The sequence below is a fragment of the Rattus norvegicus genome, chromosome 20 (genome assembly GCF_036323735.1).
Source record: "Rattus norvegicus strain BN/NHsdMcwi chromosome 20, GRCr8, whole genome shotgun sequence".
Taxonomy (NCBI): domain Eukaryota; kingdom Metazoa; phylum Chordata; class Mammalia; order Rodentia; family Muridae; genus Rattus; species Rattus norvegicus.
The window spans coordinates 26,783,419-26,840,702 of record NC_086038.1 but is presented as its reverse complement, the minus strand read 5'-3'; the positions used below and the strand labels follow the sequence as shown (position 1 = coordinate 26,840,702).

Here is a 57,284-nt window from a genome sequence, read left to right as displayed (position 1 = left end):
GTACCACTCCTGGGCAGGTGATGCTGAGTTGTATAAGAAAGGAGGCTGGGGCTGGAGAGATGACTCAAAGGTTAAGAACACGGCTTCTCCTCCAGACAACCAGGGTTTGATTGCTAGCACCCACGACTGCTAACAACTGTGTATAACATTAAGGCATCCCATACCACCGTCTGGCCTCTACTGCCATTGTGTGGGTATGACGCCTAGGCATACACATAAGCAAAACACCTATACACACACATAAAAAAGAAAGCTGATCCAGCAATGATGGTCAAGCCAATAAGCAGTGTTTCTCCATGGTCTCTGCTTTAATTCCTGCTCTGACTTCATGATGGGCTGTGATCAGGATATGTAAGCCAAACAGATCCGTTCTTTCCCAAATTACTTTTGTCCCTAACTCCCAATAGCACACTGACTACTCACATCTGACAGGAGTGCTAAATGTCTTTCCTATCCGAGTGATCCATCCTTAGATTGTTCTCCGGGTGGAAGATTTATCACTAAATGTAGAGCAGCAGGCAGCACATTCTCCTACCTGCTGGGTGTGATAGTACTCTTTTGTTTTGTTTTGCATTTGAGACTGGGTAGCCCTGGCTGGCCTAGAATGCTGGCATCACTATCTTGAAGGCTAGGCTTATGGGCTGAATAAGAAGGGAAGGGAGCAGTGCAGGTCATGCATTCACCTCTCTCTGCATTCTGAGTGCAGATGTGGTGTGACCTGCTGCCTCACAGGCCTGTTGGTCTAGCCAGAACTGCATTGCTGCTCTCCTCTCCATCCTCATACTGTAAGCTGTGGGGGAGGGGGTGGGGAAGGGAGTTCTCCACAACTGTCACCCAGCAGGGAAATAATACGGGTGAGGTAAGCTTAGTTCAGCTTGACTTGAGCCAGTGTGGATACCAAGCACTTTATTATAAGCATATTCAAACACAGACAGGCTACATGTATTAGCTTAAGGGTCAAGAGAAGGATCTGATGTGGTCTTAGTCATAGTATAAAGGTTGTCTGGGCTATTAGGTACTTCCTGTCCTAGTTGTGGGAGCTTGGGGGAGCCCCTGGCTATACAAATAATGCAAGGGTCATCTAGACTCTAAGTATCTCTGGTCTTGATTCTGAGAGCTTGATATGGTCTGGCCCTTCAGGCAACGATGGTCGCCAGGCTATTACTCAACTCTAACTCCCAGCCTTCTGGGTAGAAAAACAGGTTATACAACTTTTTCTTTGAAAAGACAACACTGAGTTTCCCTGGTAATCTGTGGGGGCAAGGACCTGTGTGCTTCCAACAGTGAGTTTATAGAAACCCTTCTATCCTTATGTATGTATGTATGTATGTATGTATGTATGTATGTATGTATGTATGTATGTATGTGTATGTGTGTGTGTATGTATGTATGTCAGTCAGTCATTTGGTCATAGCAAAGAAAAAAGCACGTGCACACAAACATGTTTTTTTAAAACATTAAAAAAGATAATCTATAGAATTACAGAATGGTAGGAAATATTTGCTGACCATCCATCTAAAAATGACCATCCATCTGTGAGACTGTATTAGGCAATACTTTCTTGCACATGAGACCAAAATCACAAAAGACCAACAGAAACAAACAAACAAAAAACAGTTCAACAACAACAACAATAATAATAAAATGAGTCAAAGACTTCACTGACAATAAAAATTTTGGGGGGGGGGGTTGGGGATTAAGCTCAGCGGCAGAGCGCTTGCCTAGCAAGCGCAAGGCCCTGGGTTCGGTCCCCAGCTCCAAAAAAAAAAAAAAAAAAAAAAAAAAAAATTTTAGAATTAAAGTGCTATCAATGAAATAAATGAAGCCATGGGTGTGGCACATGCTTTTAATCAGCACTTGGGAGGCAGAGGTAGGCAGATCTGAGTTCAAGGTCAATCTGATCGACTCACTGAATTCTAACCAGCCAAGGCTACATATTGAGGCTCTAATTTTAAAAACCAAAACCGATCAACCAACCAAATAAATAAGTAAACATGGGCTATCTCGATAGCTCCACCCCTAACTGGAACCCATGAAAGGGTTGAAGAAGAACCAACTTCTTTCTGATTGTGATAGTCTCTTGATTTCTACATCCACATGGTGGCATAGGAGTTCACACACGTGCACACTCACACTTTTTCAAACATTAAAAAGAAGACAGTCCATAGAATCACAGAATGGTATAAAATATTTGCTAATCATACAGCTGACATGTAAAGGATACTTAAGGTCATTTGAAAAACAGGATTTTTAAAATGGGCAAGATACATGAGAGCACTCAGCATCTTTATTCACTAAGAAAAGGGGAACTGAATCCATGAAGGCATACCACACTGCATCCACAAGGATGCAAGAAGAAAAAAACGCAGTTTTGGTGAGAATATGAACATGGTGGAGCCTCATACCCTGCTGGTGGGAGGCGTCATGTAGACAATACTAAGGGCTTACAGAGTGTGTAAGGACACTGTCCTCAACTCTTTGCTTTGAAGCTCCATCGTGTGCCAGTGAGAATGGGCACTATCAGGAAAACAAATGGTGGTTATGTGTGTGGGGAGAGAGGAAGCTTTCTACACTGCTGGTGGGATTTAACTGAACAACCACTATGGACTAACTGTAGCACTCTTAGGCCCATATGCTCAGAAATCTAAGTTGGCATTATTATCATTGGAGATATATGTACACTCATGTTTATAGCTGCTCAACTCACAACAGATATGAAATGGAACCAGTCTAGATTCTCATCAGAAGATTAGTAGAAGAAGAAATTTTGGTCCATTTTTACAAAGAAAGAGCTTCATGCAGCTCTGGAGAAAATAATGAAATCAAGGCAGGAAAATGAAATGCCATTGGAGATCATGTTAAAGCAAAAAAAAAAAAAAAGCTGGAATAGTCTAGAATAGTATCTTATTATTCTTATATGCAGAATATAAATTTATATATACACAAATATATAACTATAGTATGTATGTGAGTTTATGAAAGTAGAAAAGGGACCATGAGAGGGGTGAAAAGATCTACGAGAGAGGAGAAAAGAGCGGGTAATAGGATTAACGTGATATGACAGTAGAAGACAGGAAGATCTGGGGAAAGAACAGAGATCAGTAAGAGAGGCACTGATGGGTGGGGAGAGCAGGGGAGGACCAGGGGGAGAACAATGGACAAAGGGAATACATGTATGTAATGCCACAATGAAACTTGCCACTATCAACTTAAAGGCATTTCAGTACGAGCTGTAGACCAGTGCAGACTGGTCATAACACTGTTTCACATGGGATTTCAGCCCCATCTCTGGGTATGTAGAAAGTCTCAAAAACAAGTCATTAGGGGCACAGTGCAGATGAGCATTGAACTAAACTGGTTGAACACCACACACCATTAATTCCTAGGCCTAAAGGCTATGCTCACTCCCTGCCAGGGTTCAGTAAAGGCCATGCTCACTCCCTGCCAGAGTTCAGTTGGCCTTTGTTTTTCAGAGGACCAGTGTTTCTCTCTGTTCTGCCTCTCCCTATAGCCCAGTCCTTGAGAATTTGCATGAACTGAGCAGAACCCTTCCGAGGTCACCTTGAGCCTGTACCCTTTGCCAGGTGTCTGTCTCTATTCAAATTCATGTCTACATTATCTAAAGACATATGTGTTGTTCCAGGTGTAGGTGGTGTGTGTCTGTGTGTGTGTGCACGTCTGACCTCAAACTTACGGAGATCCGCCTACTTCTGCATCCTAGGATTAAAGGCATGTGCCACCTTGCCTGGCTGTCTGTATCCTCTTCAGAGGCTAGGGGGAGGGTGCCTTAAGAGGCTGGCCTCAAATTCCTGAGCTGAGAGGAATTTTTCCACAGTGGCCTTCTGAGTAGCTCAGTCTGTAACACATTTTCAGTATCAACAGGTCCCAGCCATGGAGGTACAGTAGAAAAGGAGTTTGCAACTCCACTTCACAATAAAGAGACAGTGTTTAATAGAAGAACAATAGTCATAAAAATATAGTTAAGTGCATTTAATAGAAATATCAGTCATTACAGTTTCTTATTGCTGGTCACAAAAAGCATATATATATCTTTTGTAATCAAAGTAATTTTTACCATGCAAAAGGTATTTTTATTATATTCATATGAACAGATTAGATTTGAAAACAAGTTTATACAGACTTCAAAAGGCATATTAGGCCCAAAGAAAACATGGAGTTTATTTAAATAGTACTGAAATTACATGGGATTCCGCTGGGCATACTCACATTCACAGTTTATAAAGGTAGAAAACCTTACCTTAAAGAGTCAGCTGAGAGAGATGTGTTTGAATCAGCACACTCACTTGCTAGGTCTGTTCTAACACAGGTAGAGCGAACACTGAGAGTCAAACAGCTTTAAGAGAACAAACTCAACATGTCAGCAGTAAATTTCAGTCAAACCAGGTTGGAAACCAATATTCATAGTGACTAAAGGACAGTTTCAAGCTGAGACTGACAACTGGAGAATAAACGTAAGCTTAAGACTCCAGACAGCACTATTCATTAACAAATTACATATTAAAATATAACCCCCAAATCTGATTTAAGAGCACAATTTTAATCTAGTCAATATAGTATTTCCAGAGACATAAGGACAGAGACACTCCCCCAGCTAGGCTTGTTCACCAATAGAGGGTCTGAGCCCTCTGGGGTCCTGCTTAGGAAATAAGAATACTTGAACAATACTGGAAGCACCAGGTTCACATGTAGATTTAATGCTGAGTAAGACAGTCACTGTTTTGAGATGTAGGGAATTCTCAAAAGAGACTCATGGCTTATGAGTGGCAGCAAACAAGCCTGGAGACACCACAGAACACATCAGCTGAGGTGGAGCCCACCTATTCTGTCAGTGTCACATTACCAGGACTAGGGCCAATTTTGAAAATTACAAATGGGAGGGAGGTTTATTTTAAAGTAACTGACTGAATTGCAATTTAAGTTAGCCTCATAATTAAACCATAGCATATTTACTTCATAATCTTTTAATAAACATGTCAACCTTATCAATAAAGCATTTCCTCAATCTTGAAACATTATTTTAAAAGATTAAATTCCCCAGTTGGTTTGGTACCAAAATTTAGTTCAATATCAAAATTCACAATACTACTTAGAAATGAGTGTCTCCTGGGGTTCCAGAGTGCAGGAATGAACCGTTTCCTCTGTGGGTGGAGATCACAGAGACCATGAGGCCACATGCTGAGTTAGAGGACCATGAACAATTGGTACCACTACTTCAAGCTGATGTCCTTTTACTACAAGATGAGATTCTATATACATGGGCTATACATATGTACAATCATCAGGGGATGTGAACAGAGATGCACACTTCATGATCAAATGATACCCAGCTTTTCCAAAGGAGTTCTGTTGCATCACTAAAGAATCTTCTTTCTGTCAACCTATCGCAGTCCAGACCAGCTATGAAGGTAGGATGCCCATCCAGAGGAACGAGAGGCACTTTCTTCCTCACCTTTGAAAGATTAAAAGTAGAAATTATGAAATCTTATCAATATGAAAACTAAATATGGAATCGCTGAATAGTATAAGCAAATATTGTCTATTCCATTGATTACAGGCACTATAAAAGGCACATTAATTATTTCTCTGAATTTCTTAGGAGCATGGTATTAGATAAAGCCCAACTTTTGTGAAGAGAGGCAGAATTTTTTTTCAATTGAAATCACTTTGAATCTTTAATCAGTCTTAGAAAAATCTCTTTATTTACTATCTTTGTTCTATTCTTTTTCTTCTGCTCCTTTTAGAACTTTTAGCAATATTTTTTTTTTTTTTGGTTCTTTTTTTGGAGCTGGGGACCGAACCCAGGGCCTTGCGCTTGCTAGGCAAGCGCTCTACCACTGAGCTAAATCCTCAACCCCAATATTTTATGAGTCTGATTATTTCATTTCCATATATGCTTGTACAATACCTGTAGAGGTCAGAAAAGGGCAATGGGACCCCTGTTACTATAGTTACAACCAGATATGAGCATCCTTGTAGGTGCTGGGAATTGAAGTCAGGTCCGCTGGAAGAAAAGCCAGTGCTCTTGACCCCTGAGCCATCTCTCCAGCCTTTAGAACTGTATTGTTGCTAAATGATGCCATTTATGAAGAGTGTTTACACCAAAATACACACTCTGACTAACCCAGGTACCACCGTCCAACCACAATCTCCCCTTTCCATTCTCTTCTCCCTATGTTGTTTCTCTCGAATTTCCCTTTCTAATCTTGAAGACTTGTCACAAGCCTACATGACTTTTCCTAGATGTGTATTAGGTACCTTTCTCTAGGGATCTGAGAAAATTTCCGGACTCATTTGAAAGCATTTTTCCACAAGAAAGTTCACTTTATAAAAAGCAAGACAAAGGACAGTTGTCCTCCTGTACCAGACACAGGGTCTCTTGCACCTTAGTCTGGCCAGCTGAGAGTGACCTTGAAACCCCAAACCTTTCCTACCTCCCCAAATGAAGCTGCCATTAGAAGTATGTACCACATATTTAGGCACCAATGGGGATGGAACCCAGGGCCTCTTTGCATGCTAAGCAAACACTCTACAGAACTACATCTCCAGCCTCTTGTCTTAAAACTCTGACTCAAAACAGAGGGAAAGGCCTCCATATGGAAGGAAAGGACATCAACTAAACATCTGTCCAGTGCTTTCTTTCCTCTGCTGTCCTAGGTCTTCATCTATGTCTTGATGCTCTATACAAGTGTGTCTTGGGTCACTTGTTCTGCCAACTGTCAGTCAGTAATCCATCATGGTTTTTAATTCTGTGGGTTATCATTTCCTATGTCAGTGAGAGAAGCAGCAAATAATTTTAAGACACTCAGGTAACTGTTTAAAATAAATTAAACTTTAAGAGTTACATTTAAGTGCTGGTGAGAAACCATCTTCAGGGAAGATGCCATATGTACTTTGTGGCCTGATGACCTCTGCTCTATCTCCTAGACCCTTAAGCTATAGAATCCACCTTCACGGTAGAGATCTCGTGTACTTTGCAAAAGAGTTTTGCTATTATCATACCAAAAGCTTTATTGTGCATATGGAATTGAGGTAATTTTTACCAGGAATCTTTTCCTCCAAAACTGTAATGTACTTAAATACATCTCCAATTGCCTGGTGTTTGCCTCCAGAGTTTGAAGCAACACCAGCTAAGTCACACTAACTGAGTTCCCTTCCTGCCTCTGGTAGCTCCTTTCTCTGCCAGCAGTGGAGCTTGCAGGGACTCCTACAAATTAAAAACTCTAAACTTGAAAACGGGAGATACTGAGTGTTTGCAGTATTTTATATTAAGCATATTGGATAAATGATGGGGAGTATATTTTTACTAAAAGCCACATTTGAGTGGAATAAAACACATTTCATTCCTGAAGTGTGTGAATAAATTTTATAATGAAACATGGTGGTACAGGCCTTTAATCCCAGCACCTGGGAGGCAGAGGCAGGCAGGTCTCTAAGTTGGAGGTCAGCCTGGTCTAAAGAGTGAGTTCCAGGGCAGCCAGGGCTACAGAGAAACTCTGTCTCATACAAAATAAATCAAAACAAAACACAAAAACAAACCCCAAAGATGTTATAATGAGAACATAGGTTTACTTTGAGAGAGTATATTTATTAAGATTTATATGACATGGCTAGCAATACAGCTCAGTAGATAAAGGTGCCTGCTGCCAGCCTTAGGATCCGAGTTGGATACCAGGAATCCACCAAGTGGAAAGACAGAAGCCAGGTTCCAAAACTATTCTTGGACCTCTACAGGGGAGCCATGGCAAGCATGCACAGGATACACACCACAGATACACACAACAACAGACAAACAAAACACAAATACATGGTATATTCTCACACTGACTTTTCTGTTTTTGCCTGAAAAACAGAAAATATATAGCCCTTGTGGTTTGATATTCACTCTGTAGCCTGGGGTAAGCACTCAAACTCTTGCCTCAGCCTTTTGAATGGTGGGGTTACAGGTATACACTACTATGCCGGGCTTCATTTGGTAATTGTTAACAGTGGCTGCGGCAATCTGTAGTACAGTAGGCAGAAATAAGAGTACTGAAGTATTGAGAACATTTTTCACTAGGAAGACAGGTTACATGAAAACAGATAGAAAGGAACTACCAATGCTCATTATGAAGTAAGTAATCCTGCCAAACATTAAGCCTGATACTCGTCAGACTTCTAGATCAAAAACTCCTGAGGCCCAGACCACAAACATTGGGTTGCTAAGAATGTAAAATCTTGGGTGAGGTCCAGCAGGTTAAGTCTTACTAAGAATATCAAGTGCCTTAAATTCAAGGACCATTCTAAATTTATTAATTTAGGATGTCTAGAGGATGGAGGAACATGTTAAAGAGTGTCAAGACGAGAACATCAGTCACAAGGTGGTATCTATAAATTTTGGGCCTAGTATTGCAATGCTATAGCAAGGACACTTGTGAGGTGTTTTTGGTGCTTATTTTGCCCAGGCCCACCTGGATATAATCAGAAAATTGCATAAATGCAGTATTTGAATAAGTGTGATGCTTCTATAAATACCAAATTCAGAATGCTGGACTGCAGTGCAAAAAAATGATCTGTTTCTTCAATTTGTAAATGGCATATCAAGTTAAAACACATGACTCATTGTAACTCTGAGGGGATCAAAACAAACAAAACCAAATAACAAGACCCTCATAACCCTTCACTCAACTAAACCTGAAAAACTGCAACAGAATGATGCTTGAAGAGATGTCAACTAATGGCACTTCTGATTGACACAGCAGTAACTGGCCTGGTAAGAGGGATTGCAAGCCGCTAGTTCTACATCTGTTAGACAAACTGGCCATGAGTTGACAACCACAGACTAACGACAGCTACAAGGGACATTACTGTATTTTCTCTGTATGGTCAAGAATGAAAACATTCTATTCAAAAATAAAGTCATGGGAGGCGCAGGCTCTCATGGTTGCCGCTCTCACGGAGAGCTCAAAAGTAGCCCCCAAGAGCAAACTTGAGCCGAGGGACCACAGGTAAGACCAACTTTTCTGCTCCAAGCGACCTGCCTGGTGGTCTCAGGACACACAAAGGCAAAATTCCTCTGGGACTGGGCACTTCCGGTTTTTAGCTGGAGCCCAACCTCGCTGATCCCGGCCCACAGCTCACTGCTCCCAAACCCCTTGGGAGAGAGACCTCACTGCCTGGATAGGTGGGCACTCTTGAGACTGCAGAGTGGGAGAGACCACCAATACTGCCTAACCCTGCCCACATCCATTATATAAACAAACTGAAAGAAGAAAACCACATGATCATTTCATTAGATGCTGAGAAAGCATTTGACAAAATTCAACACCCCTTCATGATAAAAGTCCTGGAAAGAATAGGAATTCAAGGCCCATACATAAACATAGTAAAAGCCATATATAGCAAACCAGTTGCTAACATTAAACTAAATGGAGAAAAACTTGAAGCAATCCCACTAAAATCAGGGACTAGACAGGCTGCCCACTCTCTCCCTACTTATTCAATATAGTTCTTGAAGTTCTAGCCAGAGCAATCAGACAACAAAAGGAGATCAAGGGGATACGGATTGGAAAAGAAGTCAAAATATCACTATTTGCAGATGATATGATAGTATATTTAAGTGATCCCAAAAGTTCCACCAGAGAACTACTAAAGCTGATAAACAACTTCAGCAAAGTGGCTGGGTATAAAATTAACTCAAATAAATCAGCAGCCTTCCTCTACACAAAAGAGAAACAAACCGTGAAAGAAATTAGGGAAATGACACCCTTCATAATAGTCCCAAATAATATAAAATACCTCGGTGTGACTTTAACCAAGCAAGTAAAAGATCTGTACAATAAGAACTTCAAGCCTCTGAAGGAAGAAATTGAAGAAGACCTCAGAAGATGGAAAGATCTCCCATGCTCATGGATTGGCAGGATTAATATAGTAAAAATGGCCATTTTACCAAAAGTGATCTACAGATTCAATGCAATCCCCATCAAAATACCAATCCAATTCTTCAGAGAGTTAGACAGAACAATTTGCAAATTCATCTGGAATAACAAAAAACCCAGGATAGCTAAAACTACCCTCAACAATAAAAGGTCTTCTGGGGGAATCGCTACCCCTGAACTCAAGCAGTATTATAGAGCAATAGTGATAAAAACTGCATGGTATTGGTACAGAGACAGGCAGATAGACCAGTGGAATAGAATTGAAGACCCAGAAATGAACCGACACACCTATGGGCACTTGATTTTTGACAAAGGAGCCAAAACCATCCAATGGAAAAAAGATAGCATCTTCAGCAAATGGTGCTGGTTCAACTGGAGGTCAACATGTAGCAGAATGTAGATCGATCCATGCTTATCACCCTGTACAAAGCTTAAGTCCAAGAGGATCAAAGACCTCCAAATCAAACCAGATACACTCAAACTAATAGAGGAAAAAGTGGGGAAGCATCTCGAACACATGGGCACTGGAGAAAATATCCTGAACAAAACACCAATGGCTTATGCTCCAAGATCAAGAATCGACAAATGGGATCTCATAAAACTGCAAAGCTTCTATAAGGCAAAGGACACTGTTGTTAGGACAATACGGCAACCAACAGATTGGGAAAAGATCTTTACCAATCCTACAACAGATAGAGGGCTTATATCCAAAATATACAAAGAACTCAAGAAGTTAGACCGCAGGGAGACAAATAACCCTATTAAAAAATGGGGTTCAGAACTAAACAAAGAATTCACAGCTGAGGAATGCTGAATGGCTGAGAAACACCTAAAGAAATGTTCAACATCTTTAGTCATAAGGGAAATGCAAATCAAAACAACCATGAGATTTCACTTCACACCAGTGAGAATGGCTAAGATCAAAAACTCAGGTGACAGCAGATGCTGGCGAGGATGTGGAGAAAGAGGAACACTCCTCCATTGTTGGTGGGATTGCAGACTGGTACAATCATTCTGGAAATCAGTCTGGAGGTTCCTCAGAAAATTGGACACTGAACTACCTGAGGACCCAGCTATACCTCTCTTGGGCATATACCCAAAAGATGCCCCAACATATAACAAAGACACATGCTCCACTATGTTCATCGCAGCCTTATTTATAATAACCAGAAGCTGGAAAGAACCCAGATGCCCTTCAACAGAGGAATGGATACAGAAAATGTGGTACATCTACACAATGGAATATTACTCAGCTATCAAAAACAATGACTTTATGAAATTCCTAGGCAAATGGATGGAACTGGAAAATATCATCCTGAGTGAGGTAACCCAATCACAGAAAAACACACATGGTATGCACTCATTGATAAGTGGCTATTAGCCCTAATGCTTGAATTACCCTAGATGCCTAGAACAAATGAAACTCAAGAAGGATGACCAAAATGTGAATGCTTCACACCTTCTTTAAAAGGGGAACAAGAATACCCTTGGCAGGGAATAGGGAGGCAAAGATTAAAACAGACACAGAAGGAACACCCATTCAGAGCCTGCCCCACATGTGGCCCATACATATACAGTCATCCATATAGACAAGATGGATGAAGCAAAGAAGTGCAGACCGACAGGAACCGGATGTAGATCTCTCCTGAGAGACACAGCCAGAATACAGCAAATACAGAGGCATGTGCCAGCAGCAAACCACTGAACTTCAATGGGACCCCCGTTGAAGGAATCAGAGAAAGAACTGGAAGAGCTTGAAGGGGCTCGAGACCCCATATGAACAACAATGCCAAGCAACCAGAGCTTCCAGGGACTAAGCCACTACCTAAAGACTATACATGGACTGACCCTGGACTCTGACCTCATAGGTAGCAATGAATAGCCTAGTAAGAGCACCAGTGGAAGGGGAAGCCCTGGGTCCTGCTAAGACTGAACCCCTAGTGAATGTGATTGTTGGGGGGAGGGCAGTAATGGGGGCGAGGATGGGGAGGGGAACACCCATAAAGAAGGGGAGCAGGAGGGGCTAGGAGGATGTTGGCCTGGAAACGGGGAAGGGGAATAACAATCGAAATGTAAATAAGAAATACTCAAGTTAATAAAGATAAAAAAAAAAATAAAGTCATGATTCTTTTTTTTTTTTTTTTGTAGCTGGGGACCGAACCCAGGGCCTTGCGCTCGCTAGGCAAGCGCTCTACCACTGAACTAAATCCCCAACCCTAAAGTCATGATTCTTAACCTGCATTTTCAAGTCAGGTCTATCAACCACAGCATTTCAAAGGAGCCTACAGAAACACTGTTAACCTCATCGATGTGAACATTACAGTTCACCATGGGACAGCATCTGAAAAGTGGACTGCTATCCAGAGACAAGAATTGGGTCACATGACCGCTGTCCCTCTACTGTCAAGGAGTGGGAGTAGAGTCAGGGAGGTGAGGGAGGAGAAAAACATGTGAACACACACTAAAAACAAAACACACCCAACTCAACACCAGGGCATATAGATGTACTTTTCAGAAATAGAAGGTCAAACTAGACCATCCTGTATTTTGCTGTGTACTAAACTCATTGATGTATTGCAACTGCCCCAAATGTGAAAGAGCCAGCTTTCCAACCCTAGGTATGTGTATGACAAAAGTAATCCAAGTGAGCCAAATGTAAACAGAAAAATGTCACATGCACACAGCGATTCTCACGCAAGAGCAATGGTCAGCGCCAAGGACCACGTGCTGGTGAGCGTCTCCCATCACACACCTTGAGCAACTGTGGCAAGCTTTCCCTTTTCTTCAGGGCTGAGCTGCAGCATCGTGTCTATCACAGGAAGAAGCCTCTCTCTTTCACTACCCGGCTTCAGGAAAATGAACCGCAGTAGGACATTCTTCAAGTACTCCAGGTTAGCCACAGACTTCTCCCGCTCTTGGTTTCTTTCCAGTCTTCTTATTTCACTTTTGAGAAGCTGGTATTAGAGGTTAGTTATCAGAGAGTGTGGGGATGCAAACTGAACACACACATTCCCATCTTTCTCCTCCGCTATCCCTGCCCCATGAAAACAAAACTGGAGCGGAGACAACAGTGAGAGTGATTAACTAACTGGAGGACAGAGTAAACTGAGAAACAGGTGAAGTGCTTTAGTCTGACAGGTTTCCAAACACTGCAGAAGAGCAGAAGCATCTAGTGTGAAACACAGAGACGTTCCCGCCCAAGCACAGGCATCACAGAAATGCTGCAGACTGGGCAGTGAAGAAAGCATGAAATGAACAAGCAGAGCCACAAGCTGGTGCGAGTGTGCTTCCCCCTTTCCTCTGGAGCTGTGTGCACTCGAGCACTGGGAGTCTGGGAGAAGGGGGAGGGGACACCTGCAGCCTCCACTGACCCCTTCCCTCACCCGCCCGCCCCGTTTGCAGAGGCAGAGGCAGGCTATCAGGATGTCCAGAGCAAAGAGAACAAGCTCAGGTCAGAAACACTAAGGAACACTAGACATTGTAAAACACTACCAGAAAGAAATGGAGGCAGAGAATTTGAAAAATAGTGTAAAGTTAAAAAACAAAACACCCCCCCAAAAAAACAATCAAAACCCCCAAATCTCATTAATTTTTGAATTTGTGTGTGTTGGGAGTAGAAGGGGGAATGTTCCTGAGTGCAGGAACTCACTTAGGCCAGAGGCATCAGACCCTGGATTCAGAGCTACATGGGTGCAGGGAACTGAAACTACAAGATCAGTCTGTATTTTAACTGCTGGGCCATCTTTCCAGCCCCTTTCTGCTCATCTTTGAGGATAATTTTAATGTTTTATGTAAAACTGATTTTTTTGGTATAGAAAAGTTGGCCTACTTTCCTAAGATCCAGGATCACTTAAAAACGTGACAGAGGCCTAAGATATACCATAAGTGCAATACATGAACTATATGACCTATAGAAACATTAAAGTATTTAGATGTCATCATAAATATAATTCAGCACAAAAACCAACCTGACAAGGACAGCTGACAGCTCTACACTGAGGTAGGGCACAAACATAGAGAGGCAGAACCAGCATGTGTTTGCTGTTAGGCAGCTACAAGTTTCAGTTTTGCCCTACCATTTTTATAAGCTGCTGTTGCTGCCTCCTGCCTGCCTCTGCCACCTCCTCCACAGTCATTCATTCATTTATTTTTTGGGACTAGGCTGCATTATGTAGCTGCAGCTGACCTGGAATTCTGGAACTTGTTATGTAGACCAGGCTGGCCTTAAAAATCAGGTATCTGCCTGCTTTGACTCCCAAGTGCTGGATTAAATGTGTATTACTTCTATGTCTGGCTCAGTTTCAGCTTTTTTCCCCCTTAAGGTTCTCTAGTTATTATGAACATTCACTGTTTTTTTTTTTTTTTTTTTTTTTTTTTTTTGGTGGGGGTAGGTGTTGTTCAAGACAGGGTTTTCCTGTGAAATCCTGGCTATCCTGGAACTAGCTCTATAGCCCAGCCTGGCCTTGAACTCACAGAGATCCACTTGCCTCTGTCTCCTGAGTGGTTGGATCATTCTTAGAGGGAGAAAATATCTCATTTGAGCACTCTTAGCTATAGTCCTACATGTTTGTAGTACTAGTGCACAGGAGGATAATCAGATATGTAAAGCCATCTGTGGCTATATTACAAGTTCAAGGTCAGTTCAAGAAATAGGAGAGGAGAGGAAGATAGACAGACAGACAGACAGACAGACAGACACAGACACAGACACAGAGAGAGAGGGGGAGAGTAGGGGGAGAGAAAGGGAGAAGGGAGAGGATGCCTTGAATTATTGGTGCTCTATTGTCCTCAGTATTCAACGATATACACTCATGTTTTAAGTTGTCTGTGAGGAACAATGGCTGGGACATGTCTGCTCAATTGCTATGGTTTCCTAGAAAAATACAAATTAACAGTATTTAACAAATATCAAAGTGATAGTTCCCATCATATATAAATATATGAAATCTATATAAATAACACAGGTGTTATGGATGTATCTGAAATGTGAACTTGTAAAATGGGCACATGTACACAAAGAGTTAGAGAAGCAACTGGGACAGAGCATTTCAAGGTAGCCGGTTTCTGCCCACACCTTAATTTGCTCCATAAGGATGGCGTTGGTAGCCTCTGTCTCCCGAAGCAGGCCATTTAAGTGATCTGCACTCTTCGTGGTGGAACTGAGCTTCTCAGCCAATTCTTCTTTGGTAAATTCTGTATGCCATAAGGAGGCCTCTGTAAGACGTTCTAAAAATTTTAAAAATCAGAGATTACAGATGCTAAGTAAAAATAAAATGTCTTACTTTGTAACAACAGTCCTTGTTACTCATCTATATGACATGCATCAGCTCAAAGGTTTCTAGCTGGAGGCAGCACCAAGTAAGACTGAATTTCTGCTGCAGGACAAATAGTTTTGGAGCACAGGCTCTGTCTGTCCCTCACAGTTTAGGCTTTTTGAAATTTTTCTTGGGAGGGGGTGATGGTGCCCTGGAATCTAATTTAGGACCTCATGTACACTAGGGAGCACTGGGTTCCCAGTGTGAGGTAGTATTGGGAGATGGGGCAAAGTGGAGTGAAGCTAGGTCACCGGAGGTGTGCCTTTGACAGGAAACTAGAACCCTGGCCCATTCCTGTCCTCTTCTTGGCTACCACAAGGTGCTCCACCATTACGTTCTGTCTTGCCAGTGTCAAAATGGTAGGGCCTAGTGACCTTGGGCTGAAACTGTAAACTAAGACTAATTTCTCTTAAGTCACCTTTCTCAAGGATTTTGTTACAGTATCTGAATGGTGGCTAACACAATAGTCAGTATAAATGTGGTCTCAGAGCATCCTCTTGAATTCTGACAGTAATATTCATTACAGGTAAGAACAAAAAGGATACCAAAATTATACTGTATTTATCACAGTAAATTTGCCAATATTTCACTGTTTAAGGAGTAAACGGAAACTTAAGTTTCTTGGTGGGTAAAGGAACAGTTCATTTGCTTTCTAATAACATTGAAGACTTCTTTATGACTTCTAATGACTTCATCCTTTATCCTTTACTTCTGGCTCAGGCCTATACTTATGTTAATGTGTTATTTATTTATTTATTTATTCATTCATTCATTCATTCATTCATTCATTCATTCATTCATTCATTCAGCCCAAGGGTTTCTCTGACTGTCCTGGAACTCACTCTGTAGATTCAACGCACCTGCCTCTGTCTCCCAAGTGATGGGATTAAAGGTGTGCTCTCTACCACTTCCTGGCTACGTTTTTAGTTTTTAATTTAAAGAGATCTGTTTCACTCTGTAGTATCTTTCACTGGAATAGCTCGAAACAACATAAAAATCAGCGTAGTATTTATCAAACAAGCCAGCAAAAGTAAAAACAAAACGAACCAAGAACCATCATTCACACGAGGTGACCTACCAAGCTTGCTGTCAGGAGAGCTAAGGAGCTGCTCCAAGGACTGAATGTGTGTGCCGGCCGAAGACACAGACTCACTGTCAGTTGTCTCCATCCCTTCCCCCTCCTCTCGGGTCACAGTGTGCATGTCCAGAAGGGGGAGGTCTGTGGTCCGTCTTTCTCGGAGGCTTTTTGAAGGTTGATGGGAAGAAGCAGGGCCTAGTAAATATTTTAAAGGGTGAGTGAAATTGTTAAAAACAAATGGACTTGACCCCAGCATTTCTTTAATAAAGTTAAAGAAATTAAACAAGCAGCAAGTAAACAAATGGTATCTGAAGAAAGGATGCTACGTGGTTGGACTCGTTTAGTCACTTGACACTGAGCTGTGCCAATCATCCTACAGAAAGGATACACATTGCTATTTGCTGCCTATGATGAACAGTGGGCTGATGCTTACTCTGCTAACACCCATCCTTTCCACACGCTGCAGTGGGCCGACACTGCTGTCCTTTCTGCCATCTTGGCTGGTACTTAGTGCTGTCTGCTTACATCTCCAGTGTCCAGATTACAGAGCCCAGCACTCAGTGTAGGGAACCGTCAGTTACCATAGAACTCCTGGGCACGTGCCTTTAATCCTAACATTTGGTTGACATAGTGAGTCCCAGGCAAGCCAGGGCTACATAGTATGATTTATCTCAAAAAAGGATTTCTTGCTTGCTTATGACAAACACTTTTACAAACCTGTGAAGTTCGTAAGACTTCCAAAGACTTGATGAGGAATTGACTCTATGGAAGGTCTCATAGCTTAATCCAGAGTTTAAGTTTCAAAGTTCATTTATTTTCAATACTATCTTTCAATAACTGTCACCCCAGTCCTTTTAACCTCTGGCTGCCCATTTGGAGCATTTCCCTGAGTTTCTGACATTTTTACCAACTGCTTATTACACTGCTGATTCCTAATTACGACCCTCTTTGTTCAGCCCAGTTTTCTTTGGCTGATCATTTCCTTTTAAACTCTTGGTGCAAGTTAAATAAATTCTCCTAAGGTCAGTTTTTGACCTTGTTAAGTGGCCTGTGCCTGCCAATGCTCCAGGACATTTTTTTTTTCTATGGGAAATGAAGTGCCATGAACATAGGACTAAAACATCACTGTCATAACTCATGTTCTCTTGGCTTTTTCTGGAAGCAGAATAGAAGACATTGGGTGAAGCGACAATTCCACTTCACTAAAATCTGAGGGAAGAGGATGTACTGGCAAAAGACTGGACAAGCACAGTTCATAAGTCCTTAGCTCTGCCCAAAGCTTCCAACCAAGAACACATGTGTTTGAGGTAGAGTAATAGATGATAGGATTAGAACTCACGCTGTTAGACTGATAGGAGCATGTTTAAGCCAAACAAAACATAAATACACAGTTAGGAACATCAGTAGTCTAAGGCAATGCTTAGTATAAGTATAATCAAGAAGGGTTTACATGACTCACGTTTATGTCCAATAAGGAAATCAATAATTTATTAATCACAGAATCGACACAGGTTGTTTCCTTTAAATTTTACGTGTTTTTAATTATTACTATTATTATTTTTATTTTGGGTCTCGGTATTTTGCATGTATGTCTGTGGACTGTGTGCAGGCAGTGCCATCAGAGGTTGGAAGAGGGCATTGGATTGATTCCCTGTGACTGGAGTTACAGATGGATGTGAACCACCCAGTGGGTGCTGGGGATCAAACCCAGGTCCTCCGGAATGGTAGCAAGTACTCTTGACCACTGATCCATTCAACATTTTACTTTCTCATCAATTTGTGAGTGATGGTTTTATGTGATACACACATGTCGTAACATAAAGAGGTAATCCTTCCACACAGATGCACATACTTTTTGTGGGTGGCTCACTCTTGAGCTGGAAGAGCTGAGTTTCCACCTTGGAGAGCTGGTGCTGCAAGGTCTCCACTGTCTTTCTGTGCTCATCCTGCAAGTGTCGAACTTGGTCTCGGAAGCTGTTACGGAGGGCCTCATTCTGGGATGTCAGCTGACACATTGTCTGGGCGTGTTCAGACTTCAACATGGTGTTCTCAGATTGAGCTGAACATAACCTGAAGATAAGAAGAGCTAAATTCATATGACAGACTTGAACTAAGCTTGTTGAAGCAGCCTCCATGAGTTGGATTCTCTGGTTCAGTCCCCAGCACCATAGACACTGGACCCATTGGTATATCCTTATAATCTCAGCACAGAGGGGTGGAGGCAGGAGGATCAGAAGGTCACCCTCATCTACATAGAGTAAGACTAGCCTGGGAGACAGAAAGCCTTGTTAAACATTTAAACACACACACACACACACACACACACACACACACACACACACACACACACACACACACACACTATTCTATTTCTTCATATGTTTTTATGTAGGCAGCTCATATATGATCAATCTACCTATTTCATACTACCTTGAACATATGAAAAAAGATACTATTCATAATTAGAGTCCAAAGGAAAATATCGATTTTTGAGTGAATTAGCATGAAACACGCAGGTGCAAAGACCTGACTTATTACAGCTACTTCTAACTGTGATAGCACATCAGATTTGCTGGTTTATCTTGTAAAACAGTGACACCTACTTTTCATACTCTAGCTGCTGACTCTGTAATAGTGGTCCTGGAAATTGGCTACTGACAGCAGTTCTCCACTCGGGTTTGACACAGACAGTTAGCAGACCTACACTTTGGGAGCAACTACTTATATTAATTTAAGTTTATTCTTTTTATTATTACTGTATGTGAGTGAATGATGGGTGTGTGATGGGCAAACACATGGCAGGAGTCAGAGACACTTCTGTTGTCAGTTCTCTCCTTCCACTTTTTCATGGGCTCAGGGACTGAATTCACATCCCCAGGCTGGCTCAGCAAGTGTCTCCTGAGCAACTATTGTTTCTAAAGTTTATTTATACCTTTTTTATTTTATGTTTGGTTTTAGCAAACCTCAATCAGAAAACATTTGCTCATAAAAATTAGAAGCAATTAAAAAACAGTGAAATCTTTCCTCTCCTGGGTCTCATTCCTGCTAGTCCCAAACTTGATTCCAATGTTAAATGAACATTCTTACCTTTTGGGAGTATATTGTATTAAAATGATTTTTTCTGTCATAAATATATACACCATATTAAGTTAAAACAGACTTAGTGTCTAAAGAAGAAAAGGTAATACAAAAAAAAGGAATCACTGATTTTTTTTTTCCTTTTTTTCCCCGTTTCTTTTTAAAGACAGCCTTATAATACAGTTCATGATGGACTTAAACTTGTTATGTAGTCCTGGTCCTGAACTTTAGGGCTGAGAGTACATGTATACGCCACCATGCTCTGCTTTAGAAAAAGGGATCTTAATGACCAAGTTCACAGTGACTAGTAAGACACTGTACATAGTGTTTTGCAAGGATTTTGTTTATAATAGCTACAAGAACATAAAGAAGGAACCATTATCAGTTAGGACAGTTTTCTGAGGGCTGGGATACAGCTCAGAAGCATAGCACTTGCCTGTGTTCAATCTCTAGCATCGTACACATACAGAATACTTGGTACACCTCCAAGTGTTAGCAGCCACACTTCTGGATTTACTGGCAAGCTAGCTGCTTGCTAACTCCTCACATGGAACTGGAATACCAGTCCTGACAGAAGCTTATCAATCTGTCCCAGCTGTGACTTGGGTGTTCATATTAGTAGGGCTCTGCAGGTTATATAAACATTGGTTGGCCTCATTAGTACATAATTACTTTAATTCTTCTTTATGGCAATAAAGAAAAAGGATTTTTAAAATTTAACACCTGGGTTAGAAAGCCTTTAAAAAATAAATGAAGTTCCGGATTATAAAGGCTGTAAGAGAGGTGGAATATCCGATGCTAGTTTTTCTGAAAAATGCTAAAAGCTAAAAAAGTGTGAGGGAAGCTTGCTGGCAGGTGGTGCCAAGTCACCAAGCCTCTGTACGCTCTGACTCCTTCCTGCCATCACGGAGGGACCCAGCAGAGTGCCAGGGCACCAGTGGCACTTGCTGCTGCTGCAGGCTTACTTTTCCCGAAGTTCCGCCTCTTTGGTCACAGTTTCCTGCAGCATCCGGTTGTGCCTCTCTAGCAGAGTGTCATGCTCAGACTGCAGTGTCTGGAACTCTGACACACTGATTTGTAAGCTGTTTTGGCTGTCCTGTAACTTGATTTTCAGTTGGTCAATCAGCATTTCCAGGTGTTCCCTAAAACAGAAATAGTTTAACAACATTTATGAAAGAGGCCAACTCATTTTATGGCCTCAAATGTTTGCTGTCACAGAGCCAGACTCTTTGTTACTGTGCATGATTCCTGAAGGACACATAATGACAAGAACTAAAATAATTAAAAAATGTTGTAGTGAGATTGCAAATGTCAGGCACTACAGATTTTAAAAAAAGTCCCTTGAGTTTAGTCTATATGGTTGGTATGATACTTGCTACAGAGCATAAACTGGCTTTGAACTAGCAGCAATCCTCCTGTCTCAGCTTTCTGAGTGCTGGGATCACAAAGCTTGGGTTTGGGTTTGATATTTCATACTGAAATGGAACAGGATGTCACGTGGTACTAGGCTATGTTGTATGTTCTATGGTTACATAGTTAGAAAACAACCTCACACATTTCTCCGGTAGCGGTTATGAGAAAGGCAAGTGAGGTTAAAATACGGTGAAAGGCAATACGTGAAGAAAAGGATGAGTCTGTTTAGAATTAGAATAAAATCTTGGTGGAAATAATGAAAACTCACAATTCTTCCATAATGCATATATTATTAGTTCCTTAAAAGATATATAAGAAATGAACATTCTCTAAGGTGACAATTCTTAAGCTCTAATAAAAAAAAATTCCAAAAATAGGTTAAGAAAAAGTGTAAAACACTGCAAGGAACTTAAACATCACACTCAAATAATTTGAACCTAAGATTCCGGTATGCTTGGTATGGTTCTTAACAAATGATGATAGTTACTTAGATATTTATGATAGCTGTGGGTAGAGAAAATACCTTCACAGGTTCCTAAACAAAACCAGCAGAAGCATAAACATAAGCATGCAAACCTACAGGACTATGTGCCCTGCTCAGAACCTTAGGAGCAGATATGAAACAATACACAGCCGACCTCTACTATAAAGTCACAATGGACATGCCACTCCCCTGCCCTCTTTCCGAGACAGGGTTTCTCTGTGCAGCCCTGGCTGTCCTGGAACTCACTCTGTAGACCAGACTGGCCTCGAACTCTCTGAGATCCCCCTGCCTCTGCCTCCTGAGTGCTGGGGTTAAATGCTGTGTGCCAGCACATCCAGCTCATCTCTTGTTCCCAGTGTATTTTTGAGCAATTTACAAAATGGATCTGGATGCTAATTTTAAAGTGACATTAACATAGTACTCAAATCAAATGGAGTGGGTTATAAATAGCATAATGTACATTTCGTTTTTCAAAATTTTTCTTTGTGTTTTTTTGGTACATTTAATTTTAATGCCTACATCTCTGCTATGTTTGGATATTATTGAGACAAGAGGTTATAGTTTAGAGATGGGATTTTGGCTTTAACATCCTTGAGAGTTTGCAATAATGCCCATGCTGTGTCCTTCCCTAATTGTCTGGGAATATGGTGACACCAAAGATTTCTCTAGTCAAATTCTAGTCAAAAGCGATTAATACAGGCCTTTTAACCAACTTTGGGAAAAACCTGTATTTGTATGGGGAAAACCTTAGACTTTACCTTTCTTGTTTAGCTCCCTCAGTTTCAGCCTGAGACACAGATTTATTTTTCTGTTGTTTTAGAACGTTATGAACCCGGACTTTGTAGTTCTCAAATTCAGAGGTGACAGCAGCTTGCTCTGCCTATAACATTTAAGAGAGAGAAAATTGTCACTGTGACATGATCTTCCTATGTCCTTTCAGAGGCTAATGATATAAAGTTTAAAAAAATGAACAAAATAGCTTATTATTCATTTTAGCCTCTACTACAAGTGAGTTCTGGGGCTGGGTACGGCTGCTCATCCATGCAATCTCAGCAGGCAGGCAGGATTGTGAAAAGTTTGAGGCCAGCCTGGGATATACTATGGTTTCCAGGTCTGTATAGGATATAGAGTAATTCTCTGACTTATAAAACGAACAACCAACCAAACCCCAAAATACTACAAACTTAACCCAAACAAAGACCCAGTCCTGTTGGCCTGGCCTCTTTTAAAACGCTCGATTTCATGTTTTCAGCACTCTTTGCTTCTATAACTTTACAACAGACTTTTTTTTTTTTTTAAAGATTTATTCATTTATTATATATAAGTACACTGTAGCTGTCTTCAGATACACCAGAAGAGGGCATCGGATCTCTTTACAGATGGTTGTGAGCCACCATGTGGTTGCTGGGAATTAAACTCAGGACCTCTGGAAGAACAGTCGGGTGCTCTTAACCGCTGAGCCATCTCTCCAGCCCTACAACAGACTTTTTAAACCTATGACACGTTCTCTTTCTATAAACAGAAAAAAACTGATTCTCAAAGACAGACTCATTTGAGCTTCACTTTCACTGGTAAAAGTTAAGTTGTATGTTTTGAAGTGATCTGTAGAGTACCTCACTCCTTAGGTATTGTCTGGGAATATAGGGACACCAAGAATTTCTCCGCTCACTGGTAACTGTACCTAAAATTCTAGCAAAGAAAATGGGGCCAATCTTACCAACCACTTGGGTAAGAGAGATGCTTCTAATGGAGCCACAGTAAGCAACTAAATGCTTTGTATGTTGAAGCCAGGGAAGCGGAATGTCACAATTATTTAAACCTCAGAAAAAAACTGCAGTGCTTTCTCAAAATAAATATGTGGCATTTTTACACATACGCATTGCTAAACATAAATGTAAGGTAATTGTACTCATGTTTTTCATTTTAGAAAAAAACAAAAAACAAAAATGCTGTCAAGAGCTGGGGCGATGGCTAGAAGTACTAACTATGAAAGTCTGAAAACCTGAGTTTGAGCCCTGAAATCCTTGTTTTTTTTTCTTTAAAGCCAGATCAGAAGGTGTGCGTTTACCTTCTCTGTACTCCCATGGCAAGCCAGGAGGCAGAGACAGGAGAACTGCATGGAGCGGCTGGCACAGCAGCAGAAACAAAACACTGTCTCAACAAGAGATAAGGAGAGAAACTTCTCCTGAAAACTGACTCTGACCTCCATACATACAGTGGTTCCTATATACTCACACGCACACATACACACAGAATCACCATCCCTGTAATGTTGGAGGGGTCATGTGGCTGGATTTAGAGTGGATGAGCTCGGGTGGGTGTACGTCTGCTAATTACAGAACACGGCTAGGGATATAGTGCTGGAGTACTAGAACCCTGTGGCTCACTAGAATCCTGAAGGTCACACCTTGGCAGTGCGGCTCTCTTCCTGCAGGGCCACCACCCTCTGCTGGTATGCACTTAGTGTGCGCTGGTGCTGTTCCGCAGAAGTCTTCAGGTGCTCATGGATTTTGTGTTTCTCAGATGTCATCTCAGCTAGCTGAATCTGGAGAGACAGATTAAATTAAATAGTAGTGGATTATTTTTAGATATGAGAAGAACATTTTCTTACTAGTAGGCTGATTTATTTTTTTAAATCAGAATCTGCATAATTTAAGACTAAATATTTAATGTTTAATTAAATACTATCAGACATTAGACATACAAAATACAGCAAATATAAAATTAGCTTGCTTCTTGCAACTGTATTTTCAGTCAGAGGTAAAGATGAAGTTTTGGGCCATATTTATTTTCTTTGCACTATTTTAGACTATTAGACCCTCAAAGGCATGATAGTCACTAGTCTGAACTGTGTAGTATTACTAGACTTTACTGCTTTTACTTCAGCAAAGTGTTGAGCAATCTTTTTAAGAACCCCTAATGAGTAACTCCTTACCAGATAGAAAAACATCTAAAAGGTAATTTTTTTCTAAACAAACAAACAAACAAACAAACACCCAAAACCCCTTATATTAGTGTGTGTGTGTGTGTGTGTGTGTGTGTGTGTGTGTGTGTGTGTATATATATATATATATATATATATGTGTGTGTGTATATATATATATATATATTTGCCTAAGTGTATGTGCCTGATGCCCTTAGAGGTCACTAGAAAGCATCAGATTCCTAGAATGGGGTGTGTGTGTGTGCTCGGGCGTGTGTGTAATGGATGGTGGTGAGCCACTATGTGGGTGCTGTGAATTGAACCTGGGTTCCCTGCAACAGCCCTTACTGCTGAGTCAGCTCTCTAGCCCATCCTTTGGTAACTTACTTCTACATGGAAAGAGCTTTTCAAACAATTGAAAACCTTACTTTATAGACTTCTACTTGCTGCTGGCTTGCTTCCAGCTCGCCCTTTAAAGACGCCTGGAGTAGTAAGTGATCAGTTTCCTACAGAAAGAGAGCCATGGTTAAATTAAACACGAGCGACTGGCAACCATGAATGAGCACTGAAAGGGAATCGAGAATGAACATACTGCTTGCTTTGCATCTGCCAGTTCCTTTTTGGTTTTCACAAGCAGCTGCTTGATTTGGGCGTTCTTTTCTTCGTAGTGCTGTACTGAAGACTGCAGGGAAGCTAGCCCATGAAGTAATTCCAGCAGAGAGAGATAAGATTTCTATTAGTGAACGTGATACACAAATGATAATTTTTTCTTCATATTAATGTACCAGAAACTCATTTTGACTCTTCATTTGGAATTTTCACATATATCCAACAATGCCAATCACCCACCTCAAATACTTATGAACACAGCCGATCTTACTGCACCCTGGCAGGTTCAGAACAGCACAGTTCACAGGCTAATTTTCTGAATATAGTTTAAAAAAGAACAGAGAGGCTCCTTCATTCACATATGGACTAGGGCTGCATTCGCATGATCCACTGGTGTCCTGAGGAACCACCACAAGGACTGTGTAGCCTATAAAGCCAAAATATTTACTACTAGAAAATGTGCAAACCTTTGATCTACTATAAAACCCTACTGGATAATTTTAAAGCAAATCTGTTCATTTGTAAATATTTAATATGTATCACTTAAAATAAAGGCATACTTATATTTAGTATACATTTAAAGTAGTACTTTTTAAAAGTTCTTCAAAAGAGGTAAGTGTGGTAGTGTATACCTGTAATCCCAGCAGTTGGGAGGCAGAAGCAAGACCATGAGTTTAAGGGTGGCTTGCCAACCCTGTCTCAATGAAACAAAACAAAATAAAAAGTACGGTTGTAAAACATAGACAGTGTAAACCTGGGGCTAGCTTTTGTGATGTGATAGCAAGTAAGAGGCCATACTTTTTATGGGAAGGACTGTTAATGAAAGAGTGCTCACTAAGGAACAAATCAAAACATAATAAAGGAAAAACCATTATTGTCAACAGAGGTCAAGAACAAAAACCAAACAGTAAGTGGACTGACTGTGTAGGATCAGCAGTACAAATCAGGCTACAATCTGCTAGGAAACAAGCTAAGGAGAGATGGCATAGATCCTGTGGTCTGAAGCCACAGATACCTACTGGTTGGCTCCTCTCACTTTTAGTTTAGCACTTAGACAAAGCATACAGATCATTCGTTGGTAAACAGAGAGAGGAGTTGCTTTCTACTACAGTAAACACTCTTCACCGCCTCCTGACAACTATTTGCTCAGTCCTGAAAGTATTTAATGAAGCACATATAACACTGTAAGCTTTGATATTGTAAGCGATACAAAGTTTTTGAGGTCAAAGAAGACTGAATGAAGTGGGAGGACAGTTTACAGGATGATGTAAAGCCATGTCTACATGCTTTATGAAGCACAAAAGGTTATGTGATGCCATATATTCAAAGGTTATATACATTTAACATGAACAAGAGAAGTTTTATAGGATAAGAAGCATTTAGAAATGGAAGGAGGTTATGAAATTCGTAGGCAAATGGTTGGAACTGGAAAATATCATCCTGAGTGAGCTAACCCAATCACAGAAAGACATATATGGTATGCACTCATTGATAAGTGGCTATTAGCCCAAATGCTTGAATTACCCTAGATGCCTAGAACAAATGAAACTCAAGACGGATGATCAAAATGTGAATGCTTCACTCCTTCTTTAAAAGGGGAACAAGAATACCCTTGGCAGGAAAGAGAGAGGCAAAGATTAAAACAGAGACTGAAGGAACTCCCATTCAGAGCCTGCCCCACATGTGGCCCATACATATACAGCCACCCAATTAGACAAGATGGATGAAGCAAAGAAGTGCAGACCGACAGGAGCCGGATGTAGATCGCTCCTGAGAGACACAGCCAGAATACAGCAAAAACAGAGGCGAATGCCAGCAGCAAACCACTGAACTGAGAATAGGACCCCTGTTGAAGGAATCAGAGAAAGAACTGGAAGAGCTTGAAGGGGCTCGAGACCCCATATGAACAACAATGTCAAGCAACCAGAGCTTCCAGGGACTAAGCCACTACCTAAAGACTATACATGGACTGACCCTGGACTCTGACCTCATAGGTAGCAATGAATATCCTAGTAAGAGCACCAGTGGAAGGGGAAGCCCTGGGTCCTGCTAAGACCCAGTGAACTAGACTGTTGGGGGGAGGGCGGCAATGGGGGGAGGGTGGGGAGGGGAACACCCATAAGGAAGGGGAGGGGGGAGGGGGATGTTTGCCCGGAAACCGGGAAAGGGAATAACACTCGAAATGTATATAAGAAATACTCAAGTTAATTAAAAAAAAAAAAAAAAGAAAAAAGAAATGGAAGGAGGGGTTGGGGATTTAAGCTCAGTGGTAGAGCGCTTGCCTAGCAACCGCAAGGCCCTGGGTTCGGTCCCCAGCTCCGGGAAAAAAAAAAAAAAAAAAAAAAAAAAGCACTTAGAAATGGAAGGAACCCATGGGTATTCAAGAGTGGACCAGAAAGGGAGAGTAGAAGAACAAGACTTATACCTGTGGTAAAATCACACATACAGAAAAATGTCTAGTCCTTTATTGTAAGAGAGTACTGAGAAAGCCACCCATGTGGTTATGGCCTATTCCTACTTATGAGGCTTCCTTCTTTACCATGACTCCAGCTTGTGATCCTGTTTTTGTCCATCTTTAGGCTGGTTTCTGACACACTTACAGATTAGCAAGGAGGCACAGGAAGCTCCTCAGGTGTTGACCTTTTATCTGATTTTACTGTGTGGCTCTGCCTGTCTCCTTTTATACTATTTCCTCTTTACTTTATGGATCTGAAATCATTGCATGGTAGCTGCTTCACAGGACTTTATGGGAATTCATGAGAGTGATAGGGTCTAGACTTAAGCTTTGTTGTCATATATAAGTAAGCAGCTGAATTATAACAACACCTTTCCCTCCCCAACACTCGAACTATAAATAGTGGAGGACTGTGATGGCTAAGAGAAGGCAAACAAAGATGGTGAATCATGCTTCCTGTCCTGGCTTTGTGCATGGGAGTATCCTGTAGAATATGGTGTAAGGGTGAAAATCTGAAACAGCTGCTGGTCTTGCTGATATGTAAATAACTTTGGGAAAAAGAACAGCGAGCCGTGCTGTAATGTGAACACTTTAGGTTTCACACAGGACAATGATCATTAACTACCAGCCAGGGAGGAGAAACCCTTGTGAACAAACTCAGATGGATTCAGAAAGAGAATATGGTACACAACTAGGAGAAAAGAAAGGAAGATGAACAGACCCGTATTTACAGAAATAATGAATTAGCAAGCATGGACATTAAATAGGTATTATATGTGTTCAAAGAAGTGTTACGTAATAGAAGAATTTTAAAAATGAACCTATCAGAACTTTTAGAGACTGTGGATCGATGAATGTGAAGACACAATAGTAGGAACTTCCAGAGACTCCATTCCATGATGGAGCATTTGCTACTTCAAAGTAACCAAAGATAAACTCAAGATGTAAACTAAAACTCTAAATTACCAAAGTGAAAGTACAGCAAATTACTAAACGGGACAAGACAAGGACCACTACAAAGGCACACACTTCATGGGCAATCACTCTAAAAAATGGCTCAAATATTTTAGGTTGAGACTTGTTGGGAGGGAAAAGTAAGACCCAATTATAAAGCTATTTAAAAGGTCATGGAAGCTGGAACACTGCCCTGTAGTTAAAGGCAAGTGCTGCTCTTTCAGAGGCCTGGAGTTGGTTTATAACGCCCTGTAACTCTAGCCCCCAGAGGATCTGAATCCTGTCTATTGTGACACCTGCACTCAGATGCTTATATCTACAGATAGACAACTAAAAAAGCATATATATATATATGTATATATATATATATGGTCTTTATATATGTATAAAAGAGAGACACGTAAGGGTTAGGGATTTAGCTCACTCTCTGGGTTCAGTCCTCACCCCAGGGGTTGCAGCAGAGAACACACCATTGACTTAGGTTAAAAGGCAAATGTCAATAACAATCAAAAGACTGCAGTTGTATTAGTAAATACTGGGGCTAGAAAAGAACATCCATGGTAGGAGTGACCAAATCTTTAGGAATACCTGAGAATTCTAAGTGTGAATGCAGCCAATACTAGACTTTCTAAATAAATGAAACAAAAATGTGGCGGAACTGAAAAAGACAAAAAGGGATCCAAAATTATGGTTTGAGATTTCAACAAAGCTCTCAGCTTTGGAAGAAGTAGCTGAAAGAAAGATCCTGACTTGAAAATCAGATGACCTGAACCCATCACCAACTGACAAGACCTAACTGATGTCACCAACTATTACATCTAACACTGTTGTCAAGTACACTAAGAAAACTTACTCAGACATCAGACAAACCCAAAACTCAATACACTGAAAAAGACTGGAAACCATGAAGTACTGTAACTGCAAAAGACTTAAGTAGAACTCATTAAAAGTATTTGAAAAAGAATTTTTTCAATATTTAGAAAGTATGCAACATGTGACTTGAGAGGTCAAAGTAGTAATCACTAAATGAATCTTTTGAAATTACTCAAACCAAGAAAACAAGCCACTCAGGGGCACTTAAAGTGAAATTTACAGTGTTTAATGATGCTGTTAGAACATATTTTATGGGTAAAATGCATATAATCACCTTAAAGAGGACTGCTTCATTACTATTTAAATTTTCCTAATTGGCTGACATCTAATAAACTGTGAACAAACATGACTGATACCTTACAGCAAGCACTATGTGGACTATTAATCTCTGAATGGAAGATGGCTTGACCTGCTTCTGGGCCTCAACACTGTGCCACATGTGCTGGTGATTAAAGACCTATATAAATGGCTAGGTGTGGTGGCACACAACTTTTACCCCAGCATTTAGGAGCCAGAGGCAGGCAGATCTCTGTAATCTAGTTCTGGACCAGCCTAGTTTGCAGAGAGAGGCGAGGTGAGGCGAGGAGGTGTGGGGTGGGACAGGGAGGCAGGCGGGCAGGCGTGTATCAATCATGAAACATGCTGTTCTCTTTATCATGTTCTGAGGCAGTTATAAAGTAAAGGGAACTGTTACTCACTCATTTCTTCTTGTAGGGTTTCTTGTTTCTGTTTCTGAATTTTCATTTCTTGCTCCAAATCTTCTATCTTACTGTTTTTATTTGTTAACTTTTGATTTAATTCTTTCATCAAACGTTCGTAATCTGCTATTTCCATATTCATCAACGTGGTCTGTTGGGCATCCTGCATGTTTTATAAAAGACTTACATATTACTAGGGCAGTTAGTCTTTGAAATTGCTATGGCCATGCCACAGGAACAAGCAGGATTTAGTATGTTTTTTGGTAGCATAGACATAATATAATAAGGCAGTAAGGAGCGCAACAGTTCACAGTTCTAATTTTAGCTTGTTCTCTAACAGTTTAAAACTCAAACTCCAACTAACTTTAATTACTCAGAGTAGTAGTTCTAGTGTTATGGAGTTCTTATTTATGAAATATTAATATTGAGGTAACTTACAATGTCTTTTATGAAATATTCTTTTAAAAAGTAGAGAGAAATCAATAAAAATGAATTTTAAGTTTTGACAATAATTAATCTTCATGTGTCATACAATACAGCAACCAAACATAGAGAAATAAACTCATGAGCGAGCCTAGGTTCTTCTGAACCGACAAGTAAGAAATAAAGTTCAAGTTTTAATTTGATAAGGCTAACAATTTATAAAGGATTATTTCAGTATTATAGCCAATACTTAAAAATATTTTTTGTGTGTATAGAACAGTATTAGTATGAGCTATATTGTCCTATGAACACTTCCTACTTTCTGAGGTCCTGGGAATCAAACCCAGGCTTTAGGCATGCTAAGTAGGCATTCTGTCACTGAGTTCTCTCTCTGGAGACTATTTCTGTACCTTTTTTTTTTTTTTTTCGGAGCTGGGGACCGAACCCAGGGCCTTGTCCTTGCTAGGCAAGCGCTCTACCACTGAGCTAAATCCCCAACCCTTTCTGTACCTTTTTAACCAGTTCTAATTCTTGCATCGTTTTCTGAAGCTGCTTCTTTTCCTTTTGAAATTGGAGTTGAAGTTCTTCAAGCTCATTTGTAGTACTGACATGTTCCTAAAATTAAACCCACAGCACAGCCAACATTAGGGAAGACATTATGTATAAAATGCATACCATACCCAAATCGTAGATTTTGCAAATGTTTCAAAACTTTAAAAACTATGTGGCTAGCATATAAAACGAGAATAGATTCTCCAATGTAGAGTTGGCATACGTTAAAAAATTAACTAGACTGTACTCGTAAATGTACTCAGTAAGAATGTTCATTCAACCAGTATGTGATTAAAGTCCCACTGTATGTATGGGAACTGCTCTCTGGGTTGTCCTTACCTTAATTTTCTGCTCTTTCTGAAGTTTTTCAGCTTCCAGTTCTTTTTCTACTACTCCTTTGGCTCTCTGGACCTCTAAGATCTGTGCTTCTAATAACCTGGCATTAGCCTGCAGGGTCTCAATTCGAGCCAGGAGATCCTCATTGTCGGAAGTTAGTTTTTCATACTGGAATAAAAATGACTCGTTACTGTGAACACGCAGTAGACATATACAGAAGGTGAATGTGGAATGAGAGCATCAGTGTGGAATGAAGTGATTTCACCATTAAGTACAGATGACTGTTAAGCAAGAGTAAGTGTAAAGAAACAGTCACTGCCGATAGTGATCTGGCAGAAACTTTCCACAGAACAAGAAGCAATCTTGGGAGGGATGAGGTTGGGGGCCCCTTTAGAATGTACCAGACTCTCAGGACTCAAAGGGAGGGACCATAGATGAAATGCCTTAAAATGAGGAGAGGGAACTTGTAGAGTCTGCCTCTGGTAGAAAGTCAGGGCATCAGGTGGAGGGATGGGGCTACCAACCCACAGTCAAAAAATCTGACCCAGAATTGTTCCTGCCTGAAAGAACTGCAGGAACAAAAATGGAGGAGAATCTGAGGAAAAGGAGGTCAAATGACTTGCCCAACTTGGGATCCATCTCAGGGCCTCAAGGCCTAACACTATTACTGATGCTACGGTGTGCTTACAGACAGGAGCCTAGCATGGCTGTCCTCTGAGAGGCCCAACAAGAAGAGGAAAGAGTCAGATTCAGACTCAGATACTAATACCCAACCAATGGATAGAAACTAGTGACCCCTCTGGCTGAATTAGGGAAAAGCTGGAAGAAGCTGAGGAGGGTGATCCTGTAGGACCAGCAGTCTCAACCTAACCTGGACCCCTGAGATCTCTCAGGTACTGAGCCACCAACCAGGCAGCATACACCAGCTTATATGAGGCCCCCAATATATATACAGCAGAGGGCTGCTGGGTCTGGACTCAGTCAGAGAAAAGGTCTGGTGGGGTTAGGGTGGGGTGTGGGGATATCCTCTTGGATGTGGGGGTAGGAGGGGAAGGGAGGATGTATGGGATATGGAACAGTTAGAGGGTGGATGGGGGAGGGGGAGGTAAAATCTGGAGGTAAAAAAAGGAGTAAAGAATAAATAAAAAATAAATAAAAAGGAACAAAAAGCAAAAATAAAAAACCTAAACAAATTCCTTTTAGACTGAGGTTAGCTGACATTTTCAAGCTCATGCACAGTAATGATGTGTTCCCAAAATGAGTAATAACAACCGGCACAACTCAACAGTAAGAAAGGTTTAATTAAATCAGGATACTGCTAGTGACTGTGGTGGCTTGTATATGTTTGGCCCAGGGAGTGGCACTATTAAGAGGTATGGCCTTGTTGGAGTAGGTGTGTCTCTGTGGGTGTGGGCTTTAAGACCCTTGTCCTAGATGCCTGAAAGTCAGTATTCTGCTAGCAGCCTTCAGATGAGGATATAAACTCTCAGCTCTGCCTGCACCATGCCTGCCTGGATGCTGCCATGCTTCTGCCTTGATGATAATGGACTGAACCTCTGAAGCTGTGAGCCAGCCCCCATTACATGCTGTCCTTACAAGAGTTGTCTTGGTCATGATGTCTGTGCACAGCAGTGAACCCTAACTAAGACAGCTATTTAGTCAATTTCCTTTCCTAACACAAAACAATGGAAAATGTCTTTCTTCTGATTACAGTTTAACTTCTTGTGCAAGAGAAAATGAGATTGAAATGTATTTATTATAATTTGCTTGATAATGTATCCAATTTGAAATTACCTGGCAAGTCGAATCTCTTAATTGTTTGGTAAGGTCTTCTATGTGATGTTCAAAATTATTAGCACGTTCTTTTTCCACATCCAGCTGTTCTGACTGCTTGTCATATTCTAACAGAAGATTCTTCAATAAAAGACAAGATTTAACTCTAAGTGATGAAGCATTCAGTAGGTCAGAACATATAATCAAGCCATCTTGATACCTTAAGAGCACATTTGAGATTCTTAAAATACTTAATATGAAACTATAAAAGCATCTGGCAATATGGCAAAAAAATTCGTACCCTTAATATATATGATCTTATAAATCCATTAAAACATACTTTAAAATTTCAGTTACATTAGGACTTTGTTTTATTTTACACTTTATAATACCACAATCTACTAATTTTCTCCAGAATTACACCAGGTATAAGTTTAATCTTTCAATTTTTCTACTTTGTAAATTCAAGAATTGCTTTTAAGTTTATGAAAAAATATTTGCTACCAGAAGTCAGCAAAAAGCTGAGAATTTTATTTTAGATATGAAAAGATGTGTCACACATAATTTGTTTTGCTGTGTATAGTGTAATAAAGACTGGATTAAGCTTACTTCAATTACCTTTCTAATTCTTTCCTCCCTTATTTCTGCTTGCAAATTTGTATGGTATAACTTAGTCAGCACAGAACGAATGGGACCAATTGGTAAGATTACAGCTCTGCACTGTTACTAGTCTCTTAAGATTTTTAAGGCAGTGGCCTTGAGTCTCTATGCTTCAGAGGCCCACTTGAAAACTGGAAATGATAAGATACTTCTACTATTTCTTCCGAAAATACCCATATAAGACAGGTGAAGGGATTGAAAGACAGCCTGTCGTTGTGTTGGTGTCTCTATGCCTTTTGTTAATCTAAGTCTGATTGGAATTTTATTGTTCATCCTTTTTTTCCTAGTCACCTTTCTTATACAGTACCTATCTTGTCCTTTTGTCTCCCTGCTACTGTTACTAGAATTTAAGAGTAAGGGGACAGGGATTTAGGAAAGTCTGCTGTTGATCATCATCTGTCCAGAAACAGGAATGGAGCCCATCTACACAAATATTGTTGAATGAATAAATATATGAAGAAATGTAATATTTATTTTGTATTTAGCGATTTTGTTAGATTTGAAAAAAATGTTAAGAGTCTTGTGTTATTAAAGTAAATAAGCATATTCCCTCAGGTACCTGAGCTCTTCTCTCCTTCTGGACCTATCTGGAGTCCCAGGTATCTTCACTGTGAACGTATTAGATCACAGTAGCTGTTCTTTCCTTACATTTTATTATAAGGAAACCCCCCAAGGATTTTAGTTTTAAGAAACAATAATTTACAAGCACTATTTAAAGGCTAACTTTTCTAGGTGTGGTGGCAAATGCCTTTCATTCCAGTATTTGGGAGCCAGATGGATTTCTGTTTCCAGGCCAGCCAGGGCTACACAGTGAAACCCTACTTAAAATGGAACAAACAAAAAAAAACCCAGATACAACCAAAGACTAATCTTTTATGTACACTAAACAAAAAAACAAAATCAGAGAAACTTAAATTTCAATAGCCAGAACAACGTATTTTATAGTTTTATAGTTTAGTATACCTGATAGTATGAATAAAGTCTGGTTTTACCTTATAGCTTTCTGCTCCTTGGATAAACTCCTTCATAGAAGCAGATAAGCGGTCCTTTTCTGACTGTACGGACTCGAGTTCGTCCCGTAGTGTCTGGGCCTATTATAAATATGGTGAATGTTTTTCATGTACAGAAATGCTTCATTTTCCACAGCACAGCATCCTCAAATCTTGTGCTTTTGTTGCTTACCTCTTTCCTGTTAGAATCTAGTTCTTTCTTTGCTCTCACAGCGACTAGTTTTATCTTACTGATTTTCTCATCCTTGTCTTTGGATTCTTTTTCCAGACTTTCTAAAATAGAAAATGAAAGGATCATATATGAAGTCAAAAGGAAAAAAATATTGAAATTACTTATCTTAACCCCAGAAACGGTTTTACTCTTGAACACAAAATTTGCAGCTTGAAATTTATGGTAAGTAGCCAGAACTTTATTTTGTAAACAGAAACCTTAGTTATTCATTAGCAAAGTAGGATAAGTTATATAAAACTTTAAGTCTCTATTAATAGTTTATTTTCCAAGGAAACCTAGGAACTGGAGTTCCTAAGACTCTTAATGTTGCGTAAGAGGGGATTTAGGAGACAGTTTGTAAATCAGGACAAGTAGGAAAGATGTAAGGCACATGTACATAACGGTGCACAGTCTTCCTCTAGACCATGTCTATAAACATCTTTCTTCACCCTATTTGACGACCTCTTTTAGTTAAACTCGACTTTAAGACTTTATTTTTGTAAACTTTTCTTATCAGCAGTTAAGAGTTCTGTTCACACCTATTATTTGGGGTGTACCATGTATAGTGACGTGCGCACCAGAGGCCACTGTCACTCTTCCCTGTTTCATGTATGTAACACAACCCTGCTTCTCAACTCGAGCATCACAATAGTGATTCCCCCTTTCCAGTGGATTTTTTATTCTCAACAGTTTATAGATATGCAACAAGATCATATTACCAAGGTTGATGAAATGGTTTAGCAGGTAAAAATGCTTGCTGTGCAAGCCTGAGGACCTGGGTTTTATTCCTGGTAGCCATAGTAGAAGGAAAGAACTGACTCCTGAAAGTTAACCTTATGGCAGGCACAGTCCTATATATTATATAGTTACAGTAGTAATAAAATGAAACATATTAGTATGCCAGGAATAAATAGTAGAATCTAAAAAGGGCAGGGGAGAGACCATAATAGGAGATGTAATATCACAAACATACGTGTTTTTTCATTTAAAAAACCCAAAACAATAGAAACCATGCTGCTCCTCTTACAGAGCAAAACCTTTCAGAGAGTTGCCTGCATATATACTCTTAAATTTCTCTTCCCCATCTTTTTCAAGGCCACTTCAAACAAGCCTTGATCCCAGCACACCAGGAAACTGTCCTCTGTGTTGTTTAATTCAATAGATAGCTGTGAGCAGTTACTCACTCCATCTGCCGTGGCTAAAGTTTTCCCATTTTTGTCACTTGGACATAGCTTGACTTTCAGACTTTTGTTCAATGAGTTCCTACCCACTAGCTGCTGCTTCTCAATCCCTTTTGCTGTTTCTGTCATTTAAAGATGGGAACTGACTTGGGTCCTCATTCATCTATGTCTGTCTGTCTCGCCTTTGGGATCTCAACCTTGGGCTTTTTATGGTCACAATTTGTACGTTTTTCTACCTTTATGCTAGTTATCTCAACTACAGATGCATGTAGCATCCTATGTGATGATACACATATTTAGTCTAAATTGAGCATCTTCCTTCACTCAGACCATCTCTGACAGATAACTGGGAGTCATTCTGAACTCTCGTCCATTCTCCTTTCCCCAGTTTATCTGGGAACTAAACTGAAGAACCATGGACAACCATATAACACTTGTGAAGCCTTTATTTCTTCATCTTTGAGGAGGAACAACAGAGCTAGTCCATAAGTCACTAAAGGAACAAAAGGAGAGGTGTGATGCTTAACTCTTCTGTGCACTGTACATTTACCATCAGCTACTTCTTGGGACTTTCTGGTCTCCTTGATATTATTTAAAAAAATTCCAGAGACAAGCACACTTCTTGCTAAAATACCGTTTCTTTTTGTGTCATACATGCTACTTTTCAGGACCCAATGGAAGTGATATTTTTCTTAAAACAGGCAACTTTCTCTACTAGCATCATCTCCTGTCCCTATCTAACTACTGAACTTAACTTCTGCCTGTTGACGACTTCTTTGAGCATAGTGTCTGGACGTCGTTTATTCTCACTATTGCTCTTATACAGAACAACTGATTACTCAAAATGTCTATGTAGATAAAAAAAAAAACAAAATTAATTTACAGGATCAATTATGAATAGAATCACAGCCGTATTTTTGTTTGGATTAAATGACAGAAAATGGCATTTGAAAGAGAAGGAAAACAGATGGCAGAGACAATTGGGAGGTGAGGGAAAGGCAGCCAATACTGTATAATTAATAACTCACTATAGTTCTCAGCTATCTTAAACATTAACAAAATATTTGTCTAATTTATGGTGACATATAAAACCATAGTTACCTATTTTTTCTTCCAGCTCTTTTACCAATGAAAGTTGATCATTTTTTACAGAAGGCGATTTCTCTAAGGAATCCTAGATTTTATAGAGGAAAAAAAAACAAAAGAACCCCTAAACCAGAATTCATTTCATTCCCCACAATAAAATTGTCATTTTAATCATGAGAAAATCTTTACCTAGAAAAACCATATAAATAGCAATTTGGTTATTTTTATTTTCTATTGCTAGAGTAAGCAATACTACATTTATTATGTATATGGCCTTTACTAAAATAGTGCCAAAGAGCAAGATGAATAATCCGACACACCCCAAATACATATGTAACAAAGAAATGACTACATGGTGATCACTTCACAACACAATTTCTAAGAGAACTTTAGATTTTTAACTAAAATGGAATACCACTATAGCTCATTCTCTTGATCAAGTATTCTTTCAAAAGAAAAGCAGTCTGTATCCTGAGTGCAGCTGTGACTTGTCCTTGATTAGTTTTGCTCATGACTAGTCGCACTTGACTGAGATACACCACATCAAAGTGCTTATTAATTCACTCGCCAGAAATTTGTTGCTTGAACCTAAATGCTGAAACCTAACTTTTGATTTCAGACTATAAAAATGTTAATTCATATATTTTCCACAATCTATGAGCAGAGCTAAGGATTTATTTGAAATCAATAAAACTCAAAAACAGTACCTTCAGCAGCATCAATTCTGCTCTCACATCTTGTAGCTCAGACTCCCTCTGCTCAAGCGATAGCCTCAGGTTTTCATGTTCTATGACAAGATCCTTTTCATTATGGACTTCATTTTTGCTGTGTAATGACCGCGATAATTCTTCAACCCGAGTTGAAAGAGTCTGATTTTCAAGGCTTGTTTTTTCATTAGTATTCTTCATTTCTAGAATATCACACTGCAGGGCCTCTTTTGTTGATGTGACTTCATCTAATTCTTTTCTTAGGAGAATTTTCTCTTGTTCAGAGTCTCTTACTAAAGCCCTTAGTTCTTCACACTGAACTACACTCTCCTCTTGAAGGCACTTAATCCTCCTTTCTAATTCTAATACTCTCGCATCATATTCAAAGACTAAGTTATGCTTTTCTTCCTTTACTGTCACTAAGGATTCACCCACAGCTTTTAGAACTGTGACAACATCTTCCTCTTCATTATCTTCTAAAATGCTTGGCCTCATTTGCTTAAGAAACTCGTACAACTGAGTTTTGACAAATGACTTCTGAAGTTGCTCATTTTCAAGCAGTTTATTTAAATCATCTCGTTCTTCAACCATTAACTGGAGTTTCTTTTCGAATTCAGCAACATGCTCTTTATAGGCAAAATCTTGTTGAGACTGAAGAGCTTCTAAATCTCTACTCAACTGGACCTTTTCAGAATGCAGTCTATTGTTTTCCTCATAAAGAGACTTGATTTTAGATGACAATGCTTCTTGGTCTTCTGTCATGGTTTTCATTTGAACCATAATGTTTTGGTCATTTTGACTCTTTTCTCTTAATATTTCATCTAGTTTTCCTGTTAATTCACTTACTCTTTGTCTCAGTTCACTGTTGTGCTGGGCGGCTTGCTCTGCTGCTTCCCTGAGTTCTACAGACAGTTTCTGTTCCCTTTCCCATTTCTGATGGAGATCATCTATCTCTTCACGGGAAGTTTTGATTTTACTTATAAAATCATCTTTTTCTTCAGCAAGAGAACTTATCTTTGCTTCTAATTCTTGTAACAGGGTATCTTTTTGACCAAGGCTGGCTAAGTACATGCTATTATCTGCCTTAAGGTTCTTCATGGTACTTTCGAGTTCTGATACCAATTCTTGTGATAATAATTTTTCATTTTCTCCTTGTAGGCGATTTATAGTTTCAAGAAGAGCGTCTTTTTCGTTAAAAGCAGTTCTTAGCTTCTGCTGAAGCTCATGAACATCAGATGCTTGCTGTTGCTTCATTGTTTCAAACTCTTGACTTATTTTTCCAGCAGATTCTCCAAGTTCCGTTTGTAAAATTTCCATCATCTCTCGTAAACTCTCATAATTTAGAACTACCTCTTGCTTTTCATGTTGTAGATTTTCACACTGTTCCTTAAGTCCCTGTATTTCAAACATTAATGCTAACTTTTCTTTTTCTGAACCTGACATAAATGTCTCACTTAGTTCAGAGATTTCTTTCTGATGGTGCTCCTGAAGACGCTGTATTTCTTTGTTATGTTGTTCCACAGTACAGCAAAGCTGCCTATTTAAATCTTCTCGCTCATATTTTAATTTTTCTACTACGTAGCTCTGTTCTTCTTTGGCCAGCAACAGTTCATTAATTTTAAACTCCAAGTCTTCTCTTTCATGGAAAAACTCATCCTTTATATGCTGGGCATCCATTTCAAGTTTTAACTTGAGATTATTCATATAAGTCACTTCATCTTTTAAGATACTATGTTGAGATTCCAGTTCTTTTAATGAATCTTCCAATTGTCTGACTTTATCATACACTGTATGTTCTGCAAAAGGATCTTCCTGTAAGGCCACAGAGCATTTTTGATTCTCCTGGCTTGCATCTGAGGTGTCTTCATTTAAGCTTTCTGATTCACATTGGTAATTCTCTGGAATGGTCTCACTTGTCTCACACAGTGTCACTCTGTTCTCTTTTAGCTTATTTACTGCTGCCTCATGTTCTTTAGCTAATGTTTCCATTTGAGACATCAGCTCATTAACTTCTTCTTTGTGTGTAGCTCTCAGCTGCACAATCTCTTCTTGGAAAGTATTAATATCTTTTTGGTAGTGCTGAGCGTTGTCCTCAATGACTTTCTGGAGATGAATAATCTCTTGCTGTTTTTCATCACTGGTAGCTTCTAATTGCTTTTGTAGACATGACGTTTGTTCCTCAAATGCTGCTGTAATGTTCTGAATCTCTTCCTGTAGTTTTTTAACATTATCTTCAGAGTCGCTCTGAGACTTGAGCTGTTCTAACAGCTCTGCTTGCCTATGGACTGCTCCCTCCAGGTCTCTTTGTAAGGCAGCCTTTTCTTTGCTGTGCTCTGAGTGTACTGCTATCAGTTCATTTTTAACACTTTCCATTTCTCTTACGTAGTTTCTATGTGATTGTTCAAACTCTTTTTGTGTCTCTTCCAGTTTAGTTACAGAATCCTATTACAAAAATAAGGACAAATAAATCTTTGAAGATGAAAGAAATCTCTACCTTTACTAAAGGGTTAGGTAGGTGGGAAAAAAGGCGAACAGAATATATCTAGAGAAATGTGATTCTGAAATTTGAAGAACTTTGTTTAGGGCTTGACTTACTTAGGTAGAACTATTATCATCAATACAAAATCTATTATTTAAAGTAACTAGCAACTAGGAGATCTCTGTATTTAACTATCTTTTTAAAGGTAATAAATTATTTAAGGCCAAAAGCTACAATGTATAGCTCCTGAACAGATTAATAAGAGATATTTTAGAGAAAATATGCTAAAACTTTATAGACAAGAAAGTAACAATGTGCTACTAAATGTCCTAAAACTGAACAGATAAAAAGTATTTAGAGCTGTGAAAAACTCAAAACCTTAATACAAGATTTTTATTAAGAAATGATATGGTTATAAGAAGTTATAAGAAAGATTAAAGTATACAAGAAATAAAATATCAGTTTATCGCTGCATAACTGCTTGCTTTAGTATTATTAGCTGAACAAGTAATTGAACCCAGGATCTCCACACATAGGCAAACATTCTACTACTGGGTCATATCCCTATTTCTCTTTTCATTTTTTGATACAGGGTGTTGCGAAGCTGCTCAAGCTGGCCTTGAACTCATTCTGGATGCTAGACTGGCCCTGAGCTTGTGAACCTCTTATCTTTAGCTCTCTGAGTGGCTGGAATTATGGGTCTGTACTTCCAGAGCTGTTTTGTTTGTGATAAAAGTAGTAAGACTGGATTAGATACCCTTTAAAAAATTAAATTATTTAGTGTGTGTGTGTGTGTGTGTGTGTGTGTGTGTGTGTGTGTGTGTATGAGAGAGAGAGAGAGACAGAGAGAGACAGAGAGAAGATGAATGGATGGGGGTGTGCATGTGCCATGGCACATGTGTGGAGTTATAAACAATTTGTAGGAGTCAGCTATGTCTTTCACCAAGCTTGGAGGCAAGCACCTCTAGGCTGTCCTACTAAGTACTAGCATGTGTATCCATGCTTGGCTAGATTAGATGCTTAAGATACCATTCTGCTGCAAATTCATTACTATTCTGTGTAATTCTGTATAACAGATAAAAGACCACTAAATGTTGTCTTACCTCAACCTCTTGCTTCATTTTAATATTTTCTTTTTTGAGACACAGACACTGTTGTTCAGTCTCTGCTTTTTCCAGAAGAAGAGCATCCAAGCGTTCAGTTAGCACCTGTTTTGGAATGACATGATTTGTCTTTATGAGATTAAAAAAAATGGTATCTTGTTCTCTGTTATCCCCAAACATAATCTTTCAGCCTCATTCCCGGCTCTAAAGCAGAACACCCATGACAGCCTTCCTTGCCCTCTCTGCTCCATGGATCCTAAAAGAGCTCCCTCTTCTAAGCTGCTCTGCCCCATTTGTTGCTTTGTTCCAGATGTTAGCAGGAACTCACTGCTAACCCAAGGATTGCTCCTTTCTGGCTAAAAGTATGCTGAGAGCAGACCCATACCTTTCCAACTGCTCCTGAGATATCACCCTTCTAGTCTTATCCCAAGAGCTATAGCAGGAAACCTACTGTGGTTTCAATTTCTTCCCTGACCCCAACGTAACAGTTCACCAAGACCTCCTCCTCTGTGAGGTAGAGGCCAGCCTGGCCTACAGAGTGAGTTCTAGGACAGCCAGGACTTCATAGAGAAACCCTGTCTCAAAAAACCAAACCAAACAAACAAAATAAAAGAACAATGGGGGAAAACCATGTTAAGGACACAGAAAGCTTTAACATACTTTAAAAAACAATGTGACAGAAGATAAACTAAATCAGAAAGAAAATGCTCTAAAAAGAGCCTGGCTAGGATGCACACCTTAGAAGGTGTGAAAAACAGTTCTGAAAAATGAGATCTCAGAAGCTGGCCTTACCTATGGGAATAATAGTTCAGTAGTAGAGTCCTTTCACCTAGTGCAAGTAAGGCCTGGATATCAATTCCAGCATTATAGAAACAAACAAGACAACATCCAACAATTAGAAAGAGCAGGTATTGTCAATGAAGTGTAAAGTGTGGATCTAAAGACTGAGGATTGGAGGCTATGTAGGGTCAGAGATTAGGAGTACACACTGCTCTTGCAGAGGACCTGAGTTAGGCTTCCCAGCACCCATGTTGAAAGACTCACAATCATTGATAACTCCAGCTCCAGGAGCTGTAACTCATAGTCTTTTGGCCTCTTTGGGTACCTGCATTCTCACACACACTCAGACTCAGATATACTTATATACATAATTTAAAAAAATCTTTAAAAACACTGAGAATTGGACGACATAAAGTAGTTCATACTACAGAGCAGTAGTTCTCAACCTTAATAATGCTGCAACCCCTTAAACAGTTCCTCATGTTGTACTGACCCACAAACACGCAATTATTTTCGTTGCTACTTCATAACTATAATTTTGCTACTGTTATGAATCATAATGTAAATTTCTAAAATGTGACCCCTGTAAAGGGTCATTCAATCCCCAAAGGGTTTGTGACCCACACATTGAGAACTGGTTCTAGAGAAACACCCTGTCACAAACAAGCAAGGAAACAAATAGGAGGTTAGTGGACAAGCTGAATAGGGTATAGTTAAAAGAACAGGCAGGAAATCTTGTCTTTCCTTTGAAAAGACAGACTGACAACACAGTATGACAGCTGACACCTTTAATCCTGGCATTGGTAAGCATAGGCAAGAAGATCTCTGAGTTTGAGCCACCCTGGAGTATGGAGTGAGTTCCAGGACTGCCAAGGCTACACAGAGAAACCCTTTAAAACCTCCCTAGAGGGGTTGGGGATTTAGCTCAGTGGTAGAGCGCTTGCCTAGCAAGCACAAGGTTCAGGGTTTGGTCCCCAGCTCCGGGGGGAAAAGAATGCAAAAAAACCTACCTAGATAACCTTATCTTCTTTAGAAAATGTGTGGGAAGGCAAATCAATAAAATGGAAACCAGATCAACAGGCCAAGTCAGTTCTTAAAAAAAATAAATAGTTAAGACAGGTCTAACAAGGCAGATGAAGGGAATACAGAGGTCACAAATGAGCAAACTAAAACAGGAGTTCTCTATATAAATCATAGTCTACAAAATTAGAGGTATTACATCATCAATAATATTTAAACCTCAAGTGAAATCGATAAAAATTCCTGAAATAACACAGTTTTACTTATTTGAGAAATTATTATAAAACATAATAATCTTTATTAATGAATACTGTGGGATAAAGAAAATAGAAAGAATGAATATAAGTTAGGTTTTCAAGGAGTAGAAAATTATGTTTCATATGAACTTGTCCAGAAGAAAAGCCAAAAAAAAATTGAAGATATACAAAACCGAAAAAACAAAAACAAACAAACAACAACAACAACAAAAACAGTCTGGAGAGATGGCTCAGTGGTTCAGAGCACTGACTGTTCTTCCAGAGGTCCTGAGTTCAGATCCCAGTAACCACATGGTGGCTCACAACCATCTGTAATGGGATCTGATGCCCTCTTCTGGTGTGTCTAAGACAGCTAAAGTGTACTTATATATAATAAATAAACAAATCTTTTTATTGGATATTTTTTTATTTACATTTCAAATGTTATCCCCTTTTCCAAAACAAATCTTTTTAAAAAAGATATACAAAATCAGTGCAATGCAAAAACTAACTGAAATAATTTAGAGAAAGTGTAAATCAAAGGGTCATGTTACAAATCTAGATGTATCCAATCAGGACCACATTTAGTTTGGACACTGTGACAGGGATATTTCTTGAGCCAGGAGTTTGAAGCTGGCCTACACAACATGATGAGCTCCCATTTCACACCGTATCCCCTCCCCCAAATATGCATGTATGTAGATAAATGTGTATGTATGTATGCATGCATGAACATTTGTAGAGTTAAGACAGGTGGTTAGGCCTAGCTAAAGTATGAATGTATGTATGAATATGTATATGAATGTATGTGTGTGTGTGCATATTTGCCTGTGTAAAGGATTTTAATCATATTCCTTTCCTTTCTCTATGGTTCACAAAGAGTTAACCAGACTGGCCAATGAGGGGGTCCTGACTGCCTGGTCAGAGAAGGAAACACTAGCAATAAATCTTTTTTTTTTTTTTTTTTTTGTTCTTTTTTTTGGAGCTGGGGACTGAACCCAGGGCCTTGAGCTTCCTAGGTAAGCGCTCTACCACTGAGCTAAATCCCCAGCCCCAATAAATCTTATACCTAATAACTCCCCCAGCCCCCAAGCTGTTAAGCAACAGGTATTAACTCATCTGAAGCCATCCGCTTCTGGCCCCAGAATAACAGAAGAATCAACGAGATAAAATATTATTTATACTAAGCAACTTTTACTCTCAACAAAACCAAATTTTGCCCTCAGCAAATGCTCCACCTCCTCAGCTGCCTTCTAGAGAGAAACAGTGCTCAGGCAGGCTCTCAGCAGTAAACTTCGTCAACAGTGTTTACGACAAAGAAGAGAAATCTCAAACACTGAAGATAAGGTAGAAAAAAAATGGATAGCTCAGCCAAAGGAAATGTGAAACCTGGACAAAAACAAGCCATCCAGAAACAAGCCATCCAAAAAAGACCAAGCCAAATAGTGGGGATACAAGGAGTAGAAACCCAGGTCAAAGGCATGGAAATATTTTAACAAGATCACAGAACATTTCTGTAATCTAAAGGAGGAGGTAGCAATCAAGGACACTAAATAGACAGGACCAGAAAGAAATCTCCTCATGATACATACTGATCAAAGCCTTAATCGCACAGAACAGAAATGATGTTATTAAAAGCTGCAAGGGAAAAGACCAAGTCACCTATAAAGGCAGGCTCATTAGAAGAATGCCTGACTTACCAACATTAACTAAAGTCATATGAACAACTTAGGTGAAATCATGACCCCTAGTGATAGAAAACAGCAGTAATTAAAAGTCTCCCAACCAAAAAGTCCAGGATCAGACAGTCAACGCAGAATTTTACCACACATTCAAAAAAGGAAAATAGGTCAATATCCTTTATGAATACAGATGCAAATAATTCTTTAAAAATACTTGGAGCTAATACTCATGGGGAGAAGGAAAATCAGTTTTCTACAACAGAGTAACACTGGGTATATCAACCACAAGGCAAGCCTCATACTCAGGGGTAGCTGACCAATCTAAAAACCTATTTTTTTTTGTGCTTTGTTACAGTTTGATTTTTTTTCCCTTGATAGGAAAAGAACATGACATTGGGTGGGTAAGGAAGAGCAGAAGAGCTGGGAGGACTTGGGGGTGGGGTAGGGAAAGAAGATAAGCACAATAAACTGTATGAAGCATTTTAAAATAATTTAAAAGTCGCAACAAAAATAATTTTTATTTCATGCATATGAGCGTTTCCCTACTTGCATGTATGTGCACCATGTGTGACTGGTGCCTGTGGATGTTAGGTTACACATAGGGTTGTGAGCCACCCACCATGTAGCCTTGGGAACCCAACCTGGGTCCTTTTCAAAACAGCAAGTGCTCTTAACTGCAGAGCCATCTCCAGTCCGAAAGGAAAATTCCTGATGAGCATTCAGAAGATGTTGTGGCACACTCTGTAGACTGACTACTGACTGTCTCTGTCTCTATCTCTGTCTCTCTATATCTCCTCTTTAAAAAAAGATTTATGTATTTATATGAATACACTGTAGCTCTCTTCATCTCTTCAGACACACCAGAAAAAATCATTGGATTCCACTACAGATGGTTGTGAGCCACCATGTGGTTGCTGGGAATTGAACTGAGGACCTCTGGAAGAACAGTCAGTGTTCTTAATCACTGAGCCAGCCCGACTGTTTTAATCTTTATAACCAACCACTGTTTTGATATTGAAAAGCTAAAACTAATCTTCTGATCACCTTGGGTGGAAAAATAAGAACAAAGAAACAAAGATAGTCGGTCTCGACTAGTCCAAAGACTCCTTAGGACTTCCTACTTCCATACTTCTGTGAATCATTCTTAAGTTCTTTGAAACTGAGCAAACTTTTGTTGCCTGGTATCATGGCATACACTTTTAATCCCAGTACTAGGGAGGCAAAGGCTGGTGGATCTCTGAGTTAGAGGCAGGTCTGGTCTACAGAGAGAGAGTTCTAGGAAAGCCAAGGGTACACAGAGAAACTGTTTTAAAAAAAGAAAGAAAAACTTGCTGTTCAACAAAACTAAATGTTTACATGTAAAGTTTTACAGCAGGTCATAGCTCTCAATAAAAAAGAAGAGTAGAGTAAGCCTTAAAAAAATAGAAAACAGCCCATAATAATTTACGTTTGCCTGGAATGGTGGTGTATGCCTTTAATCCCAGCACTCAGGAGGCAGAAAGCAGAAGATACCCTGTCTCGATTTCTTTTGTTTTCTTTTTTTCTTTCTTTCTTTTTTTTTTGGAGCTGGGGACCAAACCCAGGGCCTTGCGCTTGCTAGGCAAGCGCTTTACCACTGAGCTAAATCCCCAACAGATTTCTTTTGTTTTAAAAATTTCCTGTGTAATCATTCTTGGGTCCCTGTACGGACAAATCTATCAAAACCAATGTTAATCCAGTCAGTAAGTTTGACCAAGTAACCTAGCAAAGAGGTGTGCAGGATAAGGAAGCTGTGCAGACATTCACAGGATCACTGTCAAAGTGCAGTTTCAGAACTGCAACACATCTAGAGGACAGCCAGAGCAATTCCTTGCAGGAAACAGAAGGTTTCGGGAAGCAAGAGAGCCAAGCAAGTGGGGAGACACACTGGCGCCATCTACTGAAGCTGCAACAGGTCTGCAGTGACTGTCACAGGTGCAGGAGGAAGGAAATAGGAAAGAAAGCAACGTTAAAGTTAAATGGTACAAAAACTAATGATGACACCTACTGGTGCGGATCTGGCAAGCTGAGTTGAGATTACAAGGGGAATGTTAATATCCCCCACACTGCCTGAGGCAGCTAGAAGTGAAGCTATCAAACGTGGTTAAGCAGTTATCCAATGTATCTATCACACAATGTATCTATCAATATCTATGCACACGATGGCCTACACATGGCCACGTTTCCTGAGGAGATCAGGGCAGGAAAGATACCGAAGCACTGACTAACAACTTTCTGTTTGAAATGAGTCAACAGCTCTCCCCCATACTACCTTCACTCTGAGTCAAAGAACTAATAGACTAAACCAAGGCCAGTAATGAGGTGATTGAACAGAAAGCAAGATCGTCTGCAGCAGGGAGAGAGTCCTCAAAGAAATCTTATCTATAAGTGAACAAACAGTGCTTCATTACCTTAATCATATCATCAGTTCCTCCGTCAACAGGTTTTGATTTGAGCTCTTCAACTTCTTTGTCTAATTCTAAATAATAAAAGTTCCAGTTCAAAATTACTAAAATATTCACTACCAAACTGACAAGTACATTCTAAGAATCCCAAGCCTATAAATTAGAATGCATTTAAGAAGTCAGTACTTGGAGAAGTAGTAACTTCATTCAAACAATAGCAATTTTTTCTTCTCCCTCTAAATATGAAAACTTTCATTTGGAAGAGTAGTCTAAGTATTTATTACCCTGCTTTAGTGCACATGAATAACTGCGTTTCATCTGAAACTATACACACTTCTTCCCTCTCTGCCTTCCCTTATTCATCCACATATATGCAGAGGGCTTGCTATGCTGTCCAAGTTGGTGTTGAAATCCTGGGCTCAACTGATGCTTCTGTCTTAGCCTCTAGAATATCAGGGACTAGGTGTGTGCACCACTGTGACTACCTTGAAAATTTGGATACATGTTCCATACATTCTATTATTTTTGTTATAACTATCTACTGTATAATCTTAGAGCAATAACTAAACACATATCAAATACATGTATTAATATGAATATTTCTTCAATACATGTCTAGTCCCAGAGCTTAAGTCATCTCCCCAAATAAATTACTTGTCTACAAACTGTTCCAACTTCTAAAAATAAACTTGTCTGTTCTGGTTAGAAAGAAAAAAAAACCTTGGCGCTTAAAATTTTAAGTTAATGAGAATTCAAGAGTTCCCCTAATCATACTAACAAAAGATACTAATATTAGTTTTCTTTTGGAATAAAAAAAGATATTAAATAGGGAATCAACCAACTTCAGCATGTACATATAATTCAAATTTCTGAGAATGTCTTGGGGATTACGTTTTGCGACTTTTATATTCCAGCTGATTTCTCTAAAAGACATAGCTAATTTAGAAGAATTTACAATTCATGTGAAGTAAAAGAGGGTTTCATTTTACCATTGAAAAAATATTCCTCTGGGTGGAGACATGGCTCAGTGGTTAAGAGCACTGGCTGCTCTTCCAGAGGACCTGGGTTCAATTCCCAGCACCCACATGGTGGCTCATAACTGTTTGTAACTGCAGTTTCAGGGAATCCAAAACCCTAACAAAGACATACAGATAGACAAAACATAAATGCATAAAAAAAGAATTAAAACTTCATTTGTTCCTTTATTTATTCAAAGGCTGGGCATGGTGGTCTAATGAAAAAACTGTAATTTCAAACCCAGTACCTGTACACCTTGCTTTGGCTTTCTGTAGGAGCATCATCTGCTTCTTGGCAAACTTGATGAGATCTTCTCTGGGCAATGTTTCTAGCTGAAAGATGTAGTTGTGTTATTGGCTTTTATAACCCATGCTTCCAGTATGCCCACCAAAAGAAACACAGTATCTGCCTAAAGATAGAAACACTTTAAATATTCAAGCCAATCATATTTTTTAAATTGACAGTTTTGATAACTAAAAGTAATTAGATGAATTGAAAATCAAACAAAACCCCAGCATAAAACTCTTACAGAGAACATTAAGTTCTCTAATTGTACAAGCAGGGGCTGAAACTAAAGATTCCTAGAGCTGTAAAATTCATTCTGTTGTAGGTTGAAAGTCTAACTACATTTACATGTGAATCAGGTCACATTTAGACCTTGACTATAACATTAGGGTTTACTAACTGAAAACCACTTCATCTTTGTGAACGAAGTTTCCTCATCTGCAGAATGAGAAGAGCGAAGTTACTTATTTCACGAAGCTTACGTGAAAGAATCCGGTGCTTAGCCTGGAAATCAGTCTGCAAACAATACATTTTGGTAATAAACCACTACCTTTCCGAATCATTTAGCATTAAACACTGTAGTGCTGCAAGAACAACCTTATTCAACCATCTTTTAACTATGGAGCTGGAGCCAACAGGATATAGCTCCTTGATTCTTCCTTCCTCTTAATCCCCACTTCATCGTGTCACTGTGTAAACTTTCATAAAACAGACTAGCTAAATGTTTGAAAAACAGCAGGATCTTAGCATAGTGCTAACACGGACCAGGAAGTAAACAAACGGCTCGCATATCAGGAAATTAAAAAAGAATAGGAAATCTGTAAGTGATAGTAAATTAAAATGGAACTCCCCGAGGAAAGGTTAGTTCTTTAAGAAAAAAAGAAAGAATTCTTCCCACGCCAAAGTTTTCCAATTCATTAACCTTATGCCCTACGGGGAACCTGGCGGCAGAATGCTCTCCTCACCTTGGATTTCGGGGTCCCGGAGGGTGCTGCAGTCACAGCATCTTGAGCAGAATCCTGTAAAACAAACCATCACAAGAGCTCACCCCAATTCCAGGTACAAGGCAGCCAATTAAATTTGTGGTGACGAGGACCCCTTCAGGCGGTAGGGGCCAGAGCTGGGCCGTCGCCGTAGCAAGAGCCAGCACCAAGTTCAAAGTCGAGCGCCGCAGCGGGGGTCCCGCCGCGAAGGCGGGGACAGGGTGCAGGCCGTACCCTCCCACTCCTCGAGAGGCACGGAGGGCCAGCGGAGAGGCGCGATACCCACCGTTACCTCCATCGTGGCAGCGACCCGCGGCCACCTCGGCCTTTTCAGGCGTCCTAGGTACTCCGCCTCTGAGGCGGCGGAGCGCGGGTCAAAGGTCTTGCAACGAGGCGACTACGCCTCCCCCGCGTCTCCAAGGCTACGCAGAGCGGCACTTCCGCTTCCTCCTGGGTGTCTGGGAGGAAGTTCTCTGTGCGCAGGTCCCCTGGCCAAGCCAGAGCATGCTGAGTCGCCCAGCACCGTCCTGTGCCTAGGGACAAGCTTGAGCACAGGTTCCTTTTATCACTTTGTTTCCTAGTTTTTAAAAATGTGGTTTACAAATTTAACTATCCAGACTAGTAGGCATATGTGAAACAAATAGTTTAATGTGACTTAATTCTGTCTTGTTCAAAATAGTTTCCTTTGTGAATAGTAATTGGGAATAAATCACGGGATCCATTACGTTCCCAGGAGTTTCAAAATGGTGGCATGCTGACTCTGTATTTCCAAATATTAATTTACGGGCTAAGGTGCTTCTTGTGTTGTTAATATTGTCAATTTGAAAGGACCTATAATCATCTAGGAGACAACCTCTAGCATGTATGAGAGAGATTTATCTAGACAAGATTAATTGAGCTATGGGGACCCACAGTAACTGTGGGTGGCAGCATTCCACAGACTGGTGTCCATGGCTGCATAAAAAGGAGAAATCAGACTGAAAACCGGCATTAATCTGAAAGAATTCACCAAGGTCACAGTGTGGGAAGGTTAAGAGTGACTAGTGTCTGATAAGCACCCTCCCTTGTGATCACTAATGAGAGAGGGCAGGGTAAAGGGATTCAAGGGTTCTGTCAGAGAGTCCTTCCTTTTCCTCATAGGTACTCACAAGGGGATGAAGGCAAGATAAGGAAAACCAAACCAACCAAACAAAACCCCAGAGGACTCTAGAGAAGAAGCAGAGAGTAGAGGGAAGATATTATAATACAGATTTTCATCGTTATTGTCTTATAGAGTGATAACAGGGCACCCCTAGACTGACATAGGCCTTCAAAAAAATCCCTGATATTTTTCTATAGTTAAGCATGGTCTAAACATAAACTAGAGGACAGAAAAAGTGGCTGCGGGTGGGAATATTAGTCAACATGTTGTATTTTCATAGGTGATGGGGCATTCATTCAGCAGGTTTCTCAGGTTGTCTACTTCCAGGTATAGGCATACGCTAATTGCAGGCCCTGGCCTTCAAGCAGTTGGGCCCTCACCCCAAGCAGAGCCCAAGAGTGTTTAAAGTTACATATGGCAAAAGCCAGGTATTTTTGTTGGTTTTGATCATGGCTTCTGGAATTTATATGGCATGATTTTTACAAAATATAAAGGCATCAGAGGTTTTCCATTCAAAATGAAGTTTTCTCCCTGATAATACTCTGAGGGGGAGAAAATTATTACCTCCTCTCAATCCTCATTCCCAATAACAGCACAGCAAGCAACTGGATACCTTCTCTTTTTTCTCTGATCCTTCAGAAACAGTTATTTTCTTCAGTTTAACAGTGGGTCAAATACCTACTGTTAGTCAATTTCCATGCACTATTTAAATTCAGTGAGAAGCTGGCTCTAGAGGTGGGATTTTCCTGTAGATTTTTTAATTGCCCTCTGAAATGCCTTGTTTTGTATCAAACTGGTCTCTCAACTTTGTTTTGGGAGAAAGAAGAACAGCAAAATAGCCCAAGGTAAAAAGCATTAGTTCTTGAAAAGAGCTGAAAAGTAAACTATTTTCAAAAGAGAGTACTAGTGTTTACCCCATGATATAAAAACAGCTTCAGTACCCTGAGCTAGAACTGGCTTGAATATAGGCTCCCTGAGGACTAGTTTTCTTGGTACCGGAAGTTACCACGTAAGCTTCCAGAGGAGGGAAAGAAGTCCTTCCCAGGTATGCCACTTATGAACCACAATAACCAGCACAGCCTGGTAGTCAGAGTTCAGCATGGCAAGTATACCTCAAGGGAAGCCATGCCTTGTACTGGAAACCAACCTAACTGATCGGTGCTACTGAAATTGTAGTTATTGGAAGAGAGTGTACAACCATTAATTTACTAAGCCAGCATAACCCCCTGCAATATGAACACTTGTCCTTGTACATCAGATGGGTTTAGTCTTTACCCCTCTTCAAGGAAACTTTTCTTTGTAACAGATGGAACCACTAAGAAAACCACAGTCATCAGTAATATTCAGAGGGATCCATCCCAAACCACTTCCACACCTCAGAGAAAATTGAGGAAGAAGGGCTGGAAAGATTGTGAGAGGTACAGAATCAGGAAGTTTGGGGGTGAGATTCTGTCTCCTAGTAATGTCAAAAGCTACACCTATAAATCTCACCAACGTGACTGCCCAAGAAGGAACAAGGAATGCATCAATGGATATGGTGAAGTGGGATGAGAAGAGCCAGTTAGGCCCCCACTCCACATAGAGAACTACAGGCATCTGAGGAGAGTTGGGAACAAGAGAGGTGGTTCTTCCCAAGGAAGGGCACGTGAGTTGGTTGTCCAGTAGCAAATAGCCCTGAAAACATACATACAAGTAACATGGGCTAAAGAGGATATAGTTAATAATATATGTGTATATTATATATGTCTGCAATAACAATTCATAAAAAAGCCATGAATTGATGGAGAGCAGAGAAGATTACATTAGAAGGGTTTTGAGGGAGGAAAGAAAAGGGAGAAATGTAATTATTGCTAGGCTGCCCAGGTCGGGGAGACTAAGTCTTTGCACATCAAAGGTTAAGTGAAAAGACTTTTATGGGATGTCCAGGGGACTCCAGTTTAAGAGTAGTGCAAACGAAGCACTTCTCAGAAAAAGCAAACAAGACATGAGGTAGCATTTATAGTTATCGTAAGCAAATATAAGTGCATTAAGAGAATACACCTTGTGTTATGTCTTCTCATCTTTGGTCATACAACAAGAGCCAAGAATATTTCTCCCAGGTCTTTTTTTGCCTTTCCCACATAGATATTGAGCACATGCCAGGGCATTCCCTTCATGTCCCTGCTTTCAATTATCATAGTTTATGTAATTCTTTCTAGAAGGAAGCCTTCTGGAAAGAACATTCTGTACTCCATCCATCTCTTACAGTAATGTTATAGCTTTTGTACATAGGCTCCCACAATTATAATCTCAAAAATAAATGACAAAGAGAGAGACAAATAGCTAGTAAGCTTTTAAAATTTGAAACAGGGTCTCACAATGCAGCTCACACTGTTCTGGAAAACACCAGGTAGAACAGGCTTGGCCTTGAACTCAGATATGCATCTGCGTCTGGCTCCCAAGCACTGATAGTAAAGTTGTATACCCCTATGCTCAGCTAGTAAACATTTAGAAAACTATTCGATGTCTTTGCTATTAAGTAAACACAGATTAAAACTAATTCAAGATTCTATCTCATACTAGGCAGAATGCCATGATCAGGAATACAAGTGACAATACTGTTGTGAATGTGCGGAAAGGAAGCCTCTTCTACACTGTTGATGGGAGTATAAACTAGTACAACCACTATGAAAACATCTGGAGTTTCAAAAAGTTATAAATAGAACTATCATAATGTAACCCAACAATATCACTCATGGGGAAATAGTCAAAGAGCTTTAATTCTTCTGCAGAGATAACTTGCATATCCTTGCTACTTTATTCGCTGCAGGTAGGAAATCATACCAACCTAGATTTCCATCAAGTGTGGAATGGAGAAGGAGAATGTGATACATAGACTCAGTGGAATGTTACTCAACTGTATGAGAACATCTTGAAATTTGCAGATAAATGGATGAAATTTGAAAAAAAAAAGCTAGAACAGTAGTTCTTGATCTGTGGGTAGAGACTCCTCTGGGGATCAAATTACCCTTTCATAGGGGTCTCCTGAATATTTGAAATTTACATAATGATCAATGTAAGTAGCAAATCTACAGTTATGAAGCCACACTGAATAGAATTTTATGATCATGGGTCACTATAATATGAATTAAGGGGCTGCAGCATTAGGAAGGTTGAGACAGACTATATTAGAAATAAAATTTAGAAAGACAGTGTATATATGTTCTCTCTCATATGCGGCTCCTAGATTTAAATCTTTTGTTCCCAGTGTTTAGCTCAAAATCCATATGGTAGTAAGGTAATTAGAACAGGTCGTTGGAGCATACCTATTAAGAGAAAGGAGAAAATAAAATACAGTAAAATATAAATAGACAGGAACTAGGGAATGGCAAGGAAAAACCGTGGAGAGGAGCAGAGGATGGGGAAGTAAGTCAGTGGGAAAAGGCTTAACTAAAATGAAGTGGGAATGAAAAAGCTACATGGAGGCCTAGGAACTTGCAACTTAAGTTAAAAAAAGGTAATTAGGTGCATAGTAGAACACAAAATGGCAATAAGGAATGGGCAAATACACTGAAATAAAGGTTTAAGTGGGGATGGCATCAGATAGGTAAAGGAAAACAGGTTAGAAAGTGTGACACTTCAAATAATGAATGTCCCCCATAGGCTCCCATATTTGCTATTGGCCTTCATTTGGCGACACTGTGTGATTGCCATAGAGCCAGTTTGCATCCCTACCAATATTTAGTAACTATTCTCATTCCCCTATATCCATGAACATTTGTCATCATGTGTTTTTATTAATTTAGTTCTTTTAAAAACTACTAGTCACTATTCCTTGGTTAGCATTAAATCTAAATGTAGTTTTAATAATCATTCCCTTGATGTTAAACTTCTGAAATGGTTTCTTCAGGAGTCCAACCCAGCATCACAGGGTAAGCAGAGGTGGGGGTGTGGGGGAGAGGTCCAAAGCTGCTTACGTTCAGCAATTTCTACCTTCTTTAACTTTTGCTGTTCTGTGGCCCAAAGCCTCTCACTTCTGGTAACTTAATTCCTGCTGATAGCAGCAGGGAATTAGGAACAAAAAGCTTAGTTATCTGAGCTCTTTTCTCTCTGGCTCAAAGACCCCTCACTGGCTTGGAGTTCATTACCTCTTCATGAGTCAGAGAGAAAAGAAAAAAAGGAAGAACATTAGCACATACACACACACACACACACACACACACACACACACACACACACACACACACACCATACACACATATTTTCACCAGACCCAACCAATCTGCTTCATCAATCCTACAAGTGTTCATGCATACTCACATACATACACATATACCTCCACATATATGTATGTATTCATACACACACACACACACACACACACACACACACACACACACACACACACGTCCAAGGATGAAGCCTAACAGTTATTCCTTAATCACAAATCTGTCCCAAGCCTGTTTCTCTTCTTAGTGCAATTTACATTGTATTCCTTATTATACAGCCTTTACTTATTATTCTATGAGGAGGGGGTCTATTTTTGATTCTAATTTTATTACATTTTTCTGGAAAAACAACTAAAACCATTTTCTGAAGCTTTCTTCCTAAAATTATTTGGATCAAGAGCATTAATTCATGAAGTTCATCTTCATGTTGAGCTGCAGGAAATTTGCCCAATAGGGTGGGTTGATGCCCAGGAATAATTAGGCTATGTAATAGTGGCAGGAAAGGCGTCTTAGCAGTGAGAAACAATCGTGGCACAGTCTCTGGGTCTGTGCCTCTCTAGAGTGCACCCATTGAAGCCCTGCAAAATGGTGGGCCTTCTCCAAGCAACTCACTTGCCTTTCCTAGATGGCTTCTGACAGGTTTCTTAGTCATTTGTGTTTTATCTTTTGAAAATGCTATGTTTAGTTCCATTCTGCACTTTTAATTGGATTGATCTTTATTTTCTTGGGGTTTGATAGGTTTTTTTTGTTCTTTGAATATTCTAAAGAGCAGCCATTCTGTCACTGTGTAGGCTGGTAAAGACTTTTTCTCCTTATTATTATTTTTTGTTTATAAAATATTGCTTATAAAACACATTTTATTATAGGTATGAGCACAAGGCTCAGGTGTATATTGAGTTGGCATATTATGTTTTAAATTAAAAATTGATTTTTAAAAATACAGTATGTTGTAGTTACAGTTTCCTTCCCCCTTATTCCTCTACCCCTCCCCTCCTAACTGGATCCTTACCGTTTCTCTCTTTCATTATAAAGCTAACAGACAGGGTTGGGGATTTAGCTCAGTGGTAGAGCGCTTGCCCTGTTGTTGCCCAACAACAACAACAACAACAAAAAACCAAAAAGGGCTGGAGAGATGGCTCAGTGGTTAAGGGCACCAACTGCTCTTCCAGAGGTCCTGAGTTCAATTCCCAGCAACCACATGGTGGCTCACAACCATCCATAGTGAGATCTGATGCCCTTTTCAGTTGTGTCTGAAGACAGTTACAGCATACTTATATATAATAAATAAATCTTAAAAAACAAAAACAAAAACATAAAAAAGCTAACAGACACCTAAGGAATAAATATAAAATAAAACATTATGATTTGTCAAGTTGTAATATGAAAAAACAACTGAATATGGAAAAGAGCAAAGAATAAACATAACAAATGCATATAGATACCGAACACACATGTTCACACATGTTTACAGGAATCCCATTAACACAAAAACCTGGAACACACATGTTCACATGCACAGGAATCCCATCAAAACAAAAAACTGAAACACACATGTTCACACACACAGGAATCACATTAAAATAAAAAACTGGAAGTATATGTTTTTAAAGAGCCCCAATTTGACATTATGTGTCAAAGAACCCCCAAAGATGTCTTTGAATTAATTTTTTTTTGGTTTTGTCTTTTTTTTTTTTTTGGTTCTTTTTTTTTCCGGAGCTGGGGACCGAACCCAGGGCCTTGTGCTTCCTAGGTAAGCGCTCTACCACTGAGCTAAATCCCCAGCCCCTTGGTTTTGTCTTTAAGACTGTTTTGTTTCTCCAGTGAGACTCCCTTGGAAAAAACTAGGTTTTCATTTGCAAGTGACTATCAATTGGAGATTGTTTCTGGGTTAGGAATGGATCATGTGTTCACTTCTCCTCTCTGCTCCAGAACCACAGATGAACGCCAGTCCTGTGCATGCTGCCATTGTCTATGTGAGTTCATATGTGTGCCAGTCCTGTGTTTAGAAGGTCTTGATTTTGGTGTCCTTCATCTTCTCTGGTTCTTACACTATTTCTGCTTCCTCTTCTGCAGTGTTCCTTGAGCTCCGAGGTGAGGGATTTGATTTTTGAAAATAAGAAAATTCTTTTCTCTTTGTATCATTTGTATTGCCTTAACTTCCCTCATTGCTTCA

At 39.8% G+C, this 57,284-nt stretch overlaps 1 protein-coding gene and 1 long non-coding RNA gene across 5 annotated transcripts; one reads left to right on the top strand and one right to left on the bottom strand.

Annotated features, from left to right (window-relative positions):
* Positions 1–3,974: 3,974 nt before the first annotated feature.
* Gcc2 (GRIP and coiled-coil domain containing 2) lies at positions 3,975–52,231 on the bottom strand. 4 transcript variants are annotated; one of them, NM_001107633.1, is made up of 23 exons: positions 50,055–50,121; positions 49,745–49,798; positions 48,742–48,826; positions 47,484–47,551; positions 41,337–41,441; positions 37,755–40,196; positions 37,063–37,135; positions 34,742–34,842; positions 34,552–34,650; positions 32,921–33,040; positions 31,130–31,294; positions 30,749–30,853; positions 29,816–29,978; positions 24,819–24,919; positions 24,655–24,732; positions 23,711–23,848; positions 22,062–22,183; positions 20,372–20,548; positions 18,181–18,398; positions 16,329–16,523; positions 15,010–15,161; positions 12,688–12,889; positions 3,975–5,470 (listed from the first exon to the last, which is right to left on the bottom strand). In NM_001107633.1, the coding sequence occupies exons 1-23, from the start codon at positions 50,058–50,060 to the stop codon at positions 5,400–5,402; spliced, it is 5,040 nt and encodes a 1,679-aa protein (NP_001101103.1). In that variant the 5' UTR covers positions 50,061–50,121; the 3' UTR covers positions 3,975–5,399. The 4 variants fall into 4 exon arrangements, 3 of the variants coding, with proteins under 3 accessions (NP_001101103.1, XP_006256437.1, XP_038954690.1); XM_006256375.5 differs by having other exon boundaries at positions 3,976–5,470; positions 50,049–52,231; XM_039098762.2 differs by lacking the exons at positions 3,975–5,470; positions 12,688–12,889; positions 15,010–15,161; ... (1 more) ...; positions 18,181–18,398; positions 22,062–22,183 and having other exon boundaries at positions 20,384–20,548; positions 50,049–52,231.
* On the top strand, positions 50,067–52,933 carry LOC134483908 (uncharacterized). Its single transcript, XR_010061101.1, has 2 exons — positions 50,067–50,317; positions 52,210–52,933. It is a non-coding gene; the product is annotated as an uncharacterized LOC134483908 (long non-coding RNA).
* The last annotated feature ends 4,351 nt before the right edge of the window (positions 52,934–57,284 follow it).

Excerpts from the sequence above, each read along its gene's own strand:
- Gcc2 (XM_006256375.5), bottom strand. Across the intron at positions 20,549-22,061 it reads GAGGGAGCTAAACAAGAAAG|GGAACACCTGGAAATGCTGA; the intron begins GTAAAGTCTAAG and ends TTTCTGTTTTAG. Across the intron at positions 16,524-18,180 it reads GAGTGAGCCACCCACAAAAA|GCCCTGCTTCTTCCCATCAA; the intron begins GTATGTGCATCT and ends AATATTTACTAG.